The following is a 60,948-nucleotide window of genomic DNA, read 5'->3' as shown; positions in this document are numbered from 1 at the left end:
ACATAGTTCGTTTTGGCTGGGCGCGGTGGCTCACGCCTGTAATCCTAGCACTTTGGGAGGCCGAGGCGGGTGCATGACGAGGTCAGGAGATCGAGACCATCCTGGCTAACACAGTGAAACCCCGTCTCTACTAAAAATACAAAAAATTAGCCTGGCGTGGTGGTGGGCACCTGTAGTCCCAGCTAGTTGGCAGGCTGAGGCAGAAGAATGGCGTGAATCCGGGAGGCAGAGCTTGCAGTGAGTCGAGATGATGCCACTGCACTCCAGCCTGGGCAACAGAGCGAGACTCTGTCTCAAAAAAAAACAAAAAACAAAAAACAAAAACCCCAAAAAACCAACATATTTCTTTTAATCATCAAAACAGTCTTGTGGGTATAGTATTATTATTACCTGAGTTTTACAGATGGGGAGATGGAGGCTCAGTGAATCTAACTTTACCTTGACTGGGGTGGCATCAGAACACACCTCATGGGTCATTACCTTGTACTGCCTCTGATTCGCATATCGTCAACCAGCCATTCCTTTAGGGATGTGAGGGACTCAGAACTTTACAGCTATTGTCATTGGGTGATTTCCTTCTATGCTCTTTACAGATATGACTCCTCAGTTCAACTATGAGCTCTTGACAGCAATATAAGGCAAGAAGTGCATGTTATTATTATCCTCATTTTATGCTTGAGAAAAATGATGCTCATTAAAGTCAAGAAACCTGCCAAAAGTCACACAGCCTGTAAGTGAGTGGCAGAGCCAGGTATGGTTTTAAGGTCTCTTGTCTGTCTATAGAATATTTTTTCCTGTACACTGTGGTAGAGGAGCAAAAAATGGACAGGTCAGATGAAGTTTATATAGTGTCCCAAGTTACAGAAAAGAATAGTGGCATGGGGCCTCTGGGGGCTGGTGGCAACACATATTATGGGAATGTGAGAGGAGGAAATGTCCTGTTATGGAGATAAAATCTCTCAGGAAGTAATAGTCGTCAGCCCTCTTCTTGACACAGATAACTCACTAAAAATGTAGATTTCCTTTGTAGGTGTAAATTTATTTCTACAAAAGGAAGGACAGCTTTTCAGAGCAACTCCTGTGTCTGCAGTTTCTCAGCATAACCAGCTTTAAGAAACAAGCCAGAGAAATATATATTTTGGGGTGGTGGCATATTCTGGCCTCCCACAGTCACATTTTGGAGTGGCGCGTCCCGAGCCCCAACACTGTTTTTTTTTTTTTTTGAGACGGAGTCTCACTCTATTGCCCAGGCTGGAGTGCAATGGCGCCATCTCGGCTCACTGCAACCTGTGCCTCCCAGGTTCAAGTGATTCTCCTGCCTCAGCCTCCCGAGTAGCTGGGATTACAGGCCCGCACCACCAAGCACAGCTAATTTTTGTATTTTTTTTAAGTAGAGAGGGGGTTTCACCATGTTGGGCAGGCTCCTGACCTCGTGATCCGCCTGCCTTGGCCTCCCAAAGTGCTGGGATTACAGGCGTGAGCCACCGAGCCCAGCCAGCCCCAACACTGTGAAATCCGTACTGCTCTAGCTTTAAACATACCTCCTAGATACAGCAACCCGTGCCGAGCTGTAAGTGACTGCACATGCGCACACGCTAAGCCCAGCTCAGACAGAGGCCAGTGCCAGCCACGTGTTCTCAGGTGCCCACGCGGGCCAAGCGCGAAGGCGAGATCTGGGTAGCGTGGACAGGCGCTAGCGAATAAGAACTGGCTCTTACAGAGTCACGAAACTAGATCTAGGAAACTACACTTCCCAGAAGCAGCTTGCGGTGACTGCCTTTGTTGGATGACGTACTTCCGGAAATCCGGCTCCGGATAGGTTGCTTAGAGGAAGTGGGCGGTTCTAAACCACCGGCGGCTAGGCCTATTTCCGGTAGGAATCAGTGGACTTGGCGGCAGAGGCAGTGCGGATCCGGCATTGTCCACTGAGCTTTTCCAGGGCTGTACAGACATGGCGGCGGCTTTTCGGAAGGCGGCTAAGTCCCAGCAGCGGGAACACAGAGAGCGAAGCCAGGTAGGACCATACGGGCCCCACGAGTGCTGGCCTTTGTCGCCATGTGTTACTCTCGCCCCAACCCTGTCGCCACCGTGGGGTCCGGATCCAAACTGTATGTAAATACACGTAAATGTATGCTAATGACGCTGGCGTGGCTGGGGCGGAGCTTCGTGGGAACGAGTGGAGGGGATTTGTCGTTTCCGTTCTAGGAAGAGCAGGGGCTGCCCCCCTTTCCTTGGGGATATAAAACCTACTCTGGAAGATTTCAGTGTGGTGATTGAGTAAGATAATGTCTGTCAAGTGCCTGGTCTCTTCTGAGGAGTTGGGGTCCGAGCTCATATAGGCAACAACTGCCGGGCTGAAATTGGATCCCACGTCTAATGGTCAGCTCCGCCTGCTGCATATGGGGGCCCTGACCGAAGAGACTGTGGTTACTAATGTGGTATCATCATCACACTGGGCGCTTGTGGTTCATGAAGATCTGCCACATGTGCTTTTTGTTTATGCCTTACCCCTTAATGTTGGCCTTTTCATTCCCATTATACAGATGAGGAAACTGAGGTCCAGAGTGGTGACTTGTCCAGTTACAAACACCAGATTCAGGCAGAGTAAACAGTTCTAGGATTTCTATGGTGGGTGTGTCTGTGTAGGGAGGTTGAGTAGAAATAAGCTTATATGCAGAATCAGTTGATACACTGTCAGGAATCCCGTGCTTAATATCTGATTCAGAAAGGCCCTTAGACATACATATGTGCTCCAATTTAGTTTTACAGATGAGGAAGACAGGGGAAAGAGTTGTGCAGCTGACTGATGGGATAGAACTAAGGCCTCTTAATTACAGTTCAGTCTTCCTGCTTAATAGCATATATCAAACTTTTTTTTTTTGAGATGGAGTCTCACTCTGTTGCCCAGGTTGGAGTGCAGTGGCACAATCTCGCCTCACTACAACCTCCGCCTCCCAGGTTCAAGCGGTTCTCCTGCCTCAGCCTCTCGAGTAGCTGGGACTGCAGGTGCACACTACTATGCCCTGCTAATTTTTGTATTTTTAGTAGAGATGGAGTTTTGTCAGATTGGCCAGGCTGGTCTCGAACTTCTGACCTCAGGTGATCTACCCGCCTTGGCCTCCCAAAGTGCTGGGATTACAGGCGTGAGCCCCTGCACCCGCCCAAAACTGTCACCTTTTGAGCACTTACTATATGCTAGGCACAGCCCTGCATGTTTTTACAATTGTCTCATGTAATCCTACAACATCCCTATGAAGTGGATGTTACCCTCATTCCTCATTTTACAAATGAGGAATCTGGTGCTTAAAGAGATTGAATAGTATATCCAAAGTCACAGTTGTAAGTAGTGGAATTGGATTAGCAGAGAAGACGGAGGGCTTTCAAAGCTGGCTGTGGACATGGCATGGCCATGGCTGAGTAGGAACAGAAGGCCTATGTGGAAGAGGTGAGAAGAAGACCATCCTGAAAAGGTGGGTAAACCGTTGACACAAACGTTCCATATTTAGGTAGTTTGGACTTTATCCTGTAGATCCTTCAGTAGGGCAGCAGGGGAGGTACTAAAGATATTTTCTATGGAGGGTGTATGTGTTATTACGTAAACTATTTCGGATATAATACCAGGTTTCTTTTTGTAATGCGGTTGTACATTCAGGTGGACATGAGAGATTTCAAGATTTCTGCCTCACCTGATGTTGTTGCTCTTTTGATCCTTTAGCTTGCTTTCTCTACTCTGTCAACCTCCCTTTGCTGTAATTAAAGTTAAAATTATTAGAGGAGGTTTGGTGTTATTTTACTTACGTTTTTGAGATAGTGTCTCCCTCTGTTGCCAAGGCTGGAGTGAGTGGGGCAATCACGGCTCACTTCAGGCTCGACCCCCTCACTCAAGCCATTCTTTTGCCTCAGCTTCCTGAGTAGCTGGGACCACAGGCGTGTACCGTGACACCCAGCTAATTTTATTTTATTTTTTTAATTTGTAGAGATGAGGTCTCACTGTGTTGCCCAGGCTGGTCTTGAACTCCTCGGCTCAAGTGATCTGTCCACCTCAGCCTCCCAAAGTGCTGGGATTGCAAGTGTGAGCCTGGCCTTAAATAGTTATTTATTGCATCACTTGAAGGATAAAAGATGAGAAAGATGACTGTTAAAAATCCTACCCAAATTATTATACAAGTTTTTTTTGTTTGTTTTTTTGAGGCGGAGTCTCGCCCTGTTGCCCAGGCTGGGGTGCAATGGTGCGATCTTGGCCCACTGCAGCCTCCCCCTCCCGTGTTCAAGCAATTCTTCCAGCTCAGCTTCCCGAGTAGCTGGGATTACAGGCACCCGCCATCATGCCTGGCTAATTTTTGTATTTTTGTAGAGGTGGAGTTTCACCAGGTTGGCCAGGCTTGTCTTGAACTCCTGACCTCAGGTGCCCCACCCACCATAGCCTCCCGAAGTGCTGGGATTACAGCATGAGCCACTGCACCTGGCCTATTATACAAGTTTAAACACTAGAGAAGTGTATGCATTTCCCAAAATGTTAAGATTGTTCGCAACAGAAGAGGACTGAGTCTACTGTGATGGCCCTAGGGAGAATGGGTTCTAGTTTTGGCTCTGCTACTTATTAGTTCTGTGTTCTTGGGCATATCATTCTCTAAACCTCATTCCCTTTATGGAAAACTGGGGTAACAATAGTGCCTGTTTCACCTTCTTTCCAAGATTGTGGTAGGGATTAAATGAAATTGTGTAAGGAGCATAGCACATTGCAAGACCCTGACATATACTAAGTGCTCAACAAATGGTAGTATGTAGAAAGATCATACCAAGATTTAATCCTTATACCTTCCATGCTCTCCAAGTCTACGTCAGAGAAAGTACTTTCTGTCATACTTTTTTCTCATACCTAGTACCACAAGTATAATAATAATAGTAAACTCATGCTGGAAAGCTGCTATGTGTCAAGCCATGTGCAGGCATTACCATTTATACAAGCTCCTTGAATCCTCAGTAGAACCCGGAGAAGCAGGTACTATTTTCATGTTACAGTCAGGAAATAGCAGCTCAGAGAAGTTAAGTGACATGCCCAAGGTCACAGATTGTTCAGAGGTAAAGCTTGGATTTGAACCCACATCTCCAGACTCTAAATTTAGCTCCCTTACCACAGTTACCTCCCTGTTACTATGTTTTCCCTTTGTAGTATTTTATAAACCCTTGGATTAAGTTGGTAGTAATTTTAGTACAACTGGCAACTGCTTGCTTAGTGCCGAGTCATTGTTGCCTCTCTCTGTCCTTAATAGGCCAAGAAACCTACTACAGCAGTGCTTGTGACCTGTCTGGTGCTGGCAGGGTCCCTCTCATCCTTGGACAGAGCCCAGTTGTGGGGAGGGGAGGGAACAGGGTCATGGGTTAGCTCCAAGGACTGGATTTACTGAGCACTCCAGAGACTCCTGTGCCTGTTAGATGTCATGTTGATTTGGATATGTGTTCATGAAGGAAACTAAGCACTGTTGTTTTTTCTTTTGTCTTCTAGCCTGGCTTTCGAAAACATCTGGGCCTGCTGGAGAAAAAGAAAGATTACAAACTTCGTGCAGAGTGAGTTCAGTCTTTCTGGTAGAGGCACTGCCAAGAAAGCTTACAACCTCCTTGCACTGCAGCTGAATTGCCTGAGTGTCCAACAGGGGATAATTTCCTGCCATTGATAAAATGGCCAAAGCTCTGGCAGCCTGTCAGATAATTTTTTCTGTGACCCTAAATTTCTCTCTTTGTTTAGGCAGATCATTATTTATTTAACTGTAGTTGCATTGTGAATTATTTGTATTATGTTGTTCCAGATCATTTTCTCGTAGTAGCTTTGATTTGGCTCTGCCTTGGTGTTTGAGCCCAAAGCTGAATCTTTTTCTCTTTGTTTTCTTGAAGTGCAGGATATAATCTGAAATTCCATTTGTTGAGTCTCTTACGTCACCATGTGTGTGATGTGGAATGAAGAGATGTGAAAGATGGATTCATGAGACCAAGCGTGGGTGATAATGAACTCTGAAAACATTTTATAAAACAATTATCCCCATTCTTCTTCTCTGTTAGCACTTTGTTTGCAAAATACTTCTTAATTATTTGTTAGCCATACATGTCAGCTGAGGTCCTTTTTATGCCCGTGGTCTAGATGGTGGTGATGGATTAAATGGGTTTCTGTAGGTCCCAGAGATTTTAAGGCTAATGATAATTAAGTATTGTTATTGGGCCAGGCAATGTTCTAGGATATTTACCGTTTTTACACTGATTTGTCCCTCCCAACCTTCTGGGATGGGTGACTATTACCGTATTCATTTTACAAATGAAATTGGGATGCAGGATGGTTAAATAACTTATCCAAGGTTACTTAGCCAGAAGTTGTCAAGTCCAGATTTGAACCCATGCTGTCTGGCTCCAGAGTCCATGATTCTAGTCATTGCCCTATACTGTACTGTGTAGTTTCCGAATTATATGTGGTCATTTGGTGCCCAAGCTTGCACCATATCCTGTCTGAGGAGTTTTAATTTGTACTTTGTTTGGTGTCTCCCTGTAATGATATAAATGGCACTGAAACATATATGGGCTGGGGACAGTTAATTTCAGGTTCCACTGGAATAGGAACTGTTGATTAGATTGTGGACCCTGCGAAGACATGAGCTCAGCTCAGTGACAGTGGAGTGTCCAGATCCAGTCACTGCTTTGGCTTTTTTGAGTTTCACTCTGTGTGACCTTTTAGATGCTTGTAGTTTGCTTATTGTGGGTTTTTGGTTTTTTAAAATTATCTATTTTTTTTTTTTTTTTGCTATGAACCTCATTTAACCTGTCTTTTAGTGACTACCGTAAAAAACAAGAATACCTCAGAGCTCTCCGGAAGAAGGCTCTTGAAAAAAATCCAGATGAATTCTACTACAAAATGACTCGGGTTAAACTCCAGGTGGGTGCCCAATGGCTTGGTTGGTGTTTTGAGCTCCACACGTTGGAAAATAAGGACAGGGAGGAGATGGAGAGGAAGAATCCTTGGCCTTAATTTAACCCTTCTCTGGTTAGTGCAGGTGCTCTTGGTCAGTGTCCAAGGCAAACCTTCCACTTCCAGAGGAGTGTGCATTTTTGCCTTTGAATCTGGGTTGTCTTACACCTGGAGCTGTTCTAGGACGGATGACTGGAGGTGCTACATTGAATGTACGCCTCAGGGGCCTGTGTCTAGGATTGCTGTTAGCATACAGAATTTGGTTGTCTTTTTGTTTTTTTTTGAGATGGACTCATTCTCTGTTGCCCAGGCTGGAGTGCAGTGGTGCGATCTCGGCTCCCTGCAACCTCTGCCTCCCGGGTTCAAGTGATTCTCGTGCCTCAGCCTCCCGAGTAGCTGGAACTACAGGCACACACTACCGTGCCCGGCTAAGTTTTTGTATTTTTAGTAGAGACAGGGTTTCACCATGTTGGTCAGGCTGGTCTTGAACTCCTGACCTCAAGTGACCTGCCCATCTCGGCCTCCCAAAGTGCTGGGATTACAGGTATGAGCGACCGCACTTGGTCTATGGTTGTCTTTGTTCTAGCCATGCACTGTGCCAACAACTTATTAATGATTTTAATCTAATAGGGAGTATATCTTTTAAATTTGGATTTTAGGATGGAGTACATATTATTAAGGAGACTAAGGAAGAAGTAACCCCAGAACAACTAAAGCTGATGAGAACTCAGGACGTCAAATATATAGAAATGAAGAGGGTTGCAGAAGCTAAGGTAATTCACTCTTTGTTCTGATTGGTTTTATTGATTAAGAAAAGAAACTTAAATTCATCAATCTCAAGTTACTCATTAATTTCTTCTGGCATTTACAATCTCCATCTCACTTGATTGTAATAATGATTTAGAAGTATAGTTAGCATGGTAGAGTGGAAAGAGTTCAGGTTTGGGAATGAGACAGACCTAGGTTTGAGTTCTGGCACTGCCATAAATTACTAGCCCCATGACAATGGGCAAATTCAACTCCCTGAGGCTCTTCCCTCATTTCTGTCTCAGGGGACTGTTGCAGGGATTAAGTGGTCTTGGGAAGTGCCTAGCCCAGTACCTGATATTTGTTGGGATCCTTTCCTTTAAAAGAATAAAGCAAGTTCTTTGCTGGCTGGCAATAATGATGTGAAATGGTTTAAACTTTTGCAGTTTTTTTTTTTGGTACCCTAGAATAATCTAATATAAAGTGAGACCATATTCTGTGTTCTAGAAAATTGAAAGACTAAAATCAGAGCTCCATCTGCTGGATTTCCAGGGGAAGCAACAGAACAAGCATGTGTTCTTTTTTGACACCAAAAAGGAAGGTATGAAATGTTTGAAGGTTTGTGGGACAGTCTACCATGCCAGTCTATGTCGTTTGGTGTTAGAAACAGACAGTGCCTTAAGGATTGTCTTGAATTTTAGTTGAACAGTTTGACGTCGCAACTCACCTGCAGACAGCCCCGGAGCTAGTCGACAGAGTCTTTAATAGGCCCAGGATAGAGACCTTGCAGAAAGAAAAAGTGAAAGGAGTTACCAATCAGACTGGACTTAAGGTAATTTTCTCTGTTGTTCTTCACAGGTGAGTTTAGGGGGAATCTAGGTTTGTGGTTTTTTTTTTTTTTTTTGCTACTGCATTTAAAATAATTTTTAAAATTTATTTTATTTTATTTTTTAGAGTCTCACTGTCTCCCAGGCCTGGAGTACGGTGGCACGATCTCAGCTCACTACAACCTCCGCCTCCTGGGTTCAAGCAATTCTCATACCTCAGCCTCCCCAGTAACTGGGACTATAGGGGTGCACCACCACACCCAGCTTATTTCTGTATTTTTCATAGAGATGGGGTTTCGCCATGTTGGCCAGGCTGGTCTTGAACTCCTGACCTCAGTTGATCTGCCTGCCTTGGCCTCCCGAAGTGTTGGGATTACAAGTGTGAGCCACTGTGCCTGGCCTAAAATAATTCATTTATGGAAAACTCATGAGTTCCCTTAGAAAAGTGGATTTGTAGGAGGATTTGATGATGGGATGGAAGTGGAGAAGGGCTTCTTGATTTCTATGATCGGAGGAGGTATAGTGGTCAGAAGCTTAAGTTCTGGCCTTTAGACCTGGGTTTGAATCCCAATTCTGACCCTGCTCTTTGTGCTTTTAATACTTGTAACAGATGCCAGTGTTTTGAAAATGCAGAGAAAGGGATTGCTGAAGATTAAAGGATTTGGAATACTTTAATATTGAACCTTTAGCAGTGAATATGCACATCAAAAGGTCTTTCTGTGTTTTTATTTTTCTTGAGACGGGGTCTCACTGTCACCCAGGCTGGAGTGCAGTGGTGTGATTATGGCTCGCTGCAGTCTCCACCTTCTGGGCTTAAGCGATCCTCCTGCCTCAGCCTCCTGGGTAGCTGGGACCACACGTGTGTGCCACCATGCCTAGCTAATTTTAAAATTTTTTTTGTAGAAATGGGGTCTCGCTAAGTTGCCCAGGCTGGTCTTAAACTCCTGAGCTCAAGTGTTTCCTCCCGCCTTGGCCTCCTGAAGTGTTGGGATTACAGGCGTGAGCCACCATGCCTGCCCAAAAGGTCTTTCATATTGTGTATTGTAACAAAAATTTTGTTTTGGCTTTTCCTTATGGTGCTTTCCGTCACTGTAACTGGGTTGTGCAGAAGACATGCTTTTCCTCAAAGCCTTCTGGAGTTGAACTCTTCTGACTGATTCATTAAAAAAAAATGCTGTCAATGTGTTTCAAGCAGACAGCTGTTCTGTTTTGATTTGAATCATTTACACCGCATCAGTTTTGCTTCCAATGTTTAATTTCACAGCAGTTTTCTCTAGCTCAGAGGCAGCTAAACTTGCTTTAGTAATATAAATACCCCTAATTAGTTTGACTATATTGGGTAATCCCATAAATCTGACAGTCTGTGCAATAAAGCGAAAACAAAAGCTGTCTGAAACCACTGCTGTGAGACTGTGCTAGAATCTGTGAATTGTTGAAGTCTAAGGCCCAGTAATATTTCCTTCCGTAGATAACACTTCCAGCCAAAGAGCTTGCTTGCGAGTGTTCTCGTGATAACCCTGTTGTTTGTCAATTAGGTGTACTTTTTTTTTTTTTTTTTTGAGATAGAGTCTCACTCTGTCACCCAGGCTGGAGTGCAGTGGCATGATATCGGCTCACTGCAACCTCTGCCTCCTGGGTTCAAGCAATTCTCGTGCCTCAGCCTCCCGAGTAGCTGGGATTATAGGTGCCTGCCACCACACCTGGCTAATTTTTTGTATATTTAGTAATTTTTTGTATATTTAGTAGAGACGGGGTTTCACCATTTTGGCCAGGCTGGTCTTGAACTCCTGACCTTGTGATCCACCCACCTCAGCCTCCCAAAGTGCAGGGATTACAGGCGTGAGCCACTGCGCCCGGCAATTAGGTGTACTTTCAATTAGCCGTGTCACTGACGCTTCTCAAGAATTGTGGTAGTCCCTAAAGAGATTAGTATTCCAAATTCCCATGTAGAATAGTTCACCAGCATAGCTTTTGAGAAGTTAGGGAGGTTTAGATTTTTGCCATTTTTGTCTAGTAATGATGTTTCTTTCTATTTTGTTTACTGCAAAATCATTTTTATTAAGAGACTGCTGGTGGGTGGATTGCAAGGATATTTTGTCTGTAACTTGGAGTGGGTAGACAACCCATGAATGAGCTTTAGGAGGTCTGTGAAAACCCCCCTTTCTCACTAGTATTTTGTGCAGATAGGTATATGTGCTTGCACAACCTTTTACAAACGTGTATGTACATTTATCTCAAGAAAGATCCCAGGCTGGGCGTGGTGGCTCACGCCTGTAGTCCCAGCAGTTTGGGAGGCCAAGGTAGGTGGATCACTTGAGGTCAGGAGTTCGAGACTAGCCTGGCCAACGTAGTGAAACGCTGTCTGTACTAAAAATACAAAAATTAGCCAGGCGTGGTGGCGGGCGCCTGTACTCCCAGCTACTAGGGAGGCTGAGGCAGCAGAATTGCTTGAACCCAGGAGGCGGAGGTTGTAGCGAGCCGAGATAGTGCCACTGCACTCCAGCCTGGGCGACAGAGCAAGACTCCACCTCAAAAAAAAAAAAAAAAAAAAAAAAAGAAAGAAGAAAGATCCCAAAGCTTTCATCAATTTCTCTGAGGTTGATGATTCCCCAAAATGTAAGGACCCCACTGATCTTTGAGGAGTCATTAGCAGTGAGAATTCTCAGGTCAGCTTCTGCTGAAAAAATTCTTCTGCTTTCTGAGTGGTAAGATTTTCAGGCACCAGCACACTGCCTGGGGACCCTTCTGTTGCGGACTCTTCTGTTGCTCTCCATTCACTTTGTGTAGGGTTTCCAACACTGATTCATTCCTGCCATCATCTCAGGTGACTGTGGCACTCACACAAAGGTTGAAGCAGCTTAGTGTAGTAGTGGAAAGATTCCTGGGATTTGTGAGAGGGGGATAGTCCTGACTCTGCTCCAGGTGAGCCATGTGGCCTTGGACTACTTCTTCTCTGGGCCTCACTTTTCTGCATTTGTAAATGACAGGTTTCGGTAAGATAGTCTACAGGGTTCCTTTTTAAATTTTTAAATTTTTTTTTTTGAGACAGAGTCTCATTATGTTGCCTACGGTGGTCTGGAACTCCTGGGCTCAAGTGACCCTCCCTCCTCAGCCTCCCAAAGTGCTGGGATTACGGGCGTGAGCCACTGCGTCTGGCTCAGGGTTCCTTTCAGCTCCAGAATGTGATGTTCCTAAAATGGGCAACGTTATTGTTACCACGTTATGTTGATTCTGGTGAAAGGAGGGAGTTGATGAAACTATGCAGTTGGCTTAAATGGATTAAGAAACAGTTTCTTACTCATTTTTGTCCTGTTCATTGTTCACTGAGAATGTGTGTGTTTCTTCTTCAGCGAATAGCTAAAGAAAGGCAAAAGCAGTATAACTGCCTGACACAGCGGATTGAACGAGAGAAGAAATTGTTCGTTATTGCTCAGAAAATTCAAACACGCAAAGATCTTATGGTGAGGAGAGAGAGCCTTAGGCCTCTTTTTTTTTTTTTCCCCCTTTTCTTTCTTGTAAAGGTCTTAACTCAGACTGGATTTCAGCTGTGTGTAAATCAACCCCGGTGAAAATGTCTGCTCCTCAGGGGCAGTGGTTTGAGCCAGTGTCTGTTACTCTGACAGTGTTGAAATGCGCCTTGATTAAGAAGGTAATAAGGGGGTTATTAGTCAGTGCTTTGGAACAGCAAAGGGTAGGATCGGGTAGCATATGAACTTTATAGCTTATGAGCAGCTCCCGTAACATTTAAACAGGTTAACAAAACAGTGCATGTCACTCATTGGTGTTTAAAAATAGACAACATTGTGTAGTTAAATAGCAGAGCTGAGGAATATAAGATGCCTCTTTCATATTCTTATCATTCCTCTAAATGTCAAATTCTTTAGCTTTGTAGATCATTTAGGTCAGCCTTTCTCAACTGGGGTTCCGTGAGAGAATTAAAATTATAATTTTAAATGAAACAACTACTTGAACACCTTTCTTCTCAATTTTCCTAGGACTGTACACAGCTAGTACTTTCTAGATGCCTAGGAGAGAAGTTAATTCATTGCCTACAGTGGATGCCTTGGGCAGTAGGGCTGTGTCTGTTCTCAACTTTGAGAAGGGCTGAAACAGGTGCTAATAGGTAGTTTATTAACCTTTCGATTTTACAAAACCATTTCCTTCTCTTTACTGATCACCTTTTTACTCTTTTGTAGGATAAAACTCAGAAAGTGAAGGTGAAGAAAGAAACGGTGAACTCCCCAGCTATTTATAAATTTCAGAGTCGTCGAAAACGTTGACATGTTATAGATAAGCCTTGTCATTCTGCATCAAAAATCTGTTGTCTTTTTCTAGTAACTTCAAATTCCATTACTCCAAATGGCATGGTTTTCCGGTTTGTAACCGTAACTAAGTTGTCAGTCTGACATTTAATGTCTTTCTATGGACAACAATAAATCTCCCTCCCTTCTGTAATTGTTTTTGGATTGTGAAATTAGTCTTATTTTTATATACTTAATTTTTTTTTTCTTTGAGATAAGGTCTTTGTTGCCAGGCTGGAAATGCAGTGTGTGATCATGGCTCACTGCAACTTTGAACTCCTGGGCTCAAGTGATCTTCCTGCCTCAGCCTCTTGAGTAGCTGGGACCACAGACATGTGCCACCATGTCTGAGCAATGTTTAAATTTTCTGTAGAGACCAGGTTTTTCCATGTTGGCCAGGCTGGTTTTGAACTCCTGGCCTCAAGCAATCCTCCCACCTTGGCCTCCCAAAGGGCTGGGATTACAGGGATGAGCCACTATGCCCAGCCCATAATTTTTTTTGTTATGAAACATAGGATCTCATTACAGCAGATTTGGAAACTAGATTGATTCATTCCTAATCCCAGTGCTTATTCAATAATAACAAATATTTATTGCATGCTTAACTATGCTAGGAGCTGGAGCTGTGGAGGTGGACAATTACTGTGAGTAGTCTAGTTGATTTCCTCCATTTTGTAAAATGAGGCATCACTTTTTGTCCATGTTTTTGTGTTTTATAGTTACAGTAAACACTTTGATGTCCTACTTTTTAATTAAATCATTAGCTCTTTCCCAGTTTGTTACATCACAAAAATTTTTTACAGTAATATATGCTAGAGTAAACATTAAAATAAATATTTTTAATGATTGCATAGTGTTTTATCTAGTGGATAGACTGATTTTACCCTCACTCATTCTTCTTTTATTGGCTATTCAGGTGGCTTCATAAATTATCCAAGGAGGAATTTTTTTCTCTTACTTAACAGCTGCACATAGAAACTCTTGGAACAAGGAACCTACGGGAGCACCTCTTCCTTATTGATGAAGCTCAAATCAGAATAGGCCTGGCTGTGTCTTTGTCCTCTGCACTCCATGCCAACTCATAATTCCAAGGCTAGAATAGCTTGGTGCAGACCTTCACTCTGGGAATATGGACCCCTGGGTGTGTTGGCCAGCTTCTTTCTCTTCCCTGGTTCTCTCCTTCCTTTGTTTGCCCATATCAGGATTATAGGCCAAGGCCAGTAAGGACAGGGCTGAACATCCTTAGAGCAAACATGGGAGAACAGGGAGCGGGGTTCTGGGGGGCTTGCTCAGCCCTTACCCCATGGAGGGAGAACAGCCGTGTGTGGATTTTAAGGCTTTAAAAGAAAATCGTTAATGCTTAATAAGTGCCCGTGACTGTGAGGTTCCTGTACAAGCCTAGACTAGAAGCCTGTTTCCTCAGGGTGTACCCAGTGGAATTTAAATCAGGGGCCCTGGAAAACAGGAAGAAGGGCCAGGAAACAGAAGCCAGTAGGCTTTGCCTTCAGGAAGGAAATGCTTCCCATTGTGTGTATGCACTCCATTCCGGGGAGGTGCTGAGCTCAGTCAATCTGACAGTTTTAGAGACTTGAGGATTAAACCAGGGAAGGAACTCATCATAGTGATACTGGACAGGGAAGTGAGCAGACTAAGCAGCAGTCTGATCCTGGGGTCAAACAGCTGGATGCTGCTGCTCCGTCTCTTGCCCCTGCTGGGTGGGAAAGTGGGGGAGAGGATAGGGAATAGACCTAAATGCCTTCTCACGAACCACACACCCACATGAAGATAGGCTCGCCTCATGGAATCTCATGTTCACAGAGGCACAAGGCACATATAACTCAGGCCTCATAAACAGGTACAGGCATATGTACACACCATCTGGCACAGGAGCACAAACAGTGACGTTTGAAGAGGCACACTCCCAGGCCAAATGGAACAGGAAAGTCCATCCTTTTGGTGTACTGTGAGTTCCAGGCTGAAGGTAATCGGAGTGCTATAAGGGGAGCTGGGTGTTCTGAACTGCTGTTACACTGAGTGCTGTCTCCAAGACTCAAGGATTTTAAGCAAAGAAATTGGCTGTCCCAGTGACTAAGCAAAGACAGGCCCCAGCCCCATGTATTCTGAGAATTGGCCAGGGCTTTGCTGCTTTGGTGCTCAGTGGGATCCCAGGCTCTTGGCTTGTTGGGGAGGGAAGAGTATTGTTTGCTTAGGAGCCGCCCTTCTTGGCCTAGAGGTGATTTGGTCTGTTGGTGGCATACTGCTCTAGCTGTGCCAAGGGGGCTGTGGGCAGCCTGTCGAGCTGGAGGGCTTTTCTGAGTCAGGACTTGTTTGGCTCAGGTCTCTTGTACAAACCAAGTCTCCAAACAGCAGTTCTATGGTGATGTGGACCCTTCAGGTCTGTCCAACAGAGAATTCATTAAGCCTGGCTCAGTCTTAGTCTGTTGCCTCATCCTAGGGCCCTTCCCACCAAAGCAGGAGAGTGTCAAGCCCTAGCTTTATTCTTGAATAAGTTCATCTTTTTCTTTGAGACGGAGTCTCGCTCTGTCACCCAGGCTGGAGTGCAGTGGTGCGATCTTGGTTCACAGCAACCTCCGCCTCCTGGATTCAAGCGATTCTCTTGCCTCAGCCTCTCTAGTAGCTGGGATTACAGGTGCAGAGACGGGGTTTCGCCATGTTGGCCAGGCTGGTCTCGAACTCCTGATCTCAGGCGATCCATCCCTCCTTGGCCTCTCAAAGTGCTGGGATTACAGGCATGAGCCACTGCTCCTAGCCAATCTTTTTCTGATTTCTAACTGCTTCCTGGTGCTAGGGTGGAAAAGGGCCCAGCAGGTGGAGCTGCTGCCCCTTTGCTGGGATTCCTTCTCAGGGACTTGGTGTCCACCCACCCAGCACACTTGGCTTCTTTCAGAAGTGTCCTTGTACTTAGGAAGTACTTGCATGTGTTTGCTTATTGAATTTAATGCCAGGGGGAGAGCTCCCATGAAGAAATGGGATTTTCTCACCCTGAGTTTGAGATGAGTGTGGCCCCAGGAGGAAAACTGGGCAGGAAGGTGCTTTTCCTTCCTGTTTCTAGTGAGGACCATGCAGGGAGGGCTCTGTCACAGAGCCCCAAGTTTCCCATAGGGTAGTTGCACCCAGACCTGGGAGGGGTCTCCCTCCGTGCAGCTTTAAGCATCTGTTTGTCGCTCACTGTCCTCTCCCCCATGCTGCTGACTGTGGGGCACTGAGCAGTTACAGCTGCACGTCCTCCAGCAGGGAAGGCAGCCAACAGATGCAGACTCGCTCTGCCTACCTGTGGAGGCCGGTGAGGCCAGGGCCTGTTGGGACTTGAAACAGTGAGGCAAGTGGGTGTGTGGTGCTGGGCTCCCCGCTCAAGTTCTCCCAGCGTGCCAGTTCCCGGAGCCTTATGTGCAGGGTGTTGGGGAAGGGTGGGCTGAACCGTGGGTGGGAGTCTTGGCTCAAAGCCCCAGGTGAGTGGAGGAATTGGGGGCGGACCTGAAGTACTGTCTTGAGGCGGACCTGGCAGGCCTCTTGGGTGTGTGCAGCTGCCTCCCCGGGTCAGAGGGTGCGCCCTCTGTACCCAACCAGGTCTCCACAGGTCTGTCTCAGCAAAAAGTGCAGGGAAGGATCAGAGAGAAGCTGTAAAACAAAGGGAGGCAGAGCTTCCCTTCCCAAGCCTACTGCTGAGTGGTTGGAGTGTAGAGGAGGCTGCCTAGTTCATGCTTCTGCCTGTTCTTTCCTCAACTGCTCTGGCCAGAGGGAAGAAAGTCTCCCCTGCTTCTCAGGCTCCCTGTAAGGAATCTCCTGGCTCCCTATTCCTGGATCCATCATCATCACATTTAGGAAGTCTTGTCCAATCTACTTCTCCTAGGTGAAGCGTACACCTAGGTCTCCTTGTTCATCTTGTCCGCTTCGCTTGATGCAAAGGGAACAAACTGCTTGGGGCTGGGGTGGTTGCACAGTCCAGCCCTGTGCTCCTGCGTGGTGGTTAGGAGAGGCTCGTCCAGAACGGAGCTAAGGACCCAGCTTTTTCTAGGCAAGAGGAATATATCAAGGGAACTGCTGTGTTTGGGGGTAAGCAGGGGATGGAAAGGAAGCCCTTTCCCCTCCCTGCATCTGTCATCTGACAGCCATGCTCAGATCGGGTTAATGAAACTGTGGTGCCCCAGGCAGCTGGGCAGCCCCCCCCTGCCCTGAATCAGCCTGACTCATTTACAGCTTTCTCCCAGTTACCCCAAAGGCTTCTCTCAGAGGTGACAAATGTAGGGGGTTGGTTTCGGGTTTCATGTTTTCACATTACTGGGTGGAAAAAAGAAGAAAAAAAAAACACCTTTCCAAACCAAAAAAACCAGCTTCTATAGCAGAAACAACTTGTCCCGAGAGCACTGAAAATTTCCCCATCCTCTCCTCATCTGCTCAGAGACACTGAGACCAGTGATGGAGGGGTTAAGGGGAGGGGTTGGAGTCAGGCTGAGTGGAGTGTTGGGGACAGCCCCTTTGGAGGTGGCAGCACCTGTCTTCCTGCTTATAGGCAGGGGAGGACCTTTGCAGGGCCCTCCAGCTCTGAAGCCTGTGGTCTCCAGTGCCCAGAGATGGATTGCCAGGGCATGGGACAGTGAACTCAGGGTGGTGAGGGACCAGGGAAGGAAGGGACCATCTCCCCTCCCTAGCTAATTTGATCCCAGGAAGTCTGGGACAGGTGTCCCTCCCTGGCAGAGGGTTCTTGAGGTGGAGTGGTAGGTGGAATATAGAAGGTCCATCTGGCACATGGAGCCTAGGGGGCAGCACCCCCTCCTCTTGCTGGCTGGTAGCAATGTAGACCACCCCAGTCCCCCGCCAGGGGCAGATGGTCTCCATAGCAGATGGAGACTAGGCCGGCAGTGGCAGGATGGGCTTTCTAGTCTCAGCCTGGCCACTCTGGCTAATAAGACAATCCGGGGGCAGTGACAGGGCTAACTGCTGGTGTGTGTGCGTGTGTGTGTGTGTATGTGTGTGTGTATATATAGGTGTGTAGGAGAGGGAGCCCTGGCCTTATTGGGCCATTCTGGGGGAGAAGTAAAGAGGAGCCCCAGACAGAGTCAGTGGATCTTTGGGGCCCCCTCAAGTTTGCCATAAGCGTGGCAGGCTCTCAGCGCCTGGGCTCCTGAAGCTGCCCTGGTTCTTGTGTGAAGGGGCCGGCTCCTGGGGTGGGAGCCTCTGCTGCAGCTGGAGCCTGGACTGCTTGATTTAGACCCCCTGCCAGGTCCCCAGAGCTCAGGGCCTGGGCAGCAGCTCCTCCCAGAGGACGCGCCCGTTTATTATGCGCTCCTGCTCCCTCCTGGCTCGGGCAGGCAGCGGCCTTCATTAGTGGAGGAGCTGGGGTCTGTTTTGGCTGCCTCATCAGCATCAGTGAACTGCGTCCCTGCGAGATTTGATACAATTTAATTAACCTAATTAAAAGCTCTGATTGCAGAGATGATTGGGGTAGCGCCAGCAGCGACTGCATATTTATAATGAGCTGCAAGGTGTGGGACCGCAGCCAAACGCCACGCATCCTAATGAGCGGGAGCCGGGAGCCAGGGAGCGGGAGACGGAACGTTTATTTTTGGCAACAATGCCCAGTTCCTCCCTGCCAGGGAGTCAGAGACCCCGGGGAGCAGAGACGGACCTGCCCACTGTGCTCTTCCGCACAAGGTGGAAGCAGAAATGTGTGCTGTCCACTGGTTCTAGGGCCCTTGGACGCTCCAGGAGCACACAGTGCCCATGTTTCTGTTTGTAGAGTAGGGGGCTGGGACCCCAGCCATGCACTTTTCCTGCTTCTCATCTCTGGGAGTCAGGGGCTGCCTTCTGAACCGGGGCCTTGCTGTGAGGAAACAGGACCCGGCAGAACCACCTCGTTTCCAGGCTCCAGGATCCCTGGGCTGTTTTCTCAAACTTGCCAAGGAAGAGACAGGGGCTGGCAGGACTGAGGCTGAGAGGCTGCCTGGGAGTCAGAAAAGGGGTCTGAATATCCAGGAGTCCCAGATGAGGATCCTGGGCCTGGGACAGAAAGGAGAAACAGGAGGGGCAAACTTCCCACTCATCCTGGAAGCTGGGGAGCCCTGTCCCCATCTCCTCACTCCCTTTGAGGACCCTGCCCAGGGAGGCCAGCTGCCCTGGACTCTTCCTCTCTTCTCCCACTGCCTCTGTCTGGGGAAGTCTTGGTTTGTCTGACTCAGCGTTTCCGCTGTAAATCACATCTAATAATACCGAGAGTGAGAGCTGAGACGGAGGTGCTGTGGGTGAAGGGGCACCGGGGAGGAGGGGCACGCCGCCTAGGTGCCAATGGGTGTTGTGCAGGGAGGGAGCTCTGAGGCGGCAGGAATGGGGGCTGGGCCCTGAGGAAGAAGGTGGGAGCAGCCTGCCACCCCTGCCCCCATTCCTGCTCTGGAGCTTGTGTAGGTCATGAGCTCAGCCAGGCTGGCCCAGCCCCCCAGTGCTTTGAGTGCCGCCAGGACAAGATGAGATTTGTCCCAGCCTACCTTGCAGAGTTGCAGCTGTTTAGCTCCCTTATCAATCTTCTCTGTGGGTTTAATCATCTCTCTGTCATCCTGCTGGGGTAGCCCTCCCCTAACTGAAGCCCCCAGAGGGGCTGGAGCTTCTCAGCCCCAGCTTTCCTCCAGTCCCCCTCCCCCAGACAAGCATCTTTCCCCACCTGACTTCCCTTGTGGGAGACAGAGGGTGGGCCAGGGCGGCTTTGCTCCAGGTTTAGTCTCAGTGGCAGGGGTGAATGTCCTTGTTTTTGCAAGATGTAAACAGGATGAAGGGTGGGTAGAGGTGGCACTGGCAGAGAATCTGTCCCAGCTGGGTCCTCAAGGTCTTTGACTCCATTCCAGCCTGGGTAGAACAGGGCCTAGAGGTCGGCTATGAGGGCTTTCTGCCCAGAACCAGGAGATTCTTGCGTAGGTGCACGATCCTTCCCTCCTGCCAGCCCCTTGGGAGCTGCGGCCAGCCAGCCAGCTCTGGCCTCCTTCCCTGGGTGGGTCCTGTGGGGCTCAGGGGCCCGTGGGCAGTAACCACGAGCCCACGGCTTTGTGTGCATCTTGGGAAGGAGGGCGCACAGGAGTCAATGGAGCCTGTGTTGTGGTCCAGGCGGGGAGCCAGGGCGCAAGGGGTTCTGGGGCTGCCCCAGTGCTGACGTGCAAGATGACCTTCAGGGCCACGCTTCGGCCCTCTGCTGTGCTCTCCTTCCCTGCTGAGCATCTGGAGAATGGGCAAGGAGGTGGCATGGGATGGGGTATGTGCCCCCAGAGGGAACATGAGAAAGAGGGCCCTTCTTCCCCTGCTCCCCACTCCTCACCCTAGGCCTTGTCTGTGCAAATGGAAGGCCAGCGCCTCCCCATTTCTCGAAAGGGGATGTAAAGTCCCAGAGAGGGTTGGGATCTGGCCGAACATCACCCAGCTTGTCCTCAAGGCAGGGACTGTGAGACCCCTGCAGAGGGTCCCTCAGGAGGGAACCAAAGGTTCTGGAGGGCCACCAACCAGTCCTGGGCTGGAGGGGGCTTGTTAGGTTCAGCATAAGGCTGGGCTCTGGAAGACAATGGAGTGTTAATGAGGCTTTGGTCCTGGTCTCACATGACCTGACCAGGCAGGGTGGGTGGACTGCACGTGGCTGAGTTGCCTGGGCTGACCTTTGGTCGCTGGCTAGGGAAGAGAGGAAGCCATGAAGGCTCCTGCCCACTCCATGCCCTGGGCACCCTGACACTCCCTCCCCAGGAACTGCCCTCTGGGCACACACTTTGTCTTCCACCTACCTTCTTCTTTAGTCTTTCTCTTTTCTCTGCCACGTGTAGGAGCATGTGTACAATATGTGTGTATTTGTGTGTGAGAGTGTATGTCTGTGTGACTGTGAGAAGTGAGGCATAGGATGAAAGGGAGAGAAGAGACCCTCTTTCTGGGTTCTTCCCTATCAGGAATAAAGACTGAGTTTCAGCCAGGCACAGTGGCTCACACCTGTAATCCTAGCACTTTGGGAGGCTGAGGTGGGCAGATTGCCTGAGCTCAGGAGTTTGAGACCATCCTGAGCAACATGGTAAAACCCTGTCTCTACTAAAAATAAAAAAAATTAGTTGGGCATGGTGGCGCGTGCCTGTAATCCCAGCCACTCGGGAGGCTGGCTAAGGCAGGAGAATCGCTTGAACCCGGGAGGCGGAGGTTGCAGTGAACAGAGATGGGACCACTGCACTCCAGCCTGGGTGACAGAGCAAAACTCCATGTAAAAAAAAAAAAAAAAAAAAAGACTGGGCGCGGTGGCTCATGCCTGTAATCCCAGCACTTTGGGAGGCCGAGGCAGGTGGATCACTTAAGGTCAGGATTTCAAGACCAGGCTGGTCAACATGGTGAAAACCCGTCTCTACTAAAAATACAAAAATTAGCTGGGCGAGGCCGGGTGTGGTGACTCATGCCTGTAATCCCAGCACTTTGGGAGGCCGAGGTGGGCAGATTGCTTGAGGTCAGGAGTTTGAGACCAGCCTGGCCAACATGGTGAAACCCCATCTCTACTAAAAATGCAAAAAATTTGTTGGGTGTGGTGGTTCATGCCTGTAGTCCTAGCTACTCAGGAGGCTGAGGCAGGAGAATCGCAGTGAGCTGAGATCGCGCCACTGCACTCCAGCCTGGGCGACAGAGCAAGACTGTCTCAAAAGAAAAAAAAAAATTATCTGAGCATAGTGATGGGCACCTGTAGTTCCAGCTACTTGGGAGGCTGAGGCAGGAGAATTACTTGAACCCAGGAGGTGGAGGTTGCAGTGAACAGAGATCGGGCCACTGCACTGCAGCCTGGGTGACAGAAAAAAAAAAGACTGAGTTTTTTCCACTGTGGGGATACCACCACGGATGGGGCCAAGGTGTATGTGCGTGTGCCTCTGCATGTGTGTGCATGGGAGTGGATGCACGTGCTCATGTGGAGGGCAGTGCTCCCTGCTCTGCCTTGTCCTTTGACCTGTATCCTCCTCTGGTGGGAGAGGTGACTTCTATGGTCAGCATCTTCCAGCTCAGGCTGGAACCAGAGCTGTGACAGAACCAGAGCTGTGATGGAACCAGAGCTGTGACAGAGCCAGAGTGTCATTTTTTTTTTAATCTTTTTGAGACCGGGTCTCACTCTGTTGCCCAGGCTGGAGTGCAGTGATGCGATTGTGGCTCACTGCAGCCCTGACCTCCTGGGCTCAAGTGATCCTCCCACCTCAGCCTCCCAAATAGCTGGGACTACAGGTGCACACCACCATACCTAGCTAATTTGTAAAATATTTTGTAAATATGGGGTCTTGCTATGTTGTCCAGGCTGGTCTCAAACTTCTGGGCTCAAGTGATCTTTCCACCTCAGCCTCTCCAATTGCTGGGATTACAGGCATAAGCCACCATGCCTGGGCCACACTTAGGATTATTATTTTTTATTTATTTATTTTTAATTAATTTTTTTTTGAGACAGTTTCGTTCTTGTTGCCCAGGCTGGAGTGCAATGGTGCGGTCTCAGCTCACTGCAATCTCTGCCTCCTGGGTTCAAGCGATTCTCCTGCCTCAGCCTCCCATGTAGCTGGGATTACAGGCGCCTGCCACCACGCCCAACTAATTTTTTTTTTTGTATTTTTAGTAGAGACGGGGTTTCACCATGTTGGCCAGGCTGGTCTCAAACTCCTGACCTCAGGTGATCCACCCACCTCGGCCTCCCAAACTGCTGGGATTACAGGCGTGAGCCACCGCAACCAGCCCACACTTAGGATTATTGAAGGGGTTTATCTGCCCCACCTCTTCCCTCGCCAAGATGCTAAGGTGGATGTAGCAAAGGGGTTTATCTGAAGAGACTATTCCCCTGAAGTCCCCAGGAGGTTGAGGTCCAGGGCCTCAGAGAAGGGGCAAACCAGTGTGAATGACACAGCAGCTGAAAGGAAGCCCAAGGCCCAACTTTGTCATATTACATATATTGTGTGAAGCTTTTCTGGTGAATACTCCTTTGCTGGGAGCACCATCCAATTTTCTCACTAGGGCTGGTCCACCCCTAAACCTTTCTGGTTGCCCTGAGAGTTTGGGGCAGGAAGCTAAGCTCCCGCCTGGGATGAGATGAGGGTGGGGCACCCAGGCATGGGCATGAGGAGGCATCTGGGTGAGAGGGGACAGCACATGTGCCCTCAAACTCTCCAGGCTTCTCTCAAATTAACAGCTTCAGGTGGTGTGGCCGAGTAGTGTTTCTGGGTGATCCTACCTCCTCCCTTTTGTGTCCTTTGGCTGCCACCCTGCATAGAGTCCTCTGAATCTCCTCAGGTACTGGGGGAGACAGTATGGGAATGGTCCTTAGCAGTGGAGTGGAAAGGACAGGGCCTGAAGGGGCTGGGATGGTGGCTTTGTATGACTCCATGGGGCTGAGTTTGAGGATGGGCAGAGGCCAGGGCTGAGGCTAGAGCTGGGATTTGAAGTTGGAGCTGAGTTGAACGTGGACTAAAGTGAGATGTTTGAGGTTGGGTTGGAAGGGCGTCTCCTTCAGTCTTGACAGGATTCTGAGATGTCTATATTTGGAGTTCAAGGCAGATGTTCTCCCCCAGGTGAAGAGAATGTTTGGTGTCAGCTCTCCCCTTGGAGGCTGGGGTGGGACACATCCCCTCCCCCTGCTCCCCACAGCCAGGCAGAGTCATACATCACCAAGGGGCTGGGCTCCCTAGATGTATTGCCCTCATGCATCACTATAGCAACCCCACTCTAATCTGCATTATTCTAATGTGGTCCCCTCCCCACTGTGATGTGTAGCTGGGGTCTTAGAGCTGCTAGGCCCCTTTGCCAAGAGTCTGCTCCATCCACCCCATCTTGCCTCTCTTCACCCTGTGCATGGGACTCTTTGTGAGGCTGGGTGTGGAGGTGGGTCTGGCCCATCAGCCTACCCACCTACTTCCCCAGTGAGGGGAAGTAGGAGGCCATGTGTCCCCGGCCCTGGCACACGAGCGCCTGACGCACCGACCCACGCCAGCTTGCCCAGCCTGGGGACCTGAGGCCTTGGGGTTGGGGGCCAGGGCTGGACAATGGCTGCATTCCGGCTGTTAGCCACAGGCCCCCATTGTTCCTGTGGACACTGCCTGCTTGAGGGCCGAGATTCTGGCCCTCACCCCGTGTGGGGCGTAGGATGCTCCCTGGACCACTCCCCCGGGGACCATAGAGGGATGATTCATGGGGTGGCCAGGGCAGAGCAGGCCCCAGCTGTGCCCAGATTCTGGGCCTGGGAGGGGGAGCAACTGAGGGTTGTTTGTGTCAGGGGAGGGGGGTTGAATAGCCAGAGGACTCCAGGCCCTGGACGCCAACCACGTCATCTCCTACCCTGCCTCGTGTGTGGGCCGGCCAGAGAGGCCCCATTGTCAGGGGAGCAGGCCCACCCAGGCTGGAAGGGAAGCGAGAACTGAGGAGGAACACCTCAAACTGGGAAAACCCATAGACCCCACAGTCTGCACTGCTGGGGAAACTGAGATTCAGAGAATGGCAGGGTCTTGCTCAAAGTCACACAGCTAGGTGGTGACAGTTCCCAGCTGGTGGTGATATCTCCCTATATCTTCCTGGAGATGCTGCTGCCATTTCTGACGGAAACCGAGTCCCATTGGTGACTTCAGTTTTGGCAGAAGTTATGTTCATGAACTCCTTCCTCTTCCCCACTTCCTTTGAAATCCCTCCAGTTTAGGTTAGCACTTGCGTCCCTGGAGTAAGGAATTGGAGGCTGGGCACGGTGGCTTACACCTGTAATCCAGCACTTTGGGAGGCCAAGGTGGGAGGATTGCTTGAGGCCAGGAGATGGAGACTAGCCTGGGCAACCTAGTGAGACACCCTGTCTCTACAGAAAGAAAACAAAATTAGCCAGCTGTGGTGGCACATGCCTGTACCCTGTAGCCCTAGCTATTTGGGAGGCTGAGGTGGGAGGATTGCTTGAGCCTAGGAGTTCAAAGTCGCAGTGAGCTATGATCACGCCACTGCACTCCAGCCTTGACAACAGAGAAAAAAAAAATAGAGCTAAGGGGAGTCCTAGGGCCATGCAGAGTCCATATGGACAACACTTTCTGTGGGGCCCTCAAGAAATGAGTGGGGCCTGGAGGTTCCCAGTCTCTGACACACAGGATGCATAGATGCAACAATCAACTTCATTGTTTCCTCCCAATTTTTTCATGTAGGCCCTCGTATACCTACCGTATATGACTTCAGAGTTAGGGAAGGGAAGAGACTAATCTAGGAGTGTTCTGAGAATGGAGGGACTGGTCTTATCTATCTTTGTGCTCAACATAGGGCCTGGTTGTTAAATTGGATGATTGGATGAGCGGATGGTAGATGCATGGGTAAGTGGTTGAATAGGTAGTTGAAGGGTGGATGGATGAATGGGTGAGTGGATGAGTGGGTAGATGGATGAGTGGATGGGTGGGTGGGTTGATGAATGGGTGAGTGGATGGATGTAGAATAGATGGATGGAGGAATGAATGGGAGAATGCCTGTTTCATACACTGAGGTCCAGGGATGACAAATGACCCAACTTGGGATGAACAGTGGAGTGAGGCCTGGATGCAGGTACCTGGGCACCACCTTTGAGGCTTGGTTGTGCTGTGGCATGTTTTGGTGGTCAACCTCTGGGCAGAGATGCAGAAGAAGCAGGAATTGAGACCTAAAGGAATCTATAGACAGACTTAGTCTTACGGTGTGTGACTCCACAGGGTCTTTGACCCTGAGTTGAATTTTCTGTGCTGGAGTTAAAGGAGGGGGAAAGGGGCCACTGGTGGAAGGGTCCCGGGAAGGGCAAGAAAGTAAATGAGTGGAGTCTAAGGGTTCAGGCTGAGTGACTTTGGCTCTTTGGGATTAGGCCCAGAGCCAGGACCCCCCTGCACCTTGCCCCCAGGCAAACACTCACTTATTCTTCATGACCCAGCTTGATGGTACCACTCTGTATGAGGCCTTCCCTAACCCTCTGAGTGCTGTCTCCCCAGAACCTAGGACAGAACCTTAGTCCATGGAAGGGGACCAGTGCACATGAGTGAGGTCATGGGGATGCTACAAAGTGGCATAAGTAGAGAATAGGTTGAGAGACTGTATCTATCGCTAATTTTCTGGGTTATCTCAGTTAAGGCCCTCAATATCCTTGGGCGTCAGTTTCCTCACCTGTAGGCTGGGGATGGGATCTTGAGCTTTTCTTTCTGGAGTGGTTTTGAGAATGAAGAGAAATAATTCTAGGCCGGGGAAGCACTGGGCATTATTTTTCTGCACTGCTTAAACTCAGCAATAATATAATAATATATATTGTACATATAAAATTATTTTTATAGCCAACATTTAATGTGCACTTGCAATGTGCCAGGCTGTCTTCTAAGTGTTTACATATATCATCTCTCATCTACTCCTCACAGCAATTCTACAAAGAAGGCACTATTATTATCTTCATTTACCGATGAGGAAACTGAAGTTTGGAAGGCTTAAGTATCTTGCCAAAAGTCTCAAGGGTAATAGGTGGTGCAGCCAGGATGAATGTCTGGGCAGCTGCCAGGGCCCACATTCTTAGGCGCTACATGGAACTGCGCAGTATATGGAGGCTTGGAGTGGATCAATCAGAAGGGCTTCCTGACGGTCTTGATGATCCCAGGCAAGTTACACAACTTCCTTGAGCCTCATGAGATTTAAGTTGAGCACAGAGAAAGAGAAGAGCCCTATGTTGAGCACAGAGATAGATAAAAACGAGTCTCTCTGTTTTCAAAATACACACTGATAGTGGGTTAGTGGAGGGAGGGGCAGCTTTACCCTATCACCCTTGGTCCCCAGCTTTTCTCCCTGGCCCAGTCCTGAGTCCTGAAGCCTCCCCTGCCTTGGGCAAATACCCAAGCACTGAACACACTGTTTGCCCCAGCAGGGGGTGCCATGGACCTGGGAGTCCATGTCCCAGGTCCATATCCAGGGCATCTGAGTGGGCTCTGGGAGTCAGAAAAAGTGGGCTTTATCCCAGCTTCTGTCATTAACAAATCTTGCTGCCTTGGACAAGTCACTCTGGGTACCACTTTCCTCATCTATAAAATACAAATAATTAATGTGAAGTAGTGAAAATAAAGCACAAAGGAGTGATGGGAAAGTATCTCAGAATGCCTTGGACAGAGTGGGGTCCGTGGTAAAAGTTCATTACATTATGGTTTTCTTCCCTGTTCACTTGTTTCTGCACAATGCCCTGTTCAGGCCTCACAATAAAACAGCTTTCAGGCCGGGCATGGTGGCTCACACCTGTAATCCCAGCACTTTGGGAGGCTGAGGTGGGTGGATCATCTGAGGTCAGGAGTTTGAGACCAGCCTGGCCAGCATGGTGAAACCCCCCTGTCTCTACTAAAAAAATACAAAAATTAGCCAGGTGTGGTGGCAGGCACCTATAATCCCAGCTACTGGGGAGGCTGAGGCAGGAGAATGGCGTGAACCCAGGTGGTGGAGGTTGCAGTGAGCTAAGATTGCACCACTGCACTCCAGCCTCGGCCACAGAGGGAAACTTCGTCTCCAAAAAAAAAAAAAAAACCAACAACAACAAAAAAACCAGCTTTCATTTATTCATCACTTATGTAAACTCTATATGCATATTATCCCACTTAATTCTCAAAACAACTCTATGATCAGGGAACTGCCTTTGTTACCATACCAGGAAATGGGGGCACAGAAATGTAGGTAGTTGGCCTAAAGTCACAAAACTGATAGGAAGTGGAGACAGGATTTGTGCTCAGGTGTCTGGTCCCAGAGCCCCTGTCTTTCACCATTCTGCTCTCTACCTCCTCGGAGGCGTGGATACCTTCTGGAGGGACTGTGATGACAAGGGGAAAAGGCAGGTGACCCACAGAGGCTGGAGGGTGCCTGGCCATGGGCTAGGTCTGTCCATGAGCTGCTTGGGTCAGCTCTACCAGCTTCTGTGTGGATGGAGCAATCCCTCCTCTCCAGGCCAGCCCAGCTCCAGGGAAGGCCCAAGGATGGGGACAATATCCCATTCCAGGCCACGGAGCAGTGGTAACGCAGGGTCCAGGTCTGCTCCAGCTCTTGCTCTTGCTCAGAGCTGAATAATCTGGAGCCTTTGAAGAAGGATTTCTGAAAAGCCATCAGGAGTGAATCATTGACTTAGGGAGGCGATGAATCAACGGGGAGTTCATAAAACGGCAAATGAATCGGGTGTGAGAGCGACAGAGCCACTGCTATTCCCCAGAACCCTCCAGGGACAGAGAGCTGAGAGAAAAGAAATAAAAATAACACGGGGCCTTACGCCTGCCACAAACCCCAGGCAGCCCCTCCTTCCAAGTGGGAAGACAGAGTGGGGCAGAGGGATGGGACCCACTGGTGGGTGAAGTGGGGCCAGAGGGAGGCTCCCGGGGGCACTCCTAGCTCTCTGGGTCCAGGCTGTGGGTGTAATTAGCAAATGCCTTTTCACTTCTTTTCAGGAGCCCTCATAAGAAAGAACACTGATTTTGACGAACACCCAAAATAATGTGAGATCAGGCACCATGCATTATGCATGAGGTCTGATTTAACATGAACATTATTTCTTGTGTACGAGACCATATGCCTCCGTGCTGTCTCTGCAGCCTAATAATACCCAGACCCACCCTGGTCAGGCTCAGCAGGAGACATGTCCACTGGTGTGTGTGTGTTGGGGGCAGGGATTGGAGCAAAGCTCTCCTGGTACTCAGGTCATCTGAGGAGAACCCACTCAGATGCCCAGGAGCGGGGTGGGTAGTGGGAGGTGGGTCATGCCCTTGGAGAAAGACCAATGTAACCAAGTGAATGTGCCACAGTGCGTGCGCGCGCGTGCGCACGTGTGTGTGTGTGTGTGTGTGTGTGTGTGACATCAGGAGCCCGTGACTAGGTGATGCTGGGTTCATTGCATAGCAATGTGGGGGCATATGCATAGCTGAGGTTTTACTGCACAAGAAGGACTACGGCAGGAATGGATAGATCTAATTGCTGTGTGTGTTTGTATATATACACGCATATGTATGTGTGGGGGTGTGTGTTTAAAAAATAAGATCACACATACATACAAACACACAGCCTAACTTTAATTATCTGAAAGGAGCAGGAAGAGATCTGGGAGGAGCTGGGACAATGATGGACAGGAATGTGTTTGGAAAGCAGTTTAGGGGCAAGTGCTTGGAAATCCTGAGAGAAGGGGACCAGGTCAAATGTTGCAAAGGATGGCCGTGTGTGCTTAATCAAATATTACATGTGCCAGGTACTTAGTGACTCTCAAGAGCTCAGTGCCAAAGACCAGAAAGCTGGTCTTAGAGCGCCCAAACTGTGGTTTGGGTGTGACCACGGGTGTCTTAGCATGCGTGTGAGTGAGCAAGGTGGTGAGAGCCTGGATTGGGGTTTTAACTAGTTGAGGGGAGGAGTGATGGGGATGGGGATGAGTGGAGAGAGAGAGAGGAGGTGGTGTATGATTGTGGGTTTCTGAGAGTGGCTATGTGAATGGGTGGGGTGGAAGATGAGAGGGAAGGGTCATGGATTAGTGTGTGTGTGTGTGTGTGTGTGTGTGTGTGTGTGAGAGAGAGAGAGAGAGAGAGAGGCAGGCTTGCTTCTTTTGGAGGCTAAAGTTGCCTCTGCTCTAACTGGCAGTCCTTCTCGAAGAGCCCACTTGAAGCTGACTTTTTGAGGGCATGCTTAGGTTCAAGGTGGCTCTGGTAACTGCTACCAGGTCCCAGTTCAGGGACCAATAGAGGGCAGTCCTCCCACACGGAGGCCTCAAGAAGCAGCAAGGGGAGCCCTAAATGGCCAAACACCATTTCAACTCCAGAGCCTTCAAATGTGACAGGCAGGGACAAAACGGATGGCTCATCCAGCTACCTCTGGTCTTAGTCTCCGAGCCAGAGGCCCTGGGTAGATCATCTTGGCTGAGCTTAGGAGAGCAACTAGGCCTGATAACCAGTCTCCTTTCACTCCACCCTCTGCTTAGGTGGATCTCCTTTTTGGAGCTGAGGCCCTGCTAGGGAAAGTTCCAGGGAGGGAGGCAGCCTGGCCCTGGGTGTGTCATTGGAGGCCCAGAGCCTCTCCAGGGGAGGATGAGTTCTAAACGGCTCTAAGTGGGCAACTGCGATTGGGGGTCAGTTAGTCCTATGGACATCCAGTCAAGTCCTAAGGTCAAGGGATGATTGCATAGGACCTAAGGCATGCAACATATAAACTAGTGCAACCTTCTGGGCAGTAGGTGGGGGAGAATATAATGTCCTCACGCCTCAAGGCAGGGTACCTTCTGGGTTTGCCTTGATGACCACAGGTGACTAAGATGACCATTTTCCTTCCTTTTGGTATTGGCCAACCTCCATTCTACAAATGTTCTTCCTGCTCAAAGCATTAGCAGTGTAGCCTGGGTTTTCTTTTCCCTCTCCTACCTCTGGGATTGGCTGTGGCTTTGCACACACAACAGCATACACACAAATTCTTACACTAACTTGCAGAGGTTCACATGAGGAGAGAGTTCTAACTACCATAATCTGTGGCCACATCGACATAAACAATAATTTTGCTCAAGTGAGATACGGAAGGAGATGGAATCAGAAAATTCTCAATATGCTAGGGAAAGCTTGGACTTCCTTGGAGGTCGATGCTAGGGACACATACCTCTCCTGAACAAAAGGAAGTCTGAGGCTCTCAGGCATAAGCAGGTAGATATACATACCCTTGGGACGGAGAGACTGCATCAAGCCCACAGTTGGCTGTGCTTGTCCTAACTCTATTCTATCCAGGGAAAAAGATTTCTCTTTCTTATAAAGTGCTGAGATTCCTACCGTCTAGGGGCTTTCTGCGACCAAGGGGTTGATCACTGGGTAGCTATCCCACGCTGGTGTCTCATTAAGCCAAATCCTTGCAAAGTAAAAGATTTTCTTCCATCCCCTTTTCCACTTTTTTTTTTTTTCATTTTTTTGTTCTACTCCTCAGCTGCTGCTTGTTCTTGGGAGGCTGCTTTGTTTTGCTGTTTTTGAGTTGACTTGCTTAAATAATAAACCCACCCTCTTGTAGAGGATTAAGCAGACAATTAGGAAATCAATCAATCAATTGGTGTCAGCTGCAGACAGAGGCCGGTGAAAGGCCTCATCTTCCCGGTGGCCCTTTCCAACCTCAAAACCTGCTGAGGCTCTGAGCCGCGCAGGCGGCGGGAGCTCTCAGCTTCATTTGCTTCCATTTCAGAGCCTTGAGGCTGGGACAAATCCAGGAATGGAGAAATGAGGGAGCAGGGAGGAGTGTGTGGCGGCTTCAAAGTTTTGTACTTGGTGGAGTAGGAAATGAGAGGCTGAGGCAGGGTGGTCAGTGGTTCCTGGCTATGCCATTGCCCAGCTGGCCGGTATGTTGCCAGCTTCCTCTTTAGGAAACATGGGAGGGAAGGGTACCTGGCCCACCAGTGTGGGGAATGGCTGGGACACAGGTGCCAATTACAGGGCTATTCGCTCACCTGGCTGGACTGAACTGAGGAGGAGAAGAAAAAAGGAGCAGGGAGTGAGGGGCTGGGCCTCTGGAAGCAGAGGCAGCCTTTGTACTTGCAGAGACAATTCCCCCCAAGAGTGAGGGCCGAGCGCAGAAAGTTACCAGGAACTCTCAGCATGGCACAGTCATCCTGAGGCCCTAGCCCCTCCAGGGAGCACCAACTTGGGGCCCTGAGGACACCTCTCTGGACATCCCTGACACCGTCAGCTAGAGCCCAGGCCTCTTACAGGCCTGGACTTGGGCTGCTTCCCTGGCAGGAGGGGCCCTACACACCCCCTCACTAGGGTCAACTTTCTCCCCAGCTAAGAGATTGTGCCTTCAAGCTTTGGCTTCACAAAGAAAGAGAAACCGCATGTGGCTTCTCCTGAGAGGGGAAAAGAACTGTGTCTACGGAGGAAGCAGGAAGAGCTCTTTTATTAGTATTTTTAAGAAGGGTTGTTTTAAAGGAGAAAATAAGGTCTTGACTGGAACCCAGGTAGTCTGGAGCTCCGCACCAGGAACCAGATCTGCCCCCAGATATCCTGACTCACTCCAGAAGACAGCATCTGAGAAGGTCTGTGCTCTCCTTCCTATCACTCCCTGCAGTGGTGGTGGTGGTGAGGGTCTTGGGTACCCACCCTTGGAGAGAAGATATCAGGTCTTTCTGGTAGCACAGTTGCTCGTGCCTCCACTTCTCCCCAAGAGAAGCTGGGACAGTGGTTTGTTTGCAGAGACATAAGACCGGCTTTGCCCAAGCAAATTGGCAGGGCTCCCTCCCTAGGCTGACCCAGCTCACATAGGACCATGAAACCCACCTCTGTCTAAGCTGTTAGAACTCCCAGTGCATCCAGAGGGGCTTGGGCACCATTTGAGTTTGGGTGGAGAGCCTGCTGGAGTAGGATGGTGGGGCCTGACCAGGCTTCCAGCTGCTCTAGGACTGGGAATGGTAAAGTTGGCTCAGACCTCTCATATAGAATGCAAGGTGAAATGAAAGTTGGGGGTTGAGGTATCAGGTGGGGGGATTATAGATTCTAGGCTGGTGACCCAGGCCGAGGCAGGCTTCTTTCTTGGCGGAGAAGAGCAGTTGAGTTGTGCATGAACGATGGCTGATCTGAATTCCATGTGGTGTCTTTGGCTCACTGTCCCAGGCCCTGGTTTGGTCTAGGAGAGTCTGTCTACGACAGGGGGACACGAGGCAGCTTCATCTTCCCTAAACTGATGCACCTGAGGCAGCGGCCCAACTGTTGCTCATGTCCTGATATCCACCTGGAAGGTCTGCAGAGTCATCTTCCGCCAAGATCTCTCTTAGTGAGATCAGAACTTTAGGGAGGTGAAGCAGGGGATCCCATCGCTTCACCCCAAAACCCACCCAGCCCTAGCAGTAAAAAGGACAGGACACAGCCCTGGGGTACATGTTTATGTGAGTAATAAAATATTTACTATAACATAAATATAAAGGGAACTTCCCAGTCTACATTATTTTTTTTTGCAATAAAGATACAAAGAGAATGCACCGAAACATTGTTTCAAAAAATAATAAAAATAAAATAACAAAATTTAAATTCAAACCTTAACAAACAGAAGAAGAAACGGAGAAGGGGGAAGCTCCAAACGCATCCAGAAAATAAACAGAGATGGGTCAGAAATTCGGAAATCATATTAAAATATCTTTTTCGGATTAGTCAGTGTACAAAATCCTTTAGGGTAGGAAGGAAGGGTAACCCGGAAAACCAAAAATAAAAACCAAGCACAAAATGTTTCTTCTCCCCGCCAGTGTGTACATATCTCACATATTTACATGGTTCCCACCTCACCCCAAACTTGGGGAATTTCTCTCCCGGCCTCCCCTGGCATCCCGCATCCCGGCGAGCTGGAAAGGGAGCAGAGGGAAGCTGCAGGGAATCAGGCGGCGGGTTCTCAGGGAACGGCTTATTTCTACAGCTGGTTAAAAAACAATCTCTCTAACTTTTCCAAGTTTCGTTTGGTGTGGCCAGGAGGGCAGGGCCCCGCGGGGAGCAGGGGCCCCGCTGTGCGGCGGTAGGTCTGCAGTAGGGCAGAAGCCCCTTCCCGTCTGGGTGTGTGGGAGCGCAGACCCCTCCGGCGTGGCCGGGAACCAAGCCGGGGCTCGGATGAAACGAAACGAAAAATGAACACCCGAATATTTTTTTGTTAGTTTTTTTTTTTTGCTTTTTTTTTTGTGTGTGTGTGGGGGAGGGTAGGGAAATATAAGGGGAAAAATAAATTAGGCTAGATTAAAGCTTTGGCTATTTCCTGCTTTTATACACAGACGCGGCTCTCGCGACCTCCCCTCCGGGGCCCCGATAAATACAGTATACAGCGATTTAAATTAAGGGCGCGGGCGGAGTTAGAAGGACCCCAGGAGCCGAGAGGCTCCACGAATAAATAAAAACCGTAAAAAACCAAGCCCGGAGAAAGGGGAAAAGGGGGTGGGGCGCATCCTTATAGGAGAGAAGAGGCGTGTAGCGAATAAAGTGACAGCCCCCCACCCTGGACCCGCAGGCTCAGGAGTCCACGCGGGGAGAGGGGATGGAGAACTCTCCTCGCTTCGTCCTCTCTCCCGGGGAATCCCTAACCCCGCACCGCGTTACCTGTCGCTTTGGGGAGGCCGCTGCCGGGATCCGGCCCCGAACAGCCCGGGGGGCAGGGGCGGGGGTCGTCGAGGGGATGGGGGCAGAGAGCAGGCGGCGGGCAGGATGCCCGGGGTGAGTTGGCGAGTTCCGGATCTTCGCTCCTCTCTCCCTGGGCTCGGGCGACGCAGCCTACCGGGCCGTCTTCGCCGCTCACCGGAGAGGGTCGTCCGGGCGTTTGGTTTTGTTCGAAAGTTTCTGGGCTTTTTTTTTTTTTTTTTTGTAAAATCCAAAGCAACCGAACAAAAAGAGTCCAGGCCGCGCGGGCGGGCTGCGCGCCCGCGCCCTGCAGCGCGCCGGCGGGGGCCCGGCCCGCGGGGTCACTGCACCGAGCCGGGCAGTGTGTGGTGGTGGTGGTGGTGCAGCGCCGCCGGCGGGGGCGGCGGGGGCGCGGAGGGTGGCGATGCGCCGCCCCCGCCAGGCCCTAGCTCCCCAGGCGCGTATACATCGTCCATGGGCGGGTGTCCCGCGCCGGCCGCGGGGGTCATGCGCTTCTCCTTCTGCCGCCGGTTGCAGAACCAGACGCGCACCACCTCCTTCTCCAGCTGCAGGCTGTCTGCCAAGCCGGTGATCTCGTGCGCCGAGGGCTTGGGGCACTTGAGAAAGTGGCTCTCGAGCGCGCCTTTGACCCCCACCTCGATGGACGTGCGCTTCTTGCGCTTGCGGCCCTGCGCCGCGATCTTGTCCAGGTTGGTGGGGCTGCCGCTGGACGAGTCGGTCTCCTCCAGCCACTTGTTGAGCAGCGGCTTGAGCTTGCACATGTTCTTGAAGCTCAGCTGCAGGGCCTCGAAGCGGCAGATGGTGGTCTGCGAGAACACGTTACCGTAGAGCGTGCCCAGCGCCAGCCCCACGTCGGCCTGCGTGAAGCCCAGCTTGATGCGCCGCTGCTTGAACTGCTTGGCGAACTGCTCCAGGTCGTCCGAGCTGGGCGCATCCTCGTCCGAGTGCTCGCCCACCGATGAGCCGCCTCCGCCCGCGCCCGGGTGCAGGTGCGCCGCCGCCGCGTGCAGGCCGCCCGCGTGTGCATGTCCGTGTGCGTGTCCGTGGGCGCCCAGATGCGGCGGCGGCGACGGCTCCAGCTGCGCCTCGTGGCCGTCCTCGTGCAGCGCGTGGTGCAGGCCCGGCCCCGCGCCGCCACCGCCCGCCGCCAGCATCCCGGCCAGGCCGCCGCCGCCGCCCCCCGGGTAGGCCGCCTGCGCGTACAGCCCGAGCGGCTGGGGCTGGTGGCCCCCGCTGGCCCCGGGCGACGGCGACATGGCCGGGCCCAAGTGGTGCGCCGTGCTGCCCTGCGCCCATGCCGCGCCCGCGTGGGCCGCCCCCTGGTGCACCAGGCGCGCGTGGAAACCTCCGCCGCCGCCGCCGTCGTCGGCTCGGCCGGTGCCGCCGCCGCCGCCCGCCTTGCCGTGTTCTAGGTGCGGGCCGCCGGCCCAATCGCCGCCGCCGCCTCCTCCCGTGGGTAGCCACTGGGGGTGCGCTAGGCCCACGGGGTGGCCCGCGCCCGCGCCCAGCCACTCGTGGTGCATCAGCTTCTGCACTTCGCGGTACGCGGCCCCTGCGTGCAATCGCTCGGCGGCCGCCGCCGCCGCCGCTGCCGCCGCGGCGTCCGGGTGCATGAGCGGCCCGGTGCCCCCGGCTCCGCCACCGGGGCCCCGCGGCAGGTACTGCGCGGTGGTGGCCATGCCGCCCCGCGCCCTGCGCCGCGCCGCCGCCGCCGCCGCTCCGCTCCGTCTGCGGGCCCCGCCGCCTCGCTCCGCCGGCTTAAAGCCCCGACCCGCTCGGCGCTCCGGAGCCCCACCCCGCCCGCCGCCCATTGGCTGCCCGCGGAGCCGCCTCCCGCCTCCCCGGCCCGGCCCCCGCCCCCCGCGCCCGCCCGCCGCCCTGCCCGGCCGCCCAGAGCTCTCCATTGGGCGTCGCTCCCGGGGTCCCGCGCGCCGGCCGTGCTGATTGGCCACTGGGGCTTCATTCACGGCCCCCCTACCGTCCGCGTACACACTCACGCCCCGGGGGCGCGGCCGCCACGTGGGGAGTGGCGCGGGGGTGGCCCTGGGACCGCACCCCCTCTCGTCCTGGCTGTGTGGGCCCCGCTTTCCTCCAGCGCTGGAGACTCTGAGCCCGGCCGGTCCCGCATTCCACGCGAGCTGAATTCCTGCCCGCATCCCGCCCGGGCAGCAGGGATTGCGGGCTCCGGGAGGCGCTCGGGCTCCGAGAAGCGGCTCAGCCCCGCGCCCCTCCCTCCTCAGTACCGCTGCCTGCGGACCAGGATTCCCGCGGGTCCTGGCGGCTGCTAGCGCGAGGCGGCGCGGATTCGCGGCTCGGTTCCGGCGCGACTGCTCACCGCGCCCGCCTCGCCTCCCGCGGCTGCCAGCGTGCACTGGGCGCTCCTCGGCGCGTCTGCCCGGCCCGTCTCGGCTTTCCTTCTCCTCCCTCTAGTCCCAGCGTCACAACTCCGCCGACCTCCTCTGCCCTGAGAGCGCGTCCGGTGCGGGCGGAGTCGGACGGACTCGGGCTTCACGCCTCGCGCGGGCACCCCTTCTCCCGGGCACTGCGGCCCAGGTGAGTACCGCGCGGGCAGCTGGGGCTGGGACGGCGGGCGGCAGCGGTTCTACAGTCCTACGCGAGCCCCTGGTACCCGGCCGCGCTCCGGGGTTCCAGAAGGAGATCTCGAGGTGGAGACTGTGGCTCCGGGGAAAACGCTGCTGGCAAGGGCGCTAGTGGGGGGTGGACGTTGGGCCCAGGGGTATCTGACCTGCGCCGCTGCAGCCTTCTCGCTCCTTCTCCCAGCTTGAACGGCTCATCGGCTGTGGTCGTGGTGGGATCACGCCCCGGGAGAGGAGAGGAGAAAGATGGGCTCAGGGAAGGGGCGCGGGCACTCCAGAAATCTGGCGTGCAGGCCGGGAGCTGTCCAGCCTCGCGAAGAGCCCCGGGCTGGACTTTGCCCGGAGTTGCCTGGAGCTGCTGAAAAGGGAATTGAGATTGAGGAGGCCTTGTTGGAAAGGTGGGCAGTGGAATTCAGCTACCTCCTCACGCCCCAGCCCTTGAGGACTCCCTGAAGGATCTTGAGTGGAGTCGGACCTCACTGCAGTTCCTCTGTGCCTTCTTACCCGACCTTGGGCCCCAGGCTGAGGGTACTGAACTGTGTTTTCTCCTCTTCCCCACACCGATGCTTGGGTCCCAGGGAGTCTTCAGCTGCCAGTCCTCCCTCTTTTCTCTCCTGGATCTTGCCTCAAGTGGATTTATAGCTTACAGGGCCCTGGGGTCCCAGATCACAGAACTGAGCTGGGGGCCCAGCTAGGGCCCCACTGCGCAAGTCAGGTCTGTGGAATAAAGCCTTAGTGTGAAAAAAGTTGCTGGGGGCTCAGGTGGCAGCTGCCATTGGAACGATCTAGGGCGGCTGGGACAGAGTTGACAGTGACAGGGGTCACCCTGGGCACAGACTTTGATTATGTGGGCCCTGAATGCCCTAGGACCAGCCAGGGAAGGAGTGGGACAGAGCAGGGCCCTTATCCAGCCATTGGCCACTGTCCTGAGCAGGCTCCGTGGTCCCACCCTAGCTGTAAGAGCTGCGATGGAGCTCTGTGTCTGAACCTAGCTAGAGATACTGGGCTTTCCTGGACTCTGGCCCAGGGAATGGTCACCGTGAGGCAGCCCAGGTCTTTCCCCTTTCCCAGGCCTGGGAGGTAGGAGGAAGACTGGGAATTCCACAGTGAAGTCCCTGCTTGTGCCGGCCCTAACCAGGCCTGTGTGATACTGAAGCTTGGGCTTTCAACCTGGAGCTGCTATCATCTCTCTGGGCAGGAGTAACTCTGGTCCAGCCTTCTTAGCTCTTGGTTTTCCTTCCTGTACGTTGGGAATAGCAGTACTATAGGCAGCCCACCTGTCCCACTAAGGTAGGTCAGATAGTTATGTGAGACAATGGGGGTGTAAAGCTCTCAGATAGGTGTTTACTCTGGTCGTTTCCATTGTTGCTGTTCAGTGACGGGCAAGGCATTCCCCCTCTCTAACTAAATCTCAGTTTCTCCACCTGTAGCGTGGGATTGCAGAGGTTTGGACCAGTCGACCTCTCTGGCACTTCTCATTCTCATGGTCTGTGATTCTGTGAATCTGTCTCAGTTCCTGTTGAAGGAAGTCTGGACAGTGGGCAGGTGTTTTGATTTCCAGCCTTTGGAATTGCCACTGAGGCTGGAAGAACAATGACCAACAGGCATGGAGTTTTTTTTTTTTTTTTTAATTATACTTTAAGTTCTGGGATACATGAACAGAATGTGCAGGTTTGTTACATAGGTATACACGCAGGCACAGTGTTTTAACAAGTAATTTTACCTGTACCTCTCAGCCCTGTGAGAGAGCACTGAGATTATTATCTTCATTGCCTAGATGAGGGACCCAAGATTTGTCCAAGGGCACAGGACCTGTGAGTTTCCACTCATCATTCTCCTCATTACCGTGGGATGGGGGTCTATGGAGGCAGCAGCTTCGGCTGGCACAGCAAAGAGAGCCCTTGGCCCTGTTTCTGGTAGGTCTCAAGGGCAGGCCAGGGCCTGCTGGGGCTCCTGAAACCATCTTCCCAGGTCTGTGCTGAATTGAGGGGCATCAGCAGTAGAGCAGTAGTGTGGCTTCTAGGTTATCAGCTTGTCACCCAGCAAATCAAAGTCCCAATTCCACCACGCCCTTTAGCAGCCCTGTGACTTCGTGTGAGCCACGTTGCCTCTTGGAGCCTAAGTTTGTGCATCTTACAGTGAGAACAATAATGCCTGCTTTTCAGGATTGCTCTGAGGCTCCACAGATGAAATAAGGCATGCAATTTAGGTGCCCTTTGAATGTTAGATGCTGGCCTGGGGTGGAAAGCAGTTTGAAGTAGGAAAGATGTAATTCTTTTCTCTGCTTTGGAAATTTTAGACCTTCTACAAGGATATGGGTTTGGTCTTGAGTCAGAATTTTCTTGTGTTTGAGTTAAGTTTCCCCCAGGAAGTCTTGACATCACTCTTAAGATTCTGTGTGGGGACACTAGGGCTGAGACATGGCCACTGGTAGAAACATCTGCAGCTGAGCAACCCCTTTGTCCTGCAGCACCACCTTCTTAGGCCCTGGGGAGAACTCATCCTCAGACCCACAACACGTAGGCAGGGTGTACACACAGAGGTCAGACACCCACATGACCCATGCAGACACAGAGTGGTGTGGGCATGAGAACTGGTGTGCACATGCACACCCACACAGATACAACCATGCAATTTAGCACAGGACCGAACGTACAGATTCACAATAGGAACACACAAACTTGTACCATTAGGCTGAATGTTCATAGTCACACAAAGCAACACCCAGTGGTAAATACAGGCATGTGTCTAAACGGGGAGATACACAGAACCCACACATAGGCTGAAATAGGCTGAAGTAGGCCCTGCTTTGCTGACACAGAGATACATGAAACCTACAGGCTCTTGGGGCCACAAACATGGAGACTCTCAGCTGGCGTGCCAAGTCACACACATAGGCATACCATCATACTCACACACAAGAGCACGTGGAGCCAGCCATGCACACCCTCTCACCCAGATGCACAAAGAGGCTCACCCCACACATCACAGAGACACACAGACATATGTACCCACACCCTGTAAGAAATAACAGATCCGCTCAGGGGATCAGAAAGCAGAGGAAGGGGCTGTGTCCAGCCCAGAGTTTGGTCCACATGGTTTGGTTGCAGCGCTAGACCCAAGGCTTTTCTTTTCATATTTTTTCCCACTCTCCTTTTCTGTGGAGGGCAGCTCCCAGCCAGGCTGCCGCCAGTTTCAGAGGCTCCCGGGCCTCCCTCCCCAGCGGGGCCTCTGCCCAGCCCGCCCCCAGGCAGGAGCTTGGGCTTTCCCAGAGCACAGCAGCCTCCTCCAGGCTCTGGAGTGTGACCGAGCGCCTGCTCATTTGACACAGGTCACCGAGCCTCCAGCAGATGGGGCCCTCACTGTGGGGGGTCTCTGAGCCAGGGGCTGTCGGGGGCTGGGAGTGGGAGGGAGGCTCTGCAGGGATGGACAGGCTACACAAGCTCCAGTTCCTTATACTCTTTCTGCAAAGCCCCGGGTTACAGACGTGGGCCCTAGAATACAACTATACTCATGAGTCAGTCGCCATCAGCACCCTGGCAGCCACATACACAGGGCAGTATTCCAGACACACATCCCAGATGTCAGGGGGCCTAACAATGTCACGTTGAGCACAGCTTTGGGAAGGAGAAAGAGGAAGAGCCTTGCTCAGCGTCTCCTGGAGGCAGCTGGGTCTGGCTGCTTTCCCACTTTGGTCTCTGAGCCCCCGAGCTCTCTTCTGTGAGTTGGTCAGTTGGTTAGGAGTCCAGGATGGGTTGAGAGCAGATGCAGTTTCAGACCTCAGGCCTTTTCAGTGCTGGGGGAAGACAGGCTCCAGGATGCTCCACCTGGATTCCTCACAAGTCAGGAATGCTGAGACGAGATAAAGAGGAGAGATGGGGCCCATGGGAAGTGCTGCCGGACAGGCTGTGTATCTTAGGATACCTCCTGCATGCATGGACTTTGAGTCTTTGAGGCTGGCTGGACCGGGGCAGCACTCGCGGGCCACTTCCTTTCCCTCCTGGCAGTCTCTTTATGCCCTGGATCTTGCCTTTTCAGAGTGGCCTGGCTTGGCAATCAAGGGTCCTGGGTTCCATCTTGGCCCTGACTCAGGCCTCATTTTGGGCCAGTGTCAGCCTCCTAACCCTCTGTATCCTCATCTGAAAGTTGGGCAATATCGTCTCTGTTGGCTGCTTGAGAAGATGGGGGTGAGATCACTGATCACTGCTTGAAGAAAACTTGGAAAGGTAAAGTGTGGCTTGATTTCCCTCCCTGGCCGGCCATCTGGGGTGAGTAAGAGGCTGTGTGAGCAGGTGTGGAACCTGCCTGCTCCCCTAACCAGTTCTTGCTAAACAGTGTCAAGAGGGACCACGCCCACTGGGGCTTGCTGCCTGCACATTCTGAGCTGCAATGTGGTTTTGACTGGAAGAGTCTGGCAGGGTCCTAGCTGTCATAAATTCCCAGTCTTAGGAGGGTGCCAGGGTCATCTTATTGATCCACTACCTTGGCGAGGGTGGGTGCCGTCTAGACAGATTCGTAGTGCTTGCCACCATCCTAAAGCTCTCCCCACATAGGATGAGCTCACCCTTCTGAGCCCTCAAAGCCCCTACATCTCTCCCTCTAAGCTCAGCCCCTTCAGGTGTCCAGTTCTTCTGTCCTTCCTGTGATCTTTAGAGCCCAAGGCAGAGGAGAAGAGTAGTAGCAGGACTGTTGCTGCCTTTGGCAGAAGAGAAAGGAGCGATCTAACTTATTTAATCTCAGGTCTTGGTGAAGGGAAGGAGGGACAGAAGGTGAAACAGCTCTTTGGGAAGAATCTTTCCTTGTATTTTTGTTTTCCTGCCTCAGCCCCTAGGCTATGGATGTGGGTAGGGGTGCTCCCAGAGTGTCAGTAGAATATTCAAATTAGGGGTGGTCAATTGCTCTTGAAATTTACTTTCATTTTTAGCAGAATGTCAGCCTTTGAGCTGGTGTTAATGCCCACAATCCGGTTATGCAGAACACGCTCTCTGCAAATCGGTAAATCATTAGCGGGGATTAATCACTCTGAAAGGCTCGGACTAGGCTTTAGTTCCTTCCTTCCTTCCTTCCTTTCTCTCTCTCTCTCTCTCTCTTTCTTTTTTTCTTTCTTTCCAAAACATACTTTTTATCCGGATGGCTGCAAAATTCACCACCACAGGATAGGGTGGGAGCAGCGGATGTAAATTAAATCCTTGTCACCATCATTAGAAAACTGAGATGCCTTCCTGGGCCTTGGGTTGACTTTGTAGTCCAATTGAAGGGTGGGAATAGGCAGTTTGGGTGGGGTGGGAGGAAGGGAGGGCAGTTCCCTTGTGATTATGTGTGTTATGATGTTTATAATAGTGTGTAGGTGGCTTGGTGTGCTTGTATATATGGTGACTTTATGTTAGCATGCTTGCATGAATTCATATGTTTCTACTTTAGAGATGCCCATTTATGTGCTTGTGTTAGGGTGCTTTTGCTTGGTTTGTATTAGTGTCAGATGCTTGGTTTGTAATTGTGTTAGACAGTACTTCCGTTTGAGAGTGTTTTTGGGATACTGTTTTATTGTGTGTGTGAGTACATCCCCTCTGGTGGGAGACCACATCTCACCCTCCTCAGCCTCAGGGTAGCTCCCTAGGGGAGGAAAGTAGAACAGGAGGGCAGTCCCAACCAGCACCTGCTGGGTGGTGTGGCTCAAGGTTGATTTACATATTCATGAGCTAGCTGCCTGGTGGCTTGGGGAGCTCTCCTCTTGAAGAGACTCAGTCTGAGCTCAAGTGGGAGACCTCTTAGGGCAGATGGGGAGGTCAGGCTCTCACTGTTAACACCTCTTACTCCCCAATCTCAAGTATAGTGGCTGCCTCCACCCCATGCCTCAGGAACCTCCAACACCCGCAGTTCCTGAAACCTGACCTCTGCATAGCCACAGTACACATAATCCTAGCTTCCAATAGGGATAAGAGTGACGTGGCTGCTCCTATCAGGAAGCTGTCAGTTCCTGGACGGTCCTGTGGGGGATCTTGGGGAAGGAAGGTTATTCTTCCAGCCAGGATCAAGCTGATAAATGGGACCGTCTCCCCATTCTCTGTTCACACTGGATCAGCCTCCTTATTCCTCTCTTTCTCCCTAGCTTAATGCAGCCCAGCTTTGGAGTAGTAATTACCTTCACATGACCCAGTAATCATATTCCCTGGGTGTTGAGCAGAACGTGTGTGTACGGGGATGAGGTCATAGGACTTTCCCTTCCCCTCTAGTCACAGAGTGTGAGGTTTGAGGTGGGATTTAATGGGCCCGGCCCTTACATCAATGCACATTTTCCTCTAACCACCCCCACCTCCCTCTCCCAATATAGGGTCAGCTTGGCTAGCCTGGGCATCACCGTTCACTACTCCCCAGATGGCACAGGTGCCCTGTACTCCTGTACATGTGCCTCATTCATCATCCCACTGTATGTCTCCCCACGCCTCCAATGTAGTAGTCTAGCCTGTAGTCAGGGGGAAGAATGGAATGATACAACTACTTGGCTTTTGCAAGGTGGGAACATCTGGGGAGAGTTGGCTGGGCTCATTGCTGACCTTTCTCAGCTTTCTTGGTGGGTAGCAGGTGGAGGGTGGAAGTGGTGCAGGACGATTTAGGAATTATATTTTCCCAGGGACCTCTCAGCATCTTTATATATCTCTCGTGGCAGACATCTGTCTGAGCTTAGGGTAGCATCTGCCTAGGCTAGAGACAACATCTGTTTGAGGCTGGGACACCTGGCTGAGCCCAGCACATTATCTGGCCCTGGGACAGCTTCTGTCTGGGCTCAGGACATGTGTTTGAACCTGGCACAACATCTGTCGGGGCCTGGTACATCATCTTCCTGGCCTGGCGGCAGTGTCTGTTTGAGCCCTGGATGTGTGTTTAACTTGGGGACGTCTGCTGGGCCTGGAACAATACCTGTCTGAGCCTGGGGATGGACTTGTCATTGCAGATAAAATCACCCCTGAGCCTCAACTTTGGTTTGTGGCTGAACACAGAGCGTGTGCAGGGCTCATGTCCCTGTTCTCCTTTCTACCGAGGAAGGGATCTTAGGTGGAACGCCTCAGTTTACCTTCAATTGTAGGCCCATTGGCCTGGTTGCTCTGGGTACCTCGAGCACTGGCCAGAGCCTACAACCCCAGTGGCTCTGGGAAACCAAAGTCAAAAGAACGCATGAGGGGATTGATAGGTTATAAAATCCAGTGACTTGTCTAGGATGATTCTCCCTTTCTCCAATCCCTCATCTAGGTACTTGAGTCAGGTCCCAGTGTTCCTACTAAGACACAGCTTGGACATGTCCCTCTGCACTTGGCTCCTGAGAACTCTTCTATTTATTTATTTATTTATTTTTTGAGACAGAGTCTCATGCTGTTGCCCAGGCTGGAGTGCAGTGGTGCAATCTTGGCTCACTGCAACCTCCGCCTCCCGGGTTCAAGCTATTCTCCTGCCTCAGCCTCCCGGGTAGCTGGGACTACAGGCATCCACCACCACGCCTGGCTAATTTTCCTGAGAACGCTTCTATTGCTCTCTGTTATGTACATCATCAGGCCCAAAGTCCCTGGTAATCCTGCCTCTGCTGACCCTCTGAATCCAGCAACACTGAGCTCTGTTCCTGCAAACACACGGGGCCCTCTGAGACCCCTTATCTCTGCACACATGGTTCCCTCTCCTTGGAACGTCCACCATCTCTGCTTTACATCCTTCAAATCCCAGTGCAAGGGTCACCAGCCCTGGGAAGTTTTCCCCTCTAGACTAAGCCACAGCCTCTGTCCTGCTTCCACAGTCCATTTGTGCATTAGCCTTTACAGGCCTATATTGTCATTAATTCTTTGTGTGTCTGTCTCTCCCACAGGACTGTGAGCTCTGGGGCTCTGGGACTGGATCTGCTTCACCTCTGTCCCCCAGCACCCAGCTCAATTCCCGGTCTATAATACGCACCAATAAAGAATGCCTGTTGAATGACCACAGGTTGTGCCCCTGTGATCTCATTTCCTTCTTTTTTTAAAAATGAGGGGTAAGAGGGATACTGTAGACACTGGTTTGCAGTCTCAGAAGAAGTGGGCTTCAGAGAAGAGAGCATGTCTTTTTCATACCTGGTTGGTTGACTGTAGCCAAAAGCGCTAGGTAATGGACCCACAGTGCCCTGGACAAGAGCCTGGTGGAGGCTTGTCCTGCCCAAGGTTCTTTATCTGTGACCAAGATGAAGATATATAGGCTGGTAAGATTGGATACATTTGCTGCTGACAGGAGTGGGAAAGTGCAGTGAAGGTCGGGGGGCAGCAATGAATCCAGACATAATAGCCTCTCTGTGGGCTGCAGGGATGGGACTAAGTCTAATAAGGAGGACTGTGTCGGGCAAATGTCAGGACCTTGATCTGGGACCAAACCCAACTCCTCGGGGGCAGGTGGGAGAATAGAGGCCTGGCTCAGCACGAATGGAGAAGTTACAGGGTTCCTAGGTATGCTTGTCTTGCCAGAGAGGGAAAGTCACAGAAAGTTTTATCAATATCAACGTTGTATACAGAGCAAGGTGCTCTCACTGGTCAGGACACCCTGGCACCTGGCCAGCTTCAGAGGGACATGGATCCCTAGGAATGTGTGTGGGGAGAAAGGCCAGAGTAGGGGGGCGTGTGGAACCGTGAAGAGGTAGCTGAGAAGTGAATGTTCTGAGGACATGGTCTCTGCTTTTGTGGCTTTTATTCCACCAAATAGGAATATCTTTATGTCTTTGCTGATGATAAAAACAATACAAGCTCATTTGTAAACACTAGAAAAGTAGTATACAAAATAGAAAATGGAAGTCCTCCATCAGCCTCTCTGCCTCACTCCTCATAACTACTCCTGGTGGCTATATCTTCCCAGAACTTTTGTTTGTGCGGACACACAGTACTTAGTAATAGTAGCTTAGCTGCAACTATTATTCCCATTTTACAAATGAAGAAACTGAGGCTCAGAGAGTTGAACTCAAACTTGCCAAGGTTATCCAGGTAGTAATCTATATCGTTATCTGTGGATCTATTATGTACAGATATATAGATAGATAGAGATATGAATTCTTTTGGCAGAAGATGGGACCACAGTGCATATAGTGTTTTGTAACTTGTTTTTTTTGTTGTTGTTGTTGTTGAGACAAGAGTGTTGCTCTGCCGCCCAGGGTGGAGTGCAGTGGCGCAATCTTGGCTCACTGCAACCTCCACCTCCCTGATTCAAGCAATTCTTCTGCCTCAGCCTCCCGAGTAGCTGGGATTACAGGCGCCTGCCACCACACCAGCTAATTTTTGTGTTTTTAGTAGAGATGGGATTTTACCGTGTTGGCCAGGCTAGTCTCAAACACGTGACCTCAGGTGATCCGCCTGCTTTGGCCTCCCAAAATGCTGGGATTATAGGCGTGAGACACCGCGCCCGGCCTGTAACTTGTTTTTTTAAATTAACAATGTTTTTGGATGTGTGTCTATTTTTTATACATCTCATCCACCTTACCCTTTTGAAATGGCTGTACAGTATTCATTGTGTTGATGCACTGTAATTTCATTAAAATCTACTGATGTACATTGAGATTGCAGCTTCTGCCTCTTGTCTGCAGGGCTGTCCTGGGCCCCAGGGAGTAGATAAACTCTTTGTGACCTGAAGGAGCAGAGTTCAGATCAAGCCATGGACATTTTAGGGAGCCAGTGTTCGGGTTCCCCATTCTAAGGACCACCTTGTCAGAGACTGAGCTCCCTGACTCTGGAGGAATTGAGTAAAGGCAGAGTAGCTGCTCTCAGAAATGCCGCAGGAGGATTTTTGTATCAGGCTATGGTTTGGGGGGAGCGTGGGTGGGGCCTGAGGTATAGGGAAAGGAGCACTGGTTTTACAGCTTGGAGACCTGCTCAAGTCCCTGTTCCGGCTCCTGGCAAACCTCCCAGTGCTTCAGTTTTCCCCATCTGTAAAATGAAAATAGAGTACCACAGTAGTTCAGATCATGGGCTTGGAGCCAGGCAGACCTGATTCTGAGTGTAGGCGCTGCCTCTTACCAGATATGTGACCAGGGGCAATTTGCTTAAACTGTCTTAGCCATACTTAACTTTAACCCAGGAATACAATACAAATATGTGTGTGTGTGTATGTGTATGTGTGTGTGTCTGTGTGTGTGTTTTGAGACAGGGTCTCGCTCTGTTGCCCAGGCTGGAGTGCAGTGACATGATCACAGTTGACTGCAGCCGTGACCTCCTGGGCTCAAGCAATCCTCCCACCCGAGCCTCCTGAGTAGCTGGGGACTACAGGTACATGCTACCACACCCAGCTATTTAAAAAAAAGATGTTTTGTAGAGACAGGGCCTCATTATGTTGCCCAGGCTGGTCTTGAACTCCTGGGCTCAAGCAATTTTCCCACCTGGGCCTCCCAAAGTGTTGGGAATATAGGCATGAGCCACCACACCAGCCTACAAATAGTTTGTCCTTACATTTCAACTAATTTTTTTTTTTTGAGATGGAGTCTCGCTCTGTTGCCCAGGCTGGAGTGCAGTGGTGTGATCTCGGCTCACTGCAACCTCTGCCTCTTGGGTTCAAGCAATTCTCCTACCTCAGCCTCCCAAGTAGCTGGGATTACAGGCACCCACCACAACGTCCAGCTAATTTTTTTTTTTATTTTTAGTAGAGACGGGATTTCACCATATTGGCCAGTCTGGTCTGGAATTCCTGACCTCAGGTGATCCGCCCCCCTTGGCCTCCCAAAGTGCTGGGATTACAGGCATGAGCCATCGTGTTTGGCCTCAGCTAATATTTTTTATCACCTGTTTTGGGCCAAGCATTGAGGATATAGCCATGAAAAAGATAGAAAAAGCCACTCTCCTCAGAGAATGTACATTCTAGAAGAGGAGGGAAGAGAATCAGACAGGAAACAAGTAAACAGTTTCACAGAAGATGACTACAGATTGTACTAAGAGTTCTGAAGAGACTGCATCGGATGCTATGATAGAGTTGCTGGAGGGGCCTAGATGCAGTTGGTTGAGAAAACCCTCCCTGAGGATGTGACGTGGGAGCTGAAGCTTGGGGATGAGAAGGGCCGGTCACGCTGAGAGCCATGGAAAGAGTGTCCTGGCAGGGAAGACTGTGAGGTGCCAAGGTGTCCTTGTGTGTCCAAGGAACAAAAGACAGCTGGTGTTGCTGGAGCAGAGTGGCAGAGAGAGCAGCTGGAGCTGAGATCCAAGAGGGAGGTGATGCAGACCTAGCAGGCCCTTGTAGAACGTGGTCAGGAGTCTGATATCCTGCTAAGGGTGAATTTCTACTTCTTAGGGTTCTCATGAAGGTTCAGTGAGATATGCATGTTTGGGTTTCTCCAGAAGCAGATCCCGAGATAAGGATTTGAACACATGCAGGAAAGTGATTCCAGGAAATGCTGGTAGGGAGTGGGCCTGTGAGACTGGGAGGGGAGGAGGCCCACAGAGGGAGCCTCTTGGAGCAAGTTGTGAGTTACACTATGGGTAACTGGACCACTGAGGATCACTGGGCACCTGTGTTGAACACACTTCTGAGAGTTACCCCACTTGCTAGATGAGGAAGCCAGGTCATTTATCTACTGTCATGTCAGTCATTCTGGGGGTTGGGGTGAAGGTTAATTCTCCAGCACTCTGAGCCTGCCTTGGGAGGGCAGAGCAGGCTCCTGGAGACCAGAAGAAGCCCTCAGGCAAAGATGCAGCTGCAGGCAGTTGGAAGTCAGGCTTGAGTACACTGAAATGGTAGGGCCTGGAGCAATGGGGGTGGAGCGCCAGCACTATCTGCTACTCATGGAGAGCTTGTGGCATAGGAAGCACCCTATCGATGATAGTAATTATTGCTGATAATATTAATGGTAGTTTTACTAATGATTATTGTCATTGTGAGGGTTAAATTGGAGGATATTAATCATAGCTCACATATATTGGGTTCTTATAGGTGCCAGCAGTAAGCACTTCTAAGCACTTACATGCTATCTCATTTCATACCTGTAGTAGCTAGTATGTAGGAGAATGCATGATGTGTGGCAGGCAATCAGTAAATGGTGGTTGATTCTTCAAACTTGGAAGTTCTAGAACTTCAGGTGATGAATTTGGGACTGTTCAATGGACCCCTAGATGCTGAGGGTTCTTGTCCTAAACCTCCTGAGCTACAGGGAGCCTCCCTGGTGCCTTGAGATGCTGACTCAGCAGAGAAAGATGTAAATTCCTACCTTGGTTTGCATACAATTTACACATATTTATTTATGAGTGTCTTTGATTAATGTCAAAGTGCCTGTGTGATTTTTCTGGCAGGCTTCTGGGCCCTGCAAGGGCATGGCTGGCATCGATGTGGCTGCAGGCTCCGTGTGAGCATGTGGGGGTTCTCAGGTGGCCTGAAAGTGACAGCCATGGGTAGTGGCTGGCAGCCATGGAGGGCGTGGTGAGCAGCCTGGAGCCTGTTATTCTAGGGTGATTTGGGCAGCTGGTGTGAGTCAGGGATGTCTGTTAGCATGTGGCAGGGTCCAGCCAAGGGGCTGGGGGCAGGTCAGGGCTCCAGGCACTGGGGTGAGTGACTGTGGGCCCACAGTTGGCCATGGTCTTGGAGGAGCCTGGGTGGCGGCCACATTTTCTGGGTAGGAACTCAGACCCAGGAAGCCAGGACAAGCTCAGGTTCTAGGACTCATGGTGGTGGGCAAGGCTTCCAAACAAGGCAGAGCTCAGAGGCTGTCTCTGCAGAGTGCCTGCCCCCCGGGGCTGCCCAGGGCAGGAATCCTCTGCTTAGATGCTCTGAGAAAGGGAGTGCTCTCTGCAATCAAGGCCTGGGACAGGAATTGAGAAAATCTGCCAATCAGCAAGAATTTTCTGTGTGCTGGCAGTGCCCAGCCCTGTGTCTGGAACTGTGGAGATCAGTCCTAGCCTATAAACTTTGGCAGGAGAACTGGTGAGATAAGGAGGGAAGGGCAGGCCCCAACCTTGGTGGAGGCTCTGTGCTTGGCACCATGCGGTACTTAAACCCATTATCTCCTTTAATCCTCACAAGGGCCCAGACAGGCAGTTGATGTCATATCTCCTCATTATAGGGGAGAAGCAGGGATCAGAGAGCTGTAGTAACTTGCCCAAGGTCACACAGCAAGTGAGTGGAGGAGTCTAGATTTGAACCCAGCTCTGTTTCATTCCAGAGCCCAAGCACTTGACCAGTTTATTCTGCCTCAGCTAGGTGTAAAATAAGGATAAAACCAAGATCATTTAGTTTTTGTGAGTTAAATGGGCTCAAGTGTGTGGACAGCTTAGCATGGTGGCTGGCACACAGTAAGTGCTCAGTAAAAGTGTTTTTTTCTTAAGTGGTACAGCAAGGATTCTTAAATCCTGGTTCATTGCACCCTCCTGTTTGCATGGTACTGTGGTTTTTGCCAAGGCCAGTTGGGAGGGCAGAGAGTTGAGAACAGAGCATGACCTCTGCTGTGAGTTGAGTGAGCCCTTGTCATGCAGGGACACTGATAGCCATCAGCAGATGGGTGGGACCACTTGCCAGGCCAGATCCTCTGTTGGCCCAAGGCCCAGCCCTGGATAGGGTAGGGACACTGAGGATGTCTAGTCAGGATTGCCTGGATATACGTGTGTGTATGTGTGTGTGTTTATGGAGTTGGTGAGGGTCCTGGACTGGAGAAGGAGAGACAACTTTGGGAAGTGGGGAGCTCTCCCAGCAGGCAATGGTCAGAGCCCTTTCTTATTTCCAGCTGCAGAGATCTAAATCAGGTGAGAGACTGAACCATGTGAAAATGTGTGGGAAATCACTCCTGGCAGAGAGAACAGCAAGTGCAAAGGCCCTGGGGTGGGAATGAACTTAATGTGTACATCCACTTTCCACAGTAGCTGTAGAGACAATATTGACTCCAATTCTCCAGTATTTGAAATAGATGAGCTAAGCGGGGGCAGGATTCATTTATTCCTTCAACAAACGTTTAGTGCCCTCTTTGTGCCAGGCACTATCCTAGGTGCCAATGGCTAACACTTACTTGGTGCTCACTGCACTTTATGTATATGATCTCATTTAGTCTTCACAGCACCACATTAAGTTGGGGAAGTCTAGGGAGACAGTTGGTCTTCCTCTGTTTCCTCTACCCTCTTCCCATCTCCCAGCCACCTCAGGCACCCAGTGTGTGCCACCCAGGAAGACCAGGATCTCCACAGTGGGTGAGGTGGGGCAGTTCTGAGAACATGACTGCTGCAGGGTCTTTCCCGTCCTCACTAGGCCCTGCCTAGGCTTAGGCTGTGAGCCTCCTGGAAGCCACCCAGTAACAGGCTAGAAAGGGTGCTCTCCAGCCATGCCTGCCTCAGAACATCCCCTCCCAGGGGGCTTCCAGTTGTACCTTCTCTGTCCCTTCTCTACCACTCAGCTCCTGGCCTCCCTCCAACCCTTTTGTGTAGCTTAAGCCCTGTTTTTGGACTCTGCCTAGGGAGCCACGTTCCAGTTCAGGGCTGAGACTGCTGGCAGGGAGAAAAGAAAAAGTTCCATTTTCTGATGGGGCAGTCCCCGAGCACTCCCTGTGGTTTCACTAACTCTGCTGGAGGCAGCAGGGCAGTTCACACTGTGCCTGGCTGACTCTGTCCTTTCCTTACGATGATCAGCTCACAGGGCCTCAGCCAGGGCAGACTTTTCAGTTCCTGACTGCTCACCTGTGCCTGTGCACCCAGCTTGTGCCCGTGACCTGGGCTCCTCACCCTCTTCCGGAGGAAAAGGGGCAGAAAAGATTAAATAGAAAATTGCTCAAAATTCAGAGGCCATGGAACAGATCTGACAGTTCCAATTGTCTTTGGTGAATAAATAAACCTGGAAAAGGGGGTTTTCTGGGTGGGGTGAAGGAAAAGGACGGTCTTGTATGATGGGCTATGCTAACCTGGAAACCATGGCTCCATCTGTCATTCCATTCATCCGTCTGTCCATCTATCCAACCATCCATAATCCTTCCTTCCTTCCTTCCTTCCTTCCTTCCTTCCTTCCTTCCTTCCTTCCTTCCTTCCTTCCTTCCTTCCCTCCTTCCTTCCTTCCTTCCTTCCTTCCTTCCTTCCTTCCTTCCTTCTCTCCATCCATCCATCCACCCACCCACCCACTGACTGCTTGCCTGATGCAGCCACCAGCTCAGTTATGCTTATTGAGCAAGTAAGTGTGCTGGGAGCTAGTCAGTGTTTATGCTTTTATGACCCCTCTGTTTGTGCATTTCCTCTCCTCACCTGGTTTGTAGAGGGCTCCTTGTGAAGTGAAGACCCTCCATCTCTGTAGAGCCAAGAGGAGGGGCTCTGTGTTGGCTGTGGGGTTGGCAGCAGCTGCCTGGCTTGGGCACCCTTGTTAGTGGGGAATCTTGCATGCTGCTGCCACCCCTGCTGCACCAGGCCTATGACCCTCAGTCCCAGCTGTGGAGTATGCCAATGTGGTCGCCAGGTGAGCGGGGCCAGGGCTTTGCACTGCTCCAGGGGCAGGGCCTTGTTGCCTGGCAGCCTGCCCATGATGCTGAGGGGCTGTTGGCCTCCAGCCAGCACCAAGCTTTTAGAGTGATACAGTTGTATTGCTGCAGAACCTCTCCACACTACCATAGTAAACAAACAGTCTGGGGCCAGGTATGGTGTCTCATGCCTATAATCCCAGCACTTTGTGAGGCTGAGGCAGGTGGATCACCTGAGGTCAAGACTTTGAGACCAGCCTGACCAACATGGTGAAACCCCATTGCTACTAAAAATACAAAAAATTAGCTGGGCCTGTAATCCCAGCTACTTGAGAGGCTGAGGCAGGAGAATCACTTGAACAGAGGTTACACTGAGCGGAGATTGCGCCATTGCACTCCAGCCTGGGCAACAAGAACGAAACTGTCTCAAAAAAAAAAAAAAAAAAAGTCTGGGACTCTGGGCCTGGGAACCAGGAAGGATTGGGGTAGTTGCCATCTCTGTTCTTGGAGGGGTGGGTGGGTGGGCGAGCTTTGAACCCAGCAGCTACTGTGGGCCTGAGAATTGAGGCCAGTCCTCCCGGCCCCAGCCAGACCTGGCTTGGACAGCAGATGTGGGGCAGCACACAGGCTAGGCGCTGAGCTGTGTTGGCTGGAAGTGAAACTGCAGAGGGCCCAAAGGCAAAAGACCCAAATCAGACGGAGATAGAGATGCAGATAGAGCAGAGGGATATGGAGATTGAGGGGGTGAGGGGGGAGTGGGGGAGAGAGAGAGAGTCTCAGAAAGGCAAGACAGAGTCAGTGAGAGAGGGAAGATTCAAAGGACTGAGAAGAGAAGGATCAGGGGAGGGGAGTCCAGGGCAAAGGAAGAAAGCCGGTGTGGTGGGCTCAGGGAAGCAGGTCTTTCAAAGGCAGGGGATGCAGAGAGTAATGATAGCCTAATAAAAGCCCCCTCCTGTGTGGACAGCACCCTACGCGAACAAACTTTCCCACTTGCCAAAACTCATTCAGGCCTCCTGATAGCCAGGCTGAGATGGGGTTGGAGATCTCCACGCTGCAGGATGGGGCGGGGAGCTGGAACTGGAACTGGGACTGGCTGGAGTGGGTAACACGGGGTGGGGGTGGTGAGTGGCTTAGAGACAGAGCCCCCAGCTGGGCCCGAGTCCCTGCCGTGACTGAGACTTCCCCAGCTGTGTTCCCGGGCCAGGCTTGTGCTTGCCATTCCTGCCACCATGACAGTGCTGCTTTGTTTCCTGGGAGGAGGTGCGTCGCTCTCAAGTCCCGGCTGCTGACTGTAGTGGATGCTGTGGTGCACGCTCAGATTCCCCTTCAGGTCTCAGGCGCTCGCTCTCCAGCTTCTGGGTGTGTGGGCTGTGGATGACTCACAGCTGAATCTGTCTCAGGGAATTGCCTTTGATGGAAGTGGGGGGAGAACCTTGCCCAACGTTATTCCTCCTTCCTGGGGGCAGCCTGTATCCAATGGCCTATTGATTGTGGGGGTGGGGGAGTTGTACAAAGGCCAAGTCCCCTTGCATCAACTTGTGACACTACTGAAGGGCCATCCCAGTTCCAGAGGTCCTCGGGAGATCGGCTGAGGCCTTTGGTATGACTGCATGGCAGATCAATTTCTCCATTTGCCCAACCCTGCTTCCCTCGCTTCCTGTTGTTCTCGGGATTACTCTCCAGTAAACTCCCCCAGAAACGGTGAGGCTGTGAGATTAGACACCCAAGAAGGCCAAACTCTGGCCCCTAACAACAGAACTGGTGGAGAGATGTGAACTTGGAGCAGTTGTCACCTCTGAGACAATCCATCCTTGAGTGAGCAGAGCCTCCCTGCCCACAGATGCCATGTCCCATCCCCTAGCCATGGACCCCAAGGATGGGGGAGAGAAGAGGCTTGCCCTGTGGGACTGAGGATTGATCCTTGAGCCCAGCTTTGGAATTGGGACACCAGAGCCTGGGTGTTTCTCAGCCCAGAATCCTTGCGTGACCTTGGGCCAGCCCGCTGTGCCTTGCCAATGCCAATCTCACAGTCTCAGAGTATTTCCAGGGATTCTGACCTATGACACTAATGCTAACCACTGGACACCAGCCTGGACTCAGCTCAGCTCCCCTCCCTCCCATCCTTGTTTTCTTTCTAATTCTTATTGACATCAGACAGGTATCTGTGTATCAGGGAGAAGTCGTAGGAGGAGGGAATGTTCATCCAGCCCTCCCCACCCTGGGCAAAACCCCTCTGTGCATTCCCAGAAGAAAATTCATAGAGAACTCGTCCCCTAGGGGATAAGCTCAGAAGGGGCAGGGCCCTGTGCTGCCTGGCACATGAAAGATGCTTGATGGTTTTGAGTGATGATGACTCTGGCACCTTTCTCCTCCACCAGAGAGGCAGGAGGTGTGGTGGTTAGGGTGCTGGAGCCAGACTGCCTGGTTCACATGCCAGCTCTGCCTGTCAGAAGCTGGGTGACCTTGGGTAATAAGGGCAAAATCGGTTAATATATATCAATGTACTTAGAACACAAAATGGCCTGTGTTAGCTATTATCATTATTATTATTTTTTTAGTTGTAAGATAACACCTGATCCTCCAGGTTGTTTGGACTGTAGATCCCATGTCTAAGAGATGCACACACACATAAGGAGTTATTTCCTTAGTGAACAAGGAGTCTTATGTGTTGCCCTGTATCCCTATAACCTCATGCAGTGCAAGCTCCTCACTTGGCAACTCTGCAGACAAGGCAGAGAGGGCTGGGCCAAGGTCATACAATGCTCTGGGCTGAGGAAGACCCAGGCCCTGGTGTCCAGTTCCCAAGCTGGGCTCAAGGCTCAATTCTCAGCCCCATAGCCTCTTCTCTCCCCTATCCTTGGGGTCCGTGGCTAGGAGACGGGACGTGGCATCTGTGGGCAGGGAGGCTCTGCTTGCTCAGGGATGGATTGTCTCAGACGTGACAACTGCTCCAGGCTCATATCTCCCTCTGTATACCCAGTTCTGTTGTTGGGGGCCAGGATTTGGCCTTCTTGGGTGTCTAAGGGATCAGATGAGAGGCCACTGAAGTTCGGAGGGTTAGTCTCTGGCACTGTGCTTGCTGCACAGAGATTGCAGTGGTCAGGTAACTGTAAATAATAATACCAAACCATAACATTCACCCAGCACTCTCGTTCCCCTCCTACCTCATTTACCCCCACAATGATCCCACGAAGTAGGACTTGCCCCTTCTGCTGCTGCCAGCAGGGGCGGGACTCTAAGCCCTGCCCCTCTACACCTGGGAACTGCCTCTTACCTGGTCTTCCTGCTCTCTCACTCCTGCCTCATTCGAGCTGTGCTATCTAGTACAGTCCCCACATGTAGCCAGTGGGTGCATGAAATGTGACTAGGTCAACTTGAGATGTGCTGTAAATACAAAATATGTACTGGTTTTTGAAGATGTGGTATAAAGAAACGAATGTAAAACATCGCTAATAATTTTTTTATATAGATGACATGTTGAGATGATAATATTTTGGGTGAAACAAAATATATTATTGAAGTTAATTTCACCTGATTCCTTACTGTTTTTCATCTGGCCACTAGAAAATTTTAAATTATGCTCGAAACATATTTCTGTTGGACAGTGCTGCTCTGAAGTCTGTTATTCACACAGCAACCAGGGTTATCCTTTAAGATCTTGGTGATTATGTCCCTTCTCTGATCACAACTCTTTATTGTTATTACTTTTCTTTCTTTCTTTTTTTTTGAGACGAAGTCTCACTCTGTCACCCAGACTGGAGTGCAGTGGTGCAGTCTCAGTTCACTGCAACCTCCACCTCCTAGGTTCAAGCAATTCTCGTGTCTCAGCCACCAAAGTAGCTGGGATTACAGGCGCGCGCCACCACACCTGGCTAATTTTTTGTATTTTTAGTAGAGATGGGGTTTTACCATGTTGGTCAGGCTAGTCTCTAACTCTTGACCTCAGGTGATCTGCCGCCTCAGCCTCCCAAAGTGCTGGAATTACAGGCGTAAGCCACTCCTCCTGGCTACTTTTCTTATTTTTAAGAGATGGAGGTCTCACTGTGTGGCCCAGGCTGGTGTGCAGTGGCTATTCACAGGCGGGATTATAGCACCCTATAGCCCTGAACTCCTGGGCTCAAGTGATCCTCCTGCCTCAGCCTTCTGAGTACCTGGTACCACAGGCGTGCACCGCCCATGCCCATCTGCTCACAACCCTTTACAAGCTCCTGTGACACAAGATAAAAGCCAATTACTTACCATGGCCTTCGAGACCCTTTGAGGGTGATTCACCCTCTTGCTTCCTTACAGATCTTCCCTCCTACTGTGTGTGGCTAGCATGTGCTCCTATGTTCTAGCCACACTGTAACTCCTTAAACTTGCTAAGCTTATTTCCACCCCAGGGCCTTTGCTTGCTGTTCCCTTTGCAGGAAGTGATTTGCCATCTCTCCATATGTTCACTCTCTCACTTGATTCTGATTTCTGCTAAGATGTCCCTTCCTCAGGGAGGCCTTTTCTGTCCATCATAGCCAAAACAAATGCCTCTATATTCTCTAATCCCTTGGGCAGAACATTAGCTCTCATATAACATTACATACATGGCCTAGGGTTTTTCATCCTGTAGTCATGAAAATCCCATTGGCACTTGGGAAGCTCTTAGAGATACCTAGTTCAATTCCCTCTTTTTATGGAGGGGGAGATCGAGGTCCAGGGAAGGAAGAAACTTGCCCAAGTTCATAGATATGGAAATAATAAAAGCTAGCTGCCATTTATTGAACATCTACTCTATGCTAGGGGTTTCACATCCATTCTTTTGTTTATTCCCATTATTTTCTTAGTAGTCTCTGATTTTGCAGTTGAAGAAGCTGAGGCTTAGAGAGGTTAGGTTATTTGTCTGAAGTCACATAGCAGGAGGGCATAGTCTGGGATTCAGACCCAGATCTGTTTGACACCAAAGATTGGGTTGTTCCTCTGGCCTCTGTGGGTTCCCACATTCCAGGACCCAGGTCCTGTGTCTCAGGCCAGAAGATTTTCTATATTGGCTGGAGCTTCTGTGGGATGCAGGCAGTGGATGAGAAGGGAAACGACAGCAAATAGAGGAAGCACAAGTGACTGGCCTCAGTGTTGGGTGCACACAAAGCACACGGGAGAAGGAGGAGAGAGGCTCCCTTCCCCTGCCCCAAGGCCCAGCCAGGAAGGCCCCCAGCAGCCTGGCTGTCTCCCTCCCTTGGGGGCTGGAGCTGCCTCTCCGCCTCTGCCCGCCTGATCGGGGCAGAGCTCGGCTTCATGTATTATTAATAGCACTGCCAGCCTTCCTGTTTTCACGCTGATAACCTGCAGGGGAGGGCTGGTGGGAGGGAGGGAGCAAGGTGGCAAACCCTGGAGCTTCTAGGGTCCCTCCCCCTTCGGTAGAGCAGCTCTGCGGGGGTTGGCCCCAAGTCTCTGAAGTTGGTTTCTAGAGCCTCCCTCATCCAAGCCCATGGGAAGGGACCAGGGCCTCCTAAAGGGAAATCACATGGGAGGTTGGAACGTGGGGTCTGGGAAGGGCCCTGTCACTCAATCCATCTAGGACACCAACGGCTCAAGTCACCTTGGCCCTCCCCAGAGACAGATGTGCCCATGTCTAGGGAACATGGGGCTCAGAGCTGAGGATTCAGGGGTGTGTGTGTGTGCATGTATGCACGTGTGAATGTGTGTGTGTGTGTGTGTGTGTGTGTGTGTATTTGAGAGAGAAAGAGAGAGAGAGAGAGCATGAGAGAGTGAGTGCTTGGCTCCCAAGGTCCGCTATGATAAGAGATCTCTGAGGTCCAGCCACACATAGACTTCAGGCCATATCTGAGCTGGCCTCTGCCTGCCCCCGCTCCCACACCTAATCTTTTTCCTTTCTAGTGCCCAACATGGGGGCCAAAGGCAGGTTACAGATGGAGTCACCCTGTCAGGGACTCTGATGGGGTGGGATGGGTGGGGTGGATAGGGGCCCGCCCCTTCTATCTGGCCCATAGGCTGGAGGTGGCTCTAGGGGATAGCAGGTGCCAGCTGTGCATCTCTTTCCAACTTCTTGTTCAGTGACATCACATTGGTTGCTTGAAATTGATCATGGTGGGAGGATTTACTTTACAAAATTCAGCAAATGCTACAAATCAGGGTTCTGCACCCCTAGAGCCAGTTGTTAGACATTTAGTAGCACAGCTCTTGGACCAGTATGGAAGGCTCTGCTGCATCTCATCTAGAACATGCCTATACCTTTTTTTTTTTTTTTTTTTGAGACAAGGTCTGGCTCTGTCACCCAGCGGGGAGAAGTGCAGTGGTGCGATCTTGGCTCACTGCAACCTCTGCCTCCTGGGCTCAATCGATCCTCCCACCTCAGCCTCCTGAGAGGCTAGGACTACAGGTGTGCACCACCACACCCAGCTAATTTTTGTATTTTTTGTTGAGATGGGGTTTCGCCATGTTGCCCAGGCTGGTCTTGAACTCCTGGGCTCAAGTGATCCACCCACCTTGGGCTCCCAAAGCACTGGGATTATAGGCGTGAGCCACTGTGCTCGGCCACACCCATACCTTTTCTACCTTTCATCTCTTCCCAGACTGCTCCCATGAAGTCTTTCCTCTTCCCTCTTGCCTGTTAATTTTCAATAACGTAATAAGAGGAGTCATGATATTGGCTAACATTTCTTACGTGCTTGTTAATTATTTTCTGGGTCTGTTGGAGGAGCTTTACAAGATTCACTTCATCTTCACTGTCATCTAGTGAGGATTATTTCCAGTTTACAGATGAGGTAACTGAGGCACAGAGAGGTTAAGAACACTTGAGGTCACACAGCTGGTAAATGGCAGAGCTGGGACCCAGCTGGGACCTGTATCTGGCTCCATGGCTGATGCTGACAGATACTATGTCATCTCTGCCTCCCTGCAAGGGGTGCATGGGGGTTCCTCCTACAAGTCTCTGTGACTGTCCTGGCACTTGGGCCTCTCTGACTTCCTTTGCTGTCTCCCTGGAGCTATGCACTTGGAATTGTCCTTACTGGGCCCAGGTTTCTCCTGCCCCTCCAGGACTGGGAGCTGCTTGAGCGCAGTACCTGGGTGTGATTCTTCTGGTGCCTTCAGTACCTGGCCCAGGAACGAGTGCAGAGGGTACTTGCTGAATGAGCCGCTAGTGGGGGTAACCATGTGGCACAGCACCTGGCACCTGGCACACATGCCTGTGCACAATGCCCAGTAAGGGGCAGCTGTGCTTATTAGAGCCTGGGCTCCATCTTCCAGCACATTTTGATGAGTGACTTTCATATGCCAGTCCCTGTTCCAAGAGCTGGGGTTTATCGTGGTAAATAAAACCGACAAAAACTTTGTCCTCTTGGACAAAGCTTATGTTCTGGTAGGGGAGACATCTAATAAACAAGATAAAGAATGAAAATATAAAGCATTTAGGGATATGTGTTAAGGGGAAAAATAAAGCGGGGAAGAGGCTAGAAAGTGTCCAGGGAGATTTTGATGGGTTGGTCAGGAGCCTGTTGGACTTCACTGAGAAGGTGACAGTTAAGGAAGTGAGGGAGTGAGCTATACTGTTTACTGGGGGAAGAACATTCTAGGCCGATAGAAGTTCCTGGGGCAGGAACTTGCTGGACATGTTTGAGCAACATCAAGGGGGCCAGTGTGGTTGGGGTGGGCAGAACAGAGGAGAAAATCGGTCAAGGAGTTATTGGAGTCAAGAGAGGCAAGTGAGGGAAAGAAGGGGCTAGTGGCAGTGGTGGTGTAGTGTGGGCGTGGGGAGGGTTATGAGAAGCAACAGCTTTTCCTTCTGCCCTATGAGAAGCAGGAGAGGGACAGCTTCGAGAGGAGGGAGCAAGAGAGGGCTCTGCTTTCTGTAGCCGAAAACAGTCTTGCAGCTCTTGACTGGGCCTTTGGCCCCTTGTAGACCCAGGTGCAATGCAGAATTGCCTCCATTTCCCCTCTAGACTCCTACCAGCTGCTCCCCTGTCCTGGCCACAAGAAAGTCCTGCCCTAAGGGCACTGCTGGTCTGGAATGGCATCTTCCTTGTCCTCGGGTTTCTGCTGCCCTCTCTGCCTGCCCCTCACACCTTAGGGAATACTGACTCCATGGTCAGGCTCCTGAAGTGCTAACTGTGGACTGGCCACTCTTGGAGCTCCTGTTTTCCAGCCCCTTCCCTCCATGTTCCTGAGGTCCAGCCTCCAGGCACAACCTGCCCCAAGAACATTGCAGGAGAGACCCAGGGCCTGGAGAGGCTGGCCGTGTAGGGACAAGGTGGCAAAAAAGGAAAGAGATTGGGAAGATTGTGGGTTCAGTGGGCACAGGGGGGCTGGGCAGAGGTCTCCTACCCAGCAGGAGTCTAGGACTGTGGAGTAGAGGTGGTGCCAGGGCAGGTGATGTCTGGGCTGGGAGCATGTGGACTGGATTTATTTGTCCAAAGCCACACCCCACCCCAGAGCTCTAAGTGCTCAGCATCATAAATAAAACTCACCTAATAAATCTCCCCTGTAAATTTTCTGCGTAGAATTTCATTACTTGTCTTGTTTCCAGTCATTAGGTTTTAGTCCAATTCGGAGTTGTCCCGATGGCTGTGTAAATCATGCCTGCACCCTGGGGAGGGTGAACTGCAGGGAGAAATCACGCCTGGGCCTGCAGGGGTGACAGCTCAAGCCTGAACAGCTGGACCCTGTGGGGAGTCGGCTGCTTGCACTGAGCTCCTCCTATTCTCCTTGCCCTGGATGGGGAAGGAACTATCATTAACTGAGCACCTAACGAGTGTCAGGAACTTTATAAACATCATCTTGAATCCTCACACCAGCCCCACAAACTAGGAATTACTATCACCATCTTAAAGAATGGAACTGAGGCTTGAAGAGGGGAGGTCATTTGCCTGAAGTTACACAGCTCAGCTGGTTTGTGTCTGACACAGTGTGGCTTTGAGCTTAGGTTTATCTGGCTCCAAATCTACTGCATCTACTGCCTCCTAGTGTCATAGTTAGAAGAGACTGTAGAGAACTTAGCACAGTGCCACCCCTTCCACAAGCATTCCTTGGTTACTAGCTAGAGTCAACCCCTCTGT

The 60,948-nt window shown here is 51.0% G+C and overlaps 2 protein-coding genes across 3 annotated transcripts; one reads left to right on the top strand and one right to left on the bottom strand.

Moving 5' to 3' along the window:
• Positions 1 to 1,648: 1,648 nt before the first annotated feature.
• UTP11 (UTP11 small subunit processome component) lies at positions 1,649 to 13,678 on the top strand. 2 transcript variants are annotated; one of them, XM_054437135.2, is made up of 8 exons: positions 1,649 to 2,014; positions 5,507 to 5,568; positions 6,817 to 6,919; positions 7,612 to 7,725; positions 8,207 to 8,300; positions 8,401 to 8,531; positions 11,877 to 11,987; positions 12,723 to 13,678. In XM_054437135.2, the coding sequence occupies exons 1-8, from the start codon at positions 1,952 to 1,954 to the stop codon at positions 12,804 to 12,806; spliced, it is 762 nt and encodes a 253-aa protein (XP_054293110.1). In that variant the 5' UTR covers positions 1,649 to 1,951; the 3' UTR covers positions 12,807 to 13,678. The 2 variants fall into 2 exon arrangements, with proteins under 2 accessions (XP_054293110.1, XP_063521797.1); XM_063665727.1 differs by having other exon boundaries at positions 1,855 to 2,014; positions 11,877 to 13,678.
• An 18,984-nt stretch (positions 13,679 to 32,662) lies between these two features.
• Positions 32,663 to 35,644, bottom strand: POU3F1 (POU class 3 homeobox 1). The gene has a single exon (XM_054456318.2). It carries the CDS (start codon positions 35,587 to 35,589, stop codon positions 34,231 to 34,233), a length of 1,359 nt encoding a protein of 452 aa, XP_054312293.1. The 5' UTR covers positions 35,590 to 35,644; the 3' UTR covers positions 32,663 to 34,230.
• Positions 35,645 to 60,948: the final 25,304 nt, after the last annotated feature.

This window comes from Pongo pygmaeus, chromosome 1, assembly GCF_028885625.2.
Source record: "Pongo pygmaeus isolate AG05252 chromosome 1, NHGRI_mPonPyg2-v2.0_pri, whole genome shotgun sequence".
NCBI classification, from domain to species: domain Eukaryota; kingdom Metazoa; phylum Chordata; class Mammalia; order Primates; family Hominidae; genus Pongo; species Pongo pygmaeus.
This window is presented reverse-complemented; position numbering and strand designations above follow the sequence as displayed.

Coding starts and splice junctions, on each gene's coding strand:
- UTP11 (XM_063665727.1), top strand. CDS start 1,952: ATGGCGGCGGCTTTTCGGAAGGCGGCTAAGTCCCAGCAGCGGGAACAC. Junction 5,569..6,816: donor GATTACAAACTTCGTGCAGA/GTGAGTTCAGTC, acceptor CCTGTCTTTTAG/TGACTACCGTAAAAAACAAG. Junction 7,726..8,206: donor AGAGGGTTGCAGAAGCTAAG/GTAATTCACTCT, acceptor TCTGTGTTCTAG/AAAATTGAAAGACTAAAATC.
- POU3F1 (XM_054456318.2), bottom strand. CDS start 35,589: ATGGCCACCACCGCGCAGTACCTGCCGCGGGGCCCCGGTGGCGGAGCC.